The sequence below is a fragment of the Coenobita brevimanus genome, chromosome 24 (genome assembly GCF_032717465.1).
Source record: "Coenobita brevimanus isolate Jiangsu-jjx chromosome 24, ASM3271746v2, whole genome shotgun sequence".
NCBI classification, from domain to species: Eukaryota; Metazoa; Arthropoda; class Malacostraca; order Decapoda; family Coenobitidae; genus Coenobita; species Coenobita brevimanus.
Window position 1 is genome coordinate 33,928,178 of NC_136977.1, and position 72,089 is coordinate 34,000,266.

Here is a 72,089-nt window from a genome sequence, read left to right on the forward strand (position 1 = left end):
ATATATATATATATATACATTTATTTCTTCTGTGAGTGAGAGAGAGGAGAGGGAGGGGAATGGGGGAAGGGGACGGGCGGGAAAGGGAAGAGGAGCGGAAAGGAGGAATGGGTAGAGGAGGAGCGGTGAAAAAGGATAGGTGAGAAAATAGTGGGAAGAGGTTTTGAAGGCCAGGATAGACGTGAGGCATCTAGACTTTGGGATCTTTGAAGGTTTGTTGTGATAAGTAGAGAGAAAGGATGAAAAGGGGGATAGAGGGGAGGAGGGGAGGGGAGGTCAGAGAGAGTCCTATTGCTGATGCCATGCTGAATGGAATGCTAAAACTGAGGAAGAAATGAATGGATAAGTAGATGGACAGATGAAGACAGATAAATGTGTAGGATGGGGCGCAAGGATTTTGCATCTTGTAGAATACAGGTAGATAGATACAGATAAATAGAGACAGCTAAAAAGAGTGATAGTTGCTAGCTAGCTAGATAGATAGGCCAGATTTACGGATACCTTACTGATGAGTCAGTATATATATATATATATATATATATATATATATATATATATATATATATATATATATATATAACGGTAGACAAAGATAAACCGAAAAAAAGATTTGCAGATAGCTGAACTGGCAGTCACAGAAAAGGAGAGGTGGATCGATTAAAATAAGTATTAAAAAGTTATAGACTGATAAATTTATACATAAAAAGGAAGACAGGATAGGCAAATAGTTATATACACAACTCTAATGGTACCTAGACAGGCAGAGAGGCAGACATGGCTATACACTCTATACACTGACACATGGACAAAAAAAAAAAAAACATAGATAGACAAATTTAGTGGCTAACACAGGGGCTAATAGACATACGGATACGTAGAGTTATGCATATAAAGAGATATAAACTGATCGATATACTTATAGTTATTCATCTGGATAGACAGACGTAGGCAGACAAATAGACAGACAGACAGACAGGTAGACAGGTAAGCAGGTAGGTATGTGGGCATGTAGGTAGGTAGGTAGGTAGCTAAGCAGACAGTTATGCTCATCCCCTTAACAGTTTATATATATATATATATATATATATATATATATATATATATATATATATATATATATATATATATATATATACACAGATAAACAGACAGGCAAGCAAATGGATGAACAGACAGATGATTCATAGACAGGTGAGTAGACAGTCCTGCAGATAAAATTACCAAAATGCAGACAGACATAAAGAAAAGACAGCCAAACTGAAATAAACAGAACTTTAACCTAGCGTCTTTCCATCTCTTATACAGTCTGACTCTTTATCCAAACATAAACCTCCGCAGACGGCAGGTAGCCAATTATTTGCATTATTCTGGCCATCTCCAGACGATTATATTCAGTGAAGAAAACATCTGTTATCTGAAAGGCTAAATGAAATAAGTTGGAACCCTGAAAGAGAACAGTATTTCGGCTGGAGAAGACCGTCAGACAGTAAAAAAGAAAAGTCAGTTAAAGTGGGTGTTATCAAAATTATACAGTAGAGTTAGTAGTAAAATTATACGGTATAATAAATTCAGTTCTGATAATAAACACCTTAAAGTATAAAGAATGCATTATGTAATACTGAGTGAATGCGCGCTGCCTCATCCAGCAGTCAAACAGACGCCTCTCGAACTGTCCACCAGCCACCCATATGGGGAGAAAAGGTTAAATCCTGGACCCGAAAAACAAGAAAACCTGTTCGATGAGTGTCGGAAGTATGGGATATATATGTGCAGTATGTGTGTGTGTGTGTGTGTGTGTGTGTGTGTGTGTGTGTGTGTGTGTGTTTGTGTCCCGGGAAGACGAACCTGCTCATCGATAATGCCAGACATTTAAAATCCCCCGTGGTGACTTCCAGTATTGTTGCTTTATTGGCCATTGTCTTCAGGGCTGGGGTGGGCGTGGCTGAGACGACCCTGGCACCCCCTGAATGCTTGGAGATGACTTGGGGTGGCAGGGAGTGAAGGATAACATGGAAGGTCGAGAGATTAGTGGTGTGATACGGGTGATTCAGAATGGGAAGTGAAGTGAGATTGGAGCAGAAATGAAAGATGGTGTAAGGAAAGGGTAGGTGGAAGGAGGTGAAGGAGGTGGAGTGAGGTGAAGGCGGAGGGAGGTGAAAGAACGTGAGGGGGGTGAAGGAGGTGGAAGGAGGTGAAATAGAAGGTTAGGAGCATGAAAGAAGATGTAGACGGTGTAAGAAAGTTAGGGAGGGGGAATGAGGTGAGGATGGTGAAAGGTGAAGGTGGAAGGTGAGGGAGGTGGAAGGAGGTGAGGATGGTGAAAGGTGAAGGTGGAAGGTGAGGGAGGTGGAAGGAGGTGAGGATGGTGAAAGGTGAAGGTGGAAGGTGAGGGAGGTGGAAGGAGGTGAGGATGGTGAAAGGTGAAGGTGGAAGGTGAGGGAGGTGGAAGGAGGTGAGGATGGTGAAAGGTGAAGGTGGAAGGTGAGGGAGGTGGAAGGAGGTGAGGATGGTGAAAGGTGAAGGTGGAAGGTGAGGGAGGTGGAAGGAGGTGAGGATGGTGAAAGGTGAAGGTGGAAGGTGAGGGAGGTGGAAGGAGGTGAGGATGGTGAAAGGTGAAGGTGGAAGGTGAGGGAGGTGGAAGGAGGTGAGGATGGTGAAAGGTGAAGGTGGAAGGTGAGGGAGGTGGAAGGAGGTGAGGAAAGTGGAAGAAAGTAAAGTTGGTGGAAGGGGGTGGGAAAATGTATAAATACGTCATCGTAGTGATGGGAGTATTCACTGATAGAGGCAATGTTACAAATGAAATAATAATAATAATAATAATAATAATAATAATAATAATAATAATAACAATAATAGTGCTACTACTACTACTACTACTACTACTAATAATAATAATAATAATAATAATAATTATAATAATAATAATAATAATAATAATTATTATAATAATACCCCCCTGGGGGTAGGGTTTTTTTTCAAGAATACTCCCCCAGTATCCCTGCTTGTCGTAAAAGGCGACTAAAAGGGTTGGTGGAGGGTTAGTGCCCCTCCCCGGAAAACAACTAACTAAAAAAACAAACAATAAGCCTCGGACAAAGACTGACCAAACGATGACTACCAAGGACCGGACAAAGGACATGGTTATCGGAACATGGAATGTAAGGGGAGCGAATGATGAGGTGAAAGAGAGAGAGACTGTCCAGGTGCTTGAGGGTGCGAAAGTGGATGTATGTGGAATAACTGAAACAAAATGGAGAGGAGAAAGTGTGAGAGAATGGGAGTATGGATGGGGTATATGTGCAGGAGTAGATGAGAATGAGAGGGCAAAGGAAGGAGTATGTATAGTTGTGAGTAAAAGATGGAAGAGGAGCATAAGACAGTATGGATCAGTTGGGTCTAGGATTGTGTGGGTAAAGTTGAAAGTTGGAATACAAATGTGGGCGATTGTGTGTGTGTATGCGCCAACGCAAGATCGTGCTAGAAGAGTGAGAGATGAGTTCTGGACAAATGTAGAAGTGTGCATGGAAAAGTTTGGAAGGAATGAGAGAGTGTTTTTGATCTGTGATATGAATGGTAAAGTTGGGAAAGTGAAGGTGGATGGAATAGTTGGTGAGTGGGGTGTGCCTGCTGAGATAGATGAGAATGGGAGTGCGTTAGTGGACATTTGTGCTGGGAGGGGGTTGGTGATAGCCAATACCCTCTTCAGGCATAAAATGATCCAAAGGTATACATGGCGAGTGATGAGAAGGGTGGGTGGTGAACTGAATGAAAGGAAGGCAATGATTGATTATGTGTGTGTGGATGAAAGGATGTGAAGATGTGTAATGGATGCAAGAGTATATAGAGGATGGGGGAGTGGACTTTCTGACCACTACTTGGTGGTGGCCAGAATTAGATTTCAAGTAAGATGGAGGAATAGAAGAAGGGAAAGACGAGAGGAAGGAGTAGTGGCAAGGAGAGTGGAAAGGTTAGAAGAGGATGAGAAAAGGGCAGAGTATAAGAGAGAAATGGAGGAACGATTGGGCAAATATGAATTGGAGCAGATGGGAGACGTGGAAGGTGTGTGTAGGATATTTACAGAAGAAATATGTGCAGCATGTGATGTGGTGTGTGGAAGGAAGAGAAGACGGAGGGGGGTGCAAGGAACAGCGTGGTGGACTGAAGAGGTGAAACAGGCTGTGGCACAAAAGAAGAAAGCATACAATGAATGGATGAGAAATAGGGGCGTGGAAGAAGTTGAGAGGTGGAAGAGAGAGTTAAGGTGAAAAGATTAGTAAGAGAAAGTAAGAAGAGAGTGGATGAGGAATTTGGAAGGAATTTGAGTGTAAAGTGGAGGGACTGTAAGAAAATGTTCTGGAAAGAGGTGAAAAGAGTAAGACAGGGTGGAAGTGAAGTTAGCAGGGGAGTGAAAAATAAAAATGGTAGATTACTAGTGGAGAAGGGAGAAAAAGTGAGCAGATAAAGAGAACACTTTAAGGAATTATTGAACGTAGAGGATGGAAGTAATGCAAGTATAAGTGGCTGGGGAATGGCTGGGAGAAGGAGGGAAGTGAGGAGACAGGAAGAAATCAGTAGGATAGAAGTTGTGGAAGAAATGAAGAAAGTTAAATCGGGGAAAGCCCCAGGAATTGATGGAGTGTGTGGTGAAATGCTGAAGCATGGGGGAGAGATAGTAGTAGAATGGATGTGGAAGATGTGCAGATTGGCCTGGGAGGAAGTTAGAGTCCCGGAGGATTGGAAGTCAGGTATAATTATTCCCTTGTACAAAGGAAAAGGGGAAAAAGAAGTGTGTGGTAATCATAGGGGCATTTGTCTTCTTAGTATAATAGGAAAAGTGTATGGTAGGATACTTATTGACAGAGTTAGAGAAAGAACAGAGAAATTAGTTGGAGAAGAACAGGGAGGCTTTAGGAAGGGAAGAGGTTGTGTAGATCAGATATTCATTCTTAGATCTTTAGTGGAAAAGTTTCTAGAGAAGGGAAAGAAGTTGTATGCGGCTTTCATGGATTTGGAGAAAGCATATGACAGGGTGGATAGACAAGGATTGTGGAAAGTGTTAAGAATATATGGAGTAGATGGGAAGTTGTTGAATAGTGTGAAGAGTATGTACGATGGTGCGAAGGCTGCAGTGCGTGTAGATGGTGAACTAAGTGAATTTTTCTCTTTGAAAGTTGGGTTGAAACAGGGATGTGTCATGTCTCCATGGTTGTTCAATCTGTACATGGATGGGGTAATAAAAGAGGTACAAGGTAGGGTAGTGGATGTTGGAGTGTCCCTGGTGAGAGAGGATAGTGTTGGAAACTCCCTGTACTGTTGTTTGCAGATGATACTGTGTTGTTGGGTGAAGACGAAGGGGAGCTGCAAGGCTTGGTGGATGAGTTTGGGAGAGTGTGTAAGAAACGGAATCTAAAGGTGAATGTAGGGAAGAGTAAAGTGATGGTGTTTGAGAGAGGTGAAGTCAGTGAATGTAGAACGAGGTTGGATGGTGAGGAATTGGAAAATGTGAGTACGTTTAAGTACTTGGGAAGTGTGATGAGTAAGGATGGAGGTTTGGAGGGTGAAGTGCTTGAAAGGGTACAGCAGCACAGGGCGACTTGGAGGCGATTTGTTTGTGGCCACCCCAAACGGGATTGAGGCATCTGGCAATAGATAGATAGATAGATAGAAGAAGAAGAAGAAGGAGAAGAAGAAGAAGAAGATGATGAAGATTAAGAAGAAGAAGCGGTGCCAAGGCACAGACCCGTCCCCGGCAATCATTTTACTGATGACGTATAAACACAAGAGGATTTCTAGTCAAAAATGTCACATATGAAATTTGGAATAAATCGGGTGAATATTTACGATTTTATGCCCATTTAAAATTTTCGGCCAGACCCACCTAACATTGACCCCCTTACCACTAACTGGAGATGACCCCTCTGATGTAATGAGGAGTAGACTGTAGCACCAGTCGAGCAGGGCAGTACTCCCGAGGTGGATGGAAATCTGATGACAGGGAGTGCCGGAGCTCCCGTTTCATCACCCCTCAGGACTAGTTCCTGACCATCCCCCTTTGCTGAACTTTTTCAGTGTCTCAGTTACAGAGAGAGTAGGCCAGCATGCTCTCCAGTACAAATTTCTCTAACTATCTATACCAAACTACATGCACAGTACACACTACACTTCCTATTCAAAATTCAACAAAATGGCGTCTCATCACCAAGCCTTGGAGTCCCAAGGGGGGGGGACCATAAATGCCCCCACCATCCGCCCCTCTCCCGATGACGACTCGAGGTACCTGGAACCACTGTCTGACTCTCTTCTTCTTCATTTCTGCAACATTCGAGGCCTTTCCTCTAACTTTCACTCTGTTGAGCACCACCTCTCCTCCTCTAAACCTCACCTTCTTTTTCTAACGGAGACTCAGCTGTCTGAGGCAACTGACAGCAGACCTTTTTCTGTATCCTCCTACTTTCTCTATACTCATTTCAAAGCCAAAGGTGGCTGTTGTGTATATATACGCAACGACTTATCTTGCTCTCGTGTTCCTGAACTCGATTCTTCTGAATTCTCTACATTCTGGCTTCGGATTTCCTGTCATTCTCTGACTAAATATATCTGTGCTGTTTACTTATCCCCTAATTCTACTGACTATCAAAAATTCTTCGACTATCTTACTTCTACGATGGAACACATTCTATCCATTTCTCCTTTCTCAGAAATCTCCATTCTAGGAGATTTCAATGTTCACCACCACCTTTGGCTCTCCTCTCCATTCACGGATCCACCTGGTGAACAAGCCTACATCTTTTCTATCCTTAATGACCTAGAGCAGCTTGTACAGCACCCTACCCGTATCCCTGACCACCTTGGAGAGAGCTCCAACATACTTGACCTCTTCCTCACAACTAACCTTCTGCTTACTCTGTTAATCTTTTCTCTCCGTTGGGCTCCTCCGATCACAACCTTATTACCTTAACCTGTCCTATTACTCCGGTACAGCCTGTGGACCCTCCAGGGAAACGTCGTCTGTGGCATTTTGGAGCCGCAGACTGGGAGGCCCTCAGGCAGTACTTCTTTGATTTTCCCTGGAATGATTATTGCTTCCATGGCTGGGAGCCATCTGAGTGTGCCTTGCACATTACGGAGGTTATTCTCTCGGGCATGGAAGCATACATTCCATTCTCATATCTTTTGACTAACGCAAGAAAGCCTTGGTTTAATCATGCTTGTTCTAATGCTGTCCGCAACAAGGAGAGGGCCTACAAAAGGTACCGGAGCCAACCCACCCCTGAATCTCATCATCTTTACGATTCTGCCCGGAATCGTGCTAAGTCTGTTCTTCGCTCTACTAAAAATAATTTCATCCATACTAAATGCTCTCAACTCTCAAACTCCAATTCTTCCCGCTCCTTCTGGCACCTTGCCAAAAATCTTTCTAATAACTTTACCTCATCATCCTTCCCTCCTCTTTTCTACTCTGATGGTTCTGTAGCTATTTCTTCTACTGATAAAGCAGATCTCTTCGCACAGACTTTCTCCTACAATTCCACCTTAGACGATTCCGGTGCTGTTCCTCCATCACTTCCCCCCTCTGACTTCTTCATGACTGACATTAAAATTTCTTCAGTTGATGTATTTTCTGCCATCACTGGCCTCAGTACTAATAAGGCACATGGGCCTGATGGGGTCCCTCCTGTTGTTCTCAAGAACTGTGCTTCTGTGCTTACACCCTGCCTAGGCAAACTCTTTTGCCTTTGTCTGTCAACATGTACCTTTCCTTCTTGCTGGAAGTTTGCTCTCATTCAGCCAGTCCCAAAGAAGGGTGACCACTCCCAACCCTTCATCTATCGTCCAATTGCTTTAACGTCCTGTATTTCAAGTTTTCGAGTCAATTCTCAATAGAAAAATTTTAAGGCATCTTTCCTATCACAACCTTCTTTCCGATCGTCAGTATGGGTTCCGTCAGGGAGCTCCACTGGCGATCTTCTCACCTACCTTTCAGACTCCTGGTCATCCTCCTTTCGGGACTTTGGCGAAAGCTTTGCCATTGCACTTAACATCTCAAAGGCTTTCGATCGAGTCTGGCATAAATCTTTAATTTCCAAACTGCCCTCCTACGGTTTCTATCCTTCTATCTGTGCCTTCATCGCTAGCTTCCTTTCTGGTCGTTCTATAGCCGCTGTTGTAGATGGCCATCGTTCTTCTCCTAGATCTATCAGCAGTGGTGTTCCTCAGAGCTCTGTCCTATCACCAACTCTCTTCCTTTTATTCATCAATGATCTTCTAAGCTGTACATCTAACCCTATCCACTCATACGCTGATGACTCCACCCTTCACCTTTCCATTTGGTTCCCGCAACGCCTATCTCAACAGTTACTTCAACAAACAAGGGATGAGGCTATAGCACACCTAATGTCTGACTTGGCTCGTATCTCTGACTGGGGTAAAAATAATATGGTTGTTTTTAATGCATCTAAGACTCAGTTCTTACACCTATCAACCCGACAAAATCTTCCACAGGTATACCCACTAATGTTTAATGATATTCAGCTTGAGCCTGCATCATCCTTGAACATGCTTGGGGTTTCATTTGCTCGGGACTTATCTTGGAAAGATCATATTACATCTCTTGTAAAATCTGCTTCCAAGAGATTGGGTGTGCTAAGCCGACTCTGCTCTTTCTTTACCCCTGCACAATTGTTGACTCTATACAGGGGTTTTATCCGCCCCTGTGCGGAGTACAACTCTAATGTGTGGGGAGGCTCCCCACATACAGCTCTTCTCAATAGCGTGGAGTCAAAGGCTTTTCGTCTCATTAACTCTCCTCCTCTTACTGACTCCCTTCAACCTGTCTCTTTGCCGCACTGTTGCATCTTTATCTCTTTTCTATCGCTACTTTAATGGTCACTGCTCCTCTGAACTGTCTGCTTGCAGACCTCCACCTCTACAACGGGCGCGTAGCACCCGTCTGGCAGCAAACTCTCATCCCTTTTCTGTCCAACTCTCTAATGCAAGAGTTAACCGTTACTCCCAGTCTTTCATTTATGCAACAGGTCAGCTCTGGAACTGTCTCCCTCTGTCTGTATTTCCTGCTGCCTATGATCTCCAGTCTTTCAAACGCATGGTGTCCAGTCATCTCAAAATGATCGGATCTTGAATTTGGCTCTCTTTTGTATTTTGTTTTTCTCTTGGAGGGAACTGTTACTGCGGGCTCATGGCCTTTGGTTCCTTCTTCCTCGCATTAAAAAAAAAAAAATGTTATAGGATGCAGATTTGAAAGCTGCACATTTAGGTTTTAGTTTCATGTTGATATGACGAATCTGAAAGGAGCTGTGTCGAAAAAACGTTTTTTTTTTTTTTTTTTTTTCACCTTTTTAGGTGTAAAACCTGGATCTTGGCCGAATTTGGCCCAAAATTGAATCAGGTGATCAGAATGTCATAGCCCATCATCCCTGTAAGTTTAGTCAAAATCGCACCTGAAGTTATCGCATAAAGTTGTTAACAGACAGACAGACAAGCAGACAAACAGACAAACAATCAAACAGACAGACAAACCGAGTGAAAGCAATACCCATCCCCGAGCCCCTCCGGGACGGGGACGGGTAATATCCATACTCTTCACTAAATGTTCTTCAGCTCTCAAAGTGATGCCAGCGCCAGGGTCAAAAAGGAACAACTCTATCTGAAAACAGGAAAAACATAAAGTGGTGCCAAGGTACAGCAAACCAGTCCCCGGCAGTCATTCTAGTGCTGACGTATAAACACAACAGGATATATTGTCAAAGATGTCACATATCAAATTTGGAGTAAATCGGGAGAAAATCGACGATTTTATACCCATTAGAAATTTTGGGCCGGATCCACCTGACATTGCCCCCCCCCCCTACTGCGTTCTGATGCGTGACCCCCCCTGCTGTAATGATGCATGTTAAAGGAAGCAGATTTCAGGATGCACCTTTGGGTCTTGGTTTCATGTCGATATGATAAATTTCAAAGGAGCTATGGCGAAAAAAGCATTTTATTTTGCATGTTTTTTTTTTTTTACACTTTTTGGGCCTACAGCCTGACCCTTGGCCCAATTTGACTCAAAATTTAATCAGGTGATCAGAAGGTCACAGCCCATTATCCCAGTAAGTTTAGTAAAATATCTCATCGGTAGTTCTCGCGTAATGTTGTTAACAGACAGGCAAAGAAACAGACAAACCGAGTGAAAACAATACCCGCCCCCTAGCCCCTCCGGGTCGGGGACGGGCAAAAAAGTAGAATCACCAGAACCAAAACAGGACATGAAATGAGCGCGAAAAGCTGTTATAGGCGAATGAATATTTTTTAACTACCTTCTGCCTGTCAAAATTTCCTTGTCCCAAAAAGGCTTCTCATTGGACTTCTCTCCCCCAGATTAGGTCTCCCCCCCAAAAAAAAAAAAAAAAAAAAAAATCGACCGGAAGCAGTTGAGGTCAAATTATTACAGAATTTTTCAAGAATGGAGGGAACATGTAGTCTAGTGTATGGATTTTTCTCCTATATTCAGTTTGTTTTTCTTCCTATGTTCTTGTTAAAAAAAAAAAAAAAAAAAGATAGATTCCTTTATATAATGTCTTTAAACCAAGTGATATAAATTTTGATTTACTTTTTGGTGTCTTTCAAAAAACACCTCTTAAATACCCTTTATAGCAGAAAAAAAAAAAAAAAAAAAAAAAAAAAGGTAAAGATACTTCCCTTGATATCTGCCCTCATCCTCCAAAAATGATGCGTGAGATTAGGGACAAGGAGGGACCACTCTATCTAAAGACGTCATCAAGGAACATTATCAAGAGCAGAGGGGGAAAAATAGGGGAAGAGGGGGGTCATTTAGTAAGATATTAGCTGATCAATCAGTCAATCGGCGCCTGGTGAAGGTTTATATCCAAGGGGTGATTGGGGTTTATTGCTCATGTAATGCCACTCAGGGATGAATGAGGCTGGTCACTCTCAACTTAAATGTCAGGACCAACTGCCTAGCCCCGGGTCTCTACGCTCCTCATGGGGTAACGTAGGATTGGATGATGGATGATGGATTAGCTGATCACGAAAAATTTTAAAGCGGTACCTTCACTGTCAGGATTCAGATCCGGTCTATGATGCGTCATTATCTGTCTATTCCCAGACGCATTAATCCCATAAAGGATGGCCACAAACAAATCACCTCCATGTCGCCCTGTTCCGTGCCATTTCACTATCTTGCTCTGAGCTCACACCCCTCCGCTTTCATATACCTCTCCATTCCATCTCTCCATCTATTCCTTGGCCTCCCCCCCCTCCCTCTTACCTTCTCCACCTCACTCACATACACTCGCCTCGTCAGTCTCTCGCTCTCCATCCTCAACATATGTCGAAACTACCTCATTGTATTTCACCTAATGCTTTCTATCACATCCACACCCACACCACAACGCTTCATCTCTTCCTCATTTGTCAGTCTGTCTCTGCATGTAACTGCACATGCGCCTCTCATAAAACTCAATTCCACTGCTCTCAGTCTTGACTCGTGTCCTTCCAACAAAGTCCAAGCTTCACTTCCATAGCCTACGTTAGAGCTAGTATCACAATACAGTCATCCAGCGACCCTTTTTACTCCGATGCTCACTTCCCTGTTTCCTATCATTGTTTTCAAAGAACCCACAACCTTTCTTCCTTGTTCTACCTTTCAAGCACTTCGCCCCCCAGACTTCCATCCTTACTCATCACACTACCTAAGTACTTAAATGCACTCACATTCTACATTCTCAACATCCAACCTCACTGTACATCCAATGACTTCATTCCTCTCGAAGACCATTCCTCTTCCCTCCATTCATCCTTAAATTCCGTTTCCTACACACTCTTCCAAACTCATTCACCAAGCCTTCCAGTTCCCCTTTGTCTTCACTTAACAATACAGTACCATCCCCAAACAACAGTACAGAGAGTTTCCAAACGCTGCCCTCTCTCATCAGGGCCGCTCCAACATCCACTACTATACCTTGTATCTCTTATGTAACCCCATCCATATACAGCTTGAACATCCATGGAGACATGACACATCTCTCTTGCTATCCATCATTGAAATACAAAAATTAACTCAGTTCACTATCCACACACGCTGCAGCCTTAGCCCCCTCATACATACTCTTCACGGCATTCAACAACTCCTCATTTACCCCATATATTCTTAGTAGTTTCCATCCTAGACAATTTACCTACCAACAAAGCTCCAGGCCCAGATGGAATTCCGCCAATTGTTTTGAAAAAGTGTTCCCCTGAACTTGCCTCTGTCCTAGCTAAATAATTCAGACTATGCATACGTACTTCTTTATTCCCAAATTCATGGAAAGAAGCCAATATCCACCCAGTTCCGAAGAAAGGAAATTCGTCTGACCCCTCCAATTACAGACCAATAGCTGTCACATCTTCTCTTGGTAAGGTATTTGAAACTTTAATTAATAAGCATATTGTTAAACATCTTGAATCCAACAACGTAATTAGTGATAGACAATACGGTTTTCGCCACGAAAGATCCACCATTGACATACTCAATCTCTTAACTCATACCATCCATCAATCAATTGATCTTTTTGGAGAAACTCATGCAGTAGCTCTTGATATCTCTAAAGCTTTCGACAGAGTATGGCACTGTTCCCTGCTGTCCAAACTCCCTTGCTATGGACTAACGTCTTTTGTTCCTTTGATTTCTTCTTATCTTAGTGACAGGAAAATAAGAGTAATAGTAGATTATGTATATTAGAATTTCCACTCAATTAACACCGGCGTGCCGCAGGGATCAGTTCTGGCGCCAACCCTATTTCTGGTTCATACTAATGATCTCTTATCTGTCACTCACAATCCCATTCACTCATATGCAGATGACTCAACACTACATAGTTCATTCACACTCAGACATCCATTTACAAAGTCTAATATCTCTACCTCTCAACTCAGTACAGCCATCTCCATAAATCAAGATCTATCTACAATAAGTGAATGGGGACAAAACAACCTTGTCTCTTTTAATGCTAGTAACACTAAATATATACAGTTTACTAATAGACAGATATTACCAGATTCGTACATTACCTTCAGTGCTACTAATATTCCCATCTCCAAAAATATTGAAATTCTTGGTGTCTCACTTAACAGTGCCCTCAGCTGGACCTCTCATGTCAGATCACTTGCTAAAACCGCCTCAAAGAAACTTGGATTATTGTACAGAGTCCGTAACTTCTTCGCCGATCAGCAGTTAGCTATAATTTATAAGAGTCATGTTCGCTCTCAGCTTGAATACTGCTCACCCTTGTGGAAAGGTTGTGGAGAGGTTGCATTAAGACAACTAGACAAAATTCAGAATAAAGCGGTTAGAATCATTAACAACCCTGCCATTACATATAAACTACCTCCTCTGCAAGTAAGAAGGAATGTTGCCTCCCTTGCATTATTTTACAGATATTTTTTTGGCAAATGCTCATACGAAGTTGCGTCCATGGTGCCACCTCTCCATGCCTTCCCTCGTGCTACACGGGCATCTGGTAGCGCTCATGACTGGAATGTCACTCAACCATATTGCAGAACTTCTGCCTATCAGAATTCTTTCATTCCCCGAACTGCATCTCTCTGGAACTCGCTTCCCCAGAGTTGTTTTCCTCCAAATTTCAACCTACAACTGTTCAAGTCTAACTGTTACAGATATTTTATGAACAGAGGACACCAGTAATCTGGTGTATGGATTTTTTTTTTCCCCATTTGTTTTTCCTTCCTCCGTTGTTATTTAAAAAAAAAAAAAAAATGTTATTTGTTGATCCACCCTGTCATATGCTTTCTCCAAATCCATGAAGGCCGCATACAACTTCTTTCCCATCTCTAAAAACTTTTCCACTAAAGAACCTTGAATGAATATCTGATCTACGCAACCTCTTCCCTCCCTAAAACCTCCCTGTTCTTCTCCAACTAATACCTCTGTTATTTCCCTAACTCTGTCAATAAGCCTCCTTCCATATACTTTTCCTATTACACTAAGAAGACAAATGCCCGTATGAATATCACACACTTCTTCTTCCCTTTTCCTTTGTACAGGGGAATAATTATACCTGAATTTCAATCCCCCATGACTCTGCCTTCCTCCCAGGCCAATCTGCACATCCTCCACATCCATTCTTCTACTATCTCTCCCCCATGCTTCAGCATTTTGCCACACATTCCATCAATTCCTGGGGCTTTCCCCATTTTGACTTTCTTCATTGCTCACACCACTTCCATCCTACTGATTTCCTCCTCTCTTCTCATCTTCCTCTTTCTCCCAGCCATTCCCCTGCCTTTTATACTCGCATTACTTTCATTGTTTATGTTTAACAGTTAATGAAAGTGATCTCCATCTGCTCACTTTTCCCCTTTCGACTAGCAAATTACTTTTTTTTTCTTTCACTCCCCGACTAACTTCCTCACCACCCTGTCTAACAATCCTTACCGCACCTCTTTTAAGAACATTTTCTTACATTCCCTCCACCTTTCACTCAGATTTCTTCCAACTTCCTCATCCACTCTCTTCTTACTCTCTCCTACTAATCTCTTCACTTCTCTCTTCCTTTCTACATATAACTCTCTTCTGTTTCTCAACTTCCTCCACGCCTCTGCTTGCCGTCTACTCACTTGCGCCACAGCTTGTGTCACCACTTTATTCCACCATGCAGTTCCTTGCACCCCCTTTCGTCTTCTCTTCACCCCACACACCACCTCACATGCCGCACAGATTTCTTCTGAGAATATCTTGCACACACCCTCCACGTCCCCCATCTGCTTCAGATCATATTTACCCAATCGCTCCTCTATTTCTCTCTTATATTCTGCCTTTTATTCAACCTCTACCAACCTTTCAACCCTCCTTGTATGAACCACTTTCTCCTGTCCTTCCCTCCTTCTATTCCTCCATTGCATTTGAACCTTGCCTTTCACCACCATTACTTGGTGATCAGAAAGTCCACTCCCATAAACTCTGTACGCTCTTGCAGCCATTACACGTCTTCTCAGGTATACCTATGGATCATTTTGTGCCTGAAGAGGGCATTGGCTATCACCAACCCCTTCTCTGCACAAATGTCCCCTAGAGCACTGCCATTCTTATCCATCTCTGCAGGCACATCCCACTAACCAACCAATCCATCCACCTTCATACTCCCTACTTTTCCATTTATATCTCCAGTCAAAAATACTCTCTCATTCCTCTCAAACTTTTCCATGCACGCTTCCACATTTGCCCAGAACTCTTCTTTCACTCTACTTTCACGATCTTGCGTTGGCGCATACACACAAACAATCGCCCACATTTGTAGTCTTTCTTTCAATCATACCCACACAATCCTTGAGTCAACTGATCCATACTCTCTTATATTCTCCTTCCATCTCTTGCACACAGCAATACATAATCTATTTTTTTTTCCCATCATTCTCATCTACTCCCATACATATACCCCATCTATCCTTCCACTCTCTCACCTCTTCACTTAGTCTCAGTTGTTCCACATAAGTCCACTTTTGCATTCTCAAACACCTGAACAGTCTCTCCCGCTTTCACCGCATCATTCGCACCCCTTACATTCCATGTCGCAATTCGTACCATATCCTTTGTTTGGTCCTTAGTCGTCACATGTTGGTCAGTCCTGGTCCGAGGCTTCCTGTCTGTATCTTTTGTTAGTTGTTTTCCTGGGAGGAGCACTAACCCTCAGCCAAGACACTTGTCACGTACGGAATATTAGAGATATGGATGAACCACCCTATCATAAAGCATGTCAATGGTCCCAGGGTCATCGAACAAAAGTTGAAGTGAAGTGAGTTGAAATGACGAGGTGTGCTTACGATTAGCGGGCCAGCCTTTAGCGCTTGCTTGAAAGCATACACAAATACGCTCGCCCAAATATAGCAGGGGTCCAAAAAGCTTGAGTAAACGCGCCAGTATTTTCGTTTCCGTGGCTCAGGCGGATTTTAGAATACCCTGGTATTGCTGATAACGTATATATTAGCCTTTCAACGTAGGGTATATAAAATTGAAGTTTTGTCTGTGTTTTCCCGTAAGGTTTCCATTATATAGCTTTAATTTAGCTAAATAATTAATCAAACTGCTGTATTAATATTTTAGTATAATATGTAACTTTCATAAGCTAAACGCTACAGAATACTTTTATGCATTTTTTTCACAGGGCATTCTGTTGATCCCAACTTCAACTTTTGTGCTTTCCATTTCCTATCTTAATCATATTTTCTACCGCACTGAAATGGTGGAAAACTGACCTAAGTTGACGACAGCAATGGTGATAGTTGTAGTGTAATGATAGTGATGATGTAAAGATGATGACGGTGATATTGATGGTACTGATGATGACGGTGTTGTTGACAATCATAAGGACGACAATGACGCCGACGCTGATTACGACAACGACGACGATGAAGATGATGGTACAGAGTTTCGTGCCAGGGAACAATAATATTCCCTCTTAATAATCAGGGAAGGAGCATGAACATTCACTCTCCAGCACAGTTACCCATGCAACAATGGAAGCAAGCCACACCAATATGCATAAAAGGCCTTTATCAGTTGGTGAGAGAGAAAAAAAAAAGAGGAAGTGAGACAGGAGGAGGACGACAAGCAGAGAAAAAAAAATAAGCATAAGAACTGTCTGGGCTGGCAAGGAAGAGGGAGCAGATAAAGCAGAGGAACCAGAAGGAGATGGGGGAGGAAAAGCAGAAGAAAAATAAAGGAATAAGAGAGGAGGAAAGAGCACGACAGGGAACATAAATATAAATGGATAATTGATAATAACATAGTGACAAACAAAGACCAAACAAAGCAGATAGAGCATAAGAAGGAAACGATGAACGAGTATAAGAAAAAAATTGCGAGAAAGAGAACATGATAGAAGAAATAATGTGGCTGGTCCATATAAAGTATCATGGGAGAAGGAAGAGGAGGAGGAGGAGGAGGAGGAGGAGGAGGAGGAAGAAGAAGAAGAAGAAGAAGAAGAGGATTAGGAGAGGGAGGGGGAGGAGGAAAATTAATTACAATACTTGGATGTGAAAGGTTAATTCACAGAGTATGCTAAGGATTTTCCATCTCATTCTTGACTTCTCCTGACGATTTTATGCAAGTTAGGAGAGATGCTTCGAGCTCGAGGGAGATAGATTTAACCTTCATTGACCTCCTCACGAATAACTTTTCGAAACTGAAAAAAATCGTCTGGGAGAGCAAGAGCAGTCGTCCTAGCAGTGAATGGATAAACAGGAACCCTGGAAATCTCTCTTGCTGAAAAAATTATTGAAGGCCACATCAAACCTCTTCAGTGTGAAATATTTATTCGAAGCTGAATAAAATCGTCAGTACCACTACCTGTCTGACGCTGAATAAAATCGTCTGAAGGTTGCGAGATGAAAGATGCGTCCTCATGGTGAGAGGATGAAGGCAGAAGAGGAGCAAGAACAGGAGTAGGGACAGTGGGCGGCTGCCAAAACAAATGGTGACACTATCAGTGGTGATTGATCAGGGCAGGGTTTGTATGTGTGTGTGTGTGTGTGTGTGTGTGTGTGTGTGGAGAGAGAGAGAGAGAGAGAGAGAGAGAGAGAGAGAGAGAGAGAGAGAGAGAGAGAGAGAGAAGCCATACACTAAACAGTACACCCAATTAAATGACCTGCCCTTATGCAAGTAGAGTAATACAACAGAAGACTCTCTCTCCCTTACACTCCAAGCCCTCCGACTGTAAGCCATGCAAGAACACACACACACACACACACACACACACACACACACACACACACACACACACACACACACACACACACACACACTCACAGGAGAGAACCACCGATGAGTGAAATGCAGAAAGGAAATTCGTTGAGAAAGTTAGAAAGAAGAACTATCATCGAAGTAATAACTCGATAAGCATTCACAGTGCATTACGACACGCAGGGAATACCTGGGTAGCAGTTTTCTCCATCTCCTGTGCGCTAGTATACTTATAAGGTTACTAGTCTGTCTAGCCACCTCCTCCTGAGCGATTTGATTTGCATAATACTACTAAATATTTTCTTCGTTGACTTTAGGGATTTCGTAGCAGCTGTTCCCCAGCGACTTATTCCGCAATTTGTTTCCTAATATCCTCTTGTGTGGCACGAAAGCAAATTATGTCGATACTAAAGAGTCATCAATAACATACAAGGGAATATGTAGGCTACCTCCCTTTCCTTGGGGGAAGCAGCCTAGGTATATAGATAGATAGATAGTATGCAAAATAACTCGCTAAGGAAGAAATTCAAGTTTCCTTTCATTTCGACAGAGGATTTATTAAAAAAAAAAAAAAGTGAATAAGAGGGCGTCATATACAGGAAAAAAAAAAAAAGTGGTAAGGAAGAGGTGCTACGGAGTCTCATAACCTCTTGATTTTATGACTACTTGATATTCGTGTTTTATCCACGTGATTGTATTCAGATCAGGAAAATACCCTACTAGTGATGGCTTAATGAGGCTATATCTAACCCCTGCAGTTTAAATGGTCTCCCTTAACCCCTTCACCTCGATGGCGTCCTGTTCATTTTAGGAACGGTCTCACAAAAAGGCTTTATTTACCGATTCATTCCGGTAATGAAGCGATTGAGGATACAGCTAACCCCTATTGTCGGAAAAAGTCCCCCTTAAGCTGAATAAAATCACTCAGAGATAGCAAAGAGTATAAAATAAGCCCTCGTGTTGAAGGGTTAGGTTGAATATAATCGTCTGGTTGTTGTTGTTGTTTGCTAAATCCCGGTATGCCTGGCCAAGCAGAACCGTTGACCAAAGGTAAACAGCTACTTCTATGGGGCTATTCTACAGGCACATGCCAGTACATACTCGAACACCGTGTAGGGAATCGGCGCCCCTTTGTGGCAAATAGCGCGTCACCAGGATCGGAGCAGGGTCCTTCCCAAAGTGAGGTGCAGGGAAATATGAGGAGGACGGACGCGACAACTGCTTCTCTTCACCCAGGGTAAACAGCGCCACCACTTGTAGGTTCCTTGTCAGTGCCATAATCGCATGGGAATAGCAATAAGTAAATATATAAATAATGAAAGTAAATAAATGAACAGAACAAAATAAGAAGACGTCCTTTCCCTGAATCAAGTGACTGAATCGCCTGTATTTCCCTGGCTGACGGGAGTCCAAACTGCATGGTGGGCATCCAACAGGTCGGCCACTTATCACTGGGCAACTGGGCAGCTTTTACGGCCCTCTTACCTGATACCGCCTCCAGCTTCGTCTCAAGCGGTTAAAAAAAAAAAAAAAAAAAAAAAATCGAGATGAGCATAGAGTCGTGTTTTCCTTGATATGCGACATTTCTCGTGGCGTCTTCCTTCTTAATGATTTATCTTGTCCTTTAAAACATGTAGGCGTGGGAATTTCTCATGGCATTTCCCTCATCCTTCTCATTATTTATTATTACTTGACTTTTGCTAACCTAAGAGGATAAACCTCAGCTAAGGAGAGATTTTTCGAACTGGAGAAGAAAAAGAAACGCGACATGTGCATAATCGTTCGAGTTCTCGTTGGTACAGGATATTTTCGTGGCATGTCTTCTTAAATATAATTTTTGACGTGTTATATTCTCCCTATTAATATATATATAATTTATCTCTTTTAAATATCTACACGGCTCAATTCGATAATTTTTGTATTTTAACCAAAGACGAGGATAACGTTTCTTTTTTTTTTTTTTTGTTGGACGTTTTTCTTTCCCGTTCTATGTAACATTTTTGCACGTTTCCTTGCCCAGGAAAGTCTAGGTTAGGTTAGGTTTGTTTTCTCATCATCAGGTTAGGTGTGTTTGTTAGTTAGGTTGGTCTATTAGGTGAGGTTAGGTTTGTTTTCTCATCATCAGGTTAGGTGTGTTTGTTAGTTAGGTTGGTCTATTAGGTGAGGTTAGGTTTGTTTTCTCATCATCAGGTTAGGTGTGTTTGTTAGTCAGTCAGGTTAGTCTGTTAGGTGAGGTTAGGTTTGTCTTCTCTGTATCAGGTTAGGTTGGTTTATTAGTCAGTTAGGTCCATCAGTTTGATTAAGATTGGTTAAGTTAGGTTAGAGTAGAGAAAAAAAAAAGAAAATGAAAACAAGGAAGAAAGATCATTCCAGGAAAATCAAGCTTAGCGCACAGGGGAAAAAAAAAAAGTATATATACAAAAGGGAACTATGCAAAAGAGTTATATAAATTATAAAGCTTTCATTAACTTTTCACTACAAGGGTGCTCTCCATCGCTGGTAGCAGAGATTGACAAATAGATAGATAGATAGACAGATGGATAAAAAAGAGTACACAGGGACATTCAAAGATTATTTACATGGGAACTGATCATGTCTAATACTGTCATATCAAACAAGAATATTCTGTTGTGTTCCTCCATTAGCTCTTGCTGATTTTTTTTTTTTTTTTTTTTTTGAGAGAGAGAGAAACTATGTGCGTGCGTGTGTGTGTGTGTGTGTGTGTGTGTGTGTGTGTGTGTGTGTGTGTGTGTGTGTGTGTGTGTGTGTGTGTGTGTGTGTGTGTGTGTGTGTGTGTGTGTGTGTGTGTGTGTGTGTGTATAAAACAAGCTCTCATCAGTAATTCATCTTATCAAGGAGATCTCAAGACACACACACCGCAATTAATTAATGACATTTATCAACATACACACACACACACACACACACACACACACACACACACACACACACACACACACACACTTATATCTACACAGTTTTCAAGATTTCATTACATTCTTATTTTTTTCTCCCAAGAACACATGCGGCTTCTTCTTGATGTCCATTCGTGCAAGCCAATTTGCTTATCTTCGCATCTGGCCACTTTTGTAAATTCATAGGACACAGAGTGAGTGTGCATTTTTATTTATATAGGGAAAAGCTAACAGGAAATCAGGGGTGGTATTTACAATGAATCTTACCCTCTCATGGAACTGACAACTCTACTGTTTTGTTCCAGCCAAATCCACATGATTTTATTCAGCTGTGATAAATGTATAAATTAGAAACTTTTTACATAGCTTAAACTAAAAAAAAAAAAAAAGTATTAAAAAGACTCAGGGAAATTAAAAAAAAAAATGGTTGAATGATGTGATATGTGGTTGAGTATGAGTGGGAAGAGTGGATGGGAAGAGCGGAGGAGTGGAAGGAGACAGCAGGAGGGAAAGGGCTGGAGATGGAGTGAGAGAAAAGGATGGAGGAAGAAAATTGAGGGAAAAGGGTAAGGGAGGATGGAGATGGGTCATTGGAGAGAAAGGGTGGGGGGGGGGGTGTCATGGCCAGGAGCATGGGGAAGATGAAGACTGAAGAGTGATGGAGAAGGAGAGGGAGTGGGGAGAGCGAGAGGTGATGGAGAGGAAGGAAGAGGGATAGGGAAATTGAGAAACAGGGATGTGGTGGCTAGATGAATGAGGGAGATGGAGAAGAATGGAGGAGGAGGGATGGGAGTGGGGAGAAGGAGATGGAGTGGAGAGAAGGAAAGGGAGTGGGGAGGATAGGGAGTGGGGAGAGGGACGGTGATGTGTGTTGGACAAATTGCTGAGGGAGAGGGATGTATTGCCCAGGTAACTAGATATTAATGTATGTGGTTTTGTGAGGGGAGGAGGGGGGCTGAAGGAGTGATTGCGTATGGGATGACGGAGAGGGAGAAGGGGTAGTTACGAAGGTAGTAAAAAAAACAATGCTTAAATTATGAGGGTATAAAGTATTAATGTGGGTAGCGGTATGTGGGAGTTAGAGGAGTCCACGACGAAAATTGTGTGCAGAGGAGGGAGAGGGGAGGCGGAGAGGGAGTCGGTGTGCCAAATGAGAAACTTATAGATAGGGGAGTGAGATGCTGAAATAAGAGGAGGGGGGCGGTTTAATACTTTAAAGGAGAGGTATCCACTTAGTTGTCGGGCAGGTACCCAAGTATCTTATCCTGGCTACAGCGAAACAGCTGAGGGAAATTTTGTCCGTCTGAAAGATTAAAGGTGAGAAGATGGAGGTAGAGACCTAGAGGCGAGGAAAGTGAGAAGTGAAATCATAGGTGCTGGAGAAGCTGGGTTTTTCCTAAGACAGGTATGAGACAGAAGAAAATGTACGCCTGATTTACGTAGTGCCCTTCTGGATGGTGATAAAGTGGCAGGGGATATCGGGTAGTGGGGGGGTTGGGCGGGGGAGGTCTGGGGATGTGGAACAGGTATAGCAGGGTAAGTACCGCGCTAAACTAGGATTATGTTTACTTCCATTGCAGCCACTTCTAATGGAGTAAGAGTTACCGCCTTTATGTGGTGCTTCGAAGAGTTGTATAGATGATGCTCCTACTGAAGGGGATTTGCTGTAAGTATTAAGTTTGTCTCAGTATCTACTAAATTCAGTTCTAAATTTATGTACTGAGTATCAGAGCTGACCCTGTGCATCTAGTTCTAATAACGGACGATTTGTCGACTCTATGTGGGACTGGAATCCTTACATGGATGATGTACTGACTAGAGACATTTGTTGTAAGTATCATATTTATCTGCATTCCTGAACTTATGAATGGAGCATCGCTGCTAACTATAAACGCACCCATTTCTAATGGAGGACAATTCACCGTCATATCTGAGATTCAAATCCTTGTATAGATGATGGACCAACTGAAGGGATTTGCTGTAAGTATGAGGCTTATCTATAGTCTGGAGTTTATGAAACAGTATCGCTTTTAACATTCACTGCATCTAATTCTGATTAGGAAGATGTGCCATACTTATGTGGTACTGGAACCGTTACATGCATGAGGGGCCAGATAAAAGAGATTTGCTGTAAGTTCGAGATTTATCTAAAGTTGTGACTTAAGAATAGAGCATCACTGTTATAGTAACTTTCAATGTATCAACTTGTAATGGAGGACAGATTACCGTCTTATGCGGAGTTCATTACACAGTTTAAGCAGGCAGATGCAGATCAATGTATAATTATGATGTAAGGACAGTGGTATTTGCGGTAAGTATTAAGTTTATCTCCACTTTTGAATTTATGAATGAGGCTCAGTGAATGTGGTTAGACAAATTCTCTCATGAGGGAGAAAAGTTGGGTGGGGAGTAGTATTAGTGCTGGGGGATATGGATGATAATATAAGACAGAGAGCTGAGTGTGTAAGGATGAATGGCACACTCTGACAAAAGAAAAAAATAATAATTAATTTTTAAATAAGAATTATGTCTTTACACACCCATACAAACAAGCAGACATACACACACACAAACAAATCCTACATGATCCTCCCAGAATACTCTCCCTCATCTTGCACCTCTCTCCATTTATTTGTCTATTTAACCACACACACACACACACACACACACACACACACACACACACACACACACCGTTAAATATAATAATATGTAAAACAAATCACTACGGTAATGTGGCAGGGAACCTGCATTTAATACTTCCGTCTTGTCCCCATCCACTCAAACTCTTACACACAGCTGAACGGTCCTTAAGAACTCATACAGACTGGCACTACTTGTCTGTATCCTGAACAGTGTAATCATCCACTCTTTACGAGGAACCACAACCCATGCCCGCCACAACACCGAAACCCGTAGGCGGATCTAAATGCATTCGAATGGTATTGTAAACACACGATGCCTCTGTCAGCGGTCGTGACGGAAGGGAGAAGAGAGTGCCATTGGGTTGCATTCCTGTGCTTACTCGCAAACAAGGACTAAGGTGTCTGTATTAGTAACCATGGCAGACCTACACTGATACTGCGTTAAGGTATATATATATTCGTTGTTAATGATTCCGTTGCAAACTGTTGGAACTGTCAGTAAGTTGGTTTCTTAGCCTGACACTGAACAAGGTGGTGCGGGTGTCAACAGTCATGGAAGCAGGTGAGAACTGGACGAGGTACTTGCATTAGAAAGGTGACCCAAGGCAGGAGTGGATTTATGGACGAGGAAAACTGAGCTCAAGGTTTTGGTAGTTGGATCATGTGGTATTTGTAAAGGAGGAGTGTGTGTTAGCGTACCGATTTTCCGGTCTGACGTTCATATAAGGAATTGGTGGCAGACGTCGTGGAAGGAGGGAACCGGTTATCCTTATACGGTACTGTAAAAGTCAATAATCCTTTCAAACCTCCGAGAACGAGATGCCAGCCATTTCATATTGTTTGAGTAATATTTGATGGTATAGCAATACTTCACTGTTTTTTTTTTTTTCTATAAGAGTTATGCTGTATAAAAGAACTATTGAGAGTAACTCTGTCTTGGATGTCTTTTTGTCTCTTCAAGCTGTATCAGGATACTTCTCTCTCTCTCTCTCTCTCTCTCTCTCTCTCTCTCTCTCTCTCTCACACACACAAACACACGGGATATCAAGTGACTGTGTCGGATGCCACAAATTAGATAATGATCGGGTACGGCAAGATCTGTATAGATCCTGCGGTAAGGAGTGTACAGTTGTGGTCATAAGTTACATTGCCCCTCACGAACTGCGCCAGGATATGGTTTTCTTGGCCTGACACACGAACAGGAAGTCAAGTACGATGGTTACTTGGGTCATATACAGCAAAGCCAAAAAACTCTGCCGCCGCACTGCCTCTGTTTCACGCTTTAGACGTGTCGGTTATTTTCTCACGATCGCATTATATCTGTGACCAGAAAATTATTTATGGTCAGAAAAACATGCCTGGCCTCCCTCAGATAGATAAGTAACTCTAAGAAAAAGATGAGATGCGGAAGAGGTGAAATATTCGGCATGCAGAAGAGATGAAATATTCTGCAAACTCTAAAGTTTTTCATTAATTCCTGACATTCTAGAGATTCCGAGCCAATGAAAGGAGTCTCCAGGCCTTTTAGCAAGATCTCACTTGGTTTGGATACGGTTTCGAGTCTGTGTAAAAGACTATTGAGTACACTTGAATATTCACAAGGTGAGGGCAGAAGGCGTGAGCAGGGGGACAAAGGAAACTGATTTTATGGGTGCTATTGCAAGGTAAGGCATGAACATAGATGAAAATAAACTTGCGAATAGGCACTGAAGCCTTAGCCCAAAGTCGGACAAGTAAAAGAAAAAAAAATGTATCGAATAGGCACGTGGACAAGGGGAACTAATTTTAGGAACACTCCTGCATAACGAATGGGCAGTCAGGGTAATTTAGTGGTGACCCAGAGATGGAGTGCGAGGAGAAGGCAGACTGACATATGGATAGGGAGATAAAATTCGCAAATATTCAAGGCTCCGGTAAACCAGATAAATAAATATGTTAGAGTAGAGAATGATCGTGTTGACTATTAGCGAGGCGATTGATAGGAGTCAGACTAACATAAACCCAACGTAAGGGAAGTTATAAGGACACAGCACTCTTATATCAGCAATGCAATGGCTGGGTCACTATCTCTTTAACCTGGTACACGTTATGACCATTGCAAAACGACTGATAAGATGATGCATATAACAATGAAATGTGTTGAAATAAAGCCGATGAAAAAATAGGTACAGAAAAACAGAGGATTTAATATCAGTAACAAGGAAGCAAGGTAAGAATCTCCCGGATCCCACTAAAAGATGTGGGTTGACTATTACACGTGTAAGACATAGGCAACATAAGGGATATGAAGAGCAGATTAAGGAAGATAGCACTCCGATAAATTCAAGGAAAGGATTAACTATGGGACAAAGAATATTGATATCAGGATCAAGTTATCTAGGTTATTATCTCCCTGACCACGATGAAGAAGTGGGTTGGCTAGTACACGCTTATATCGTTAGAAAAAACGACTGGTTAGAGATAAAGATAGATACTATCCACATATATCAGCGAAGAACGGGGAAAGGGATAAAGAAAACTAGCAGGCTGGTGAATATATCTCGAAAGCTGATTAGGAGTTGGGGAGGTGAGCACACATTTAAGCCACAGAGAAGACAAATGTTAGGCAGCAGGTATTGGGATACTGCGTTAGGGTAAACCTATGAAAAAGTGGGATAAAGATGAAGTAAAATGATGTCAGAGACAAGAATAGTGGGTCATTTATCTTCCGAATGCTGATCAAAGATTGTGCTGGCTGGAACATGCCTAGACCAGTAGAGTACCAACTGATAAAGGAAGCAAACTTAGGATGTGTCGAGATAAGCCAACGAAAGGAAAGAAAGAAGGAAAATTATATCAGGAACAATATAGGTGAGTCAATATAGGAGGTAGATTGGTTGGAACAATGAAGATGGATAGCCAGATAAAGAACATATAAGATGGAATTTTACGGAGAACCGTAAACTCTCAGGAAAAAAAAAAATGTGAAGTCGATATCAGGGGTTAGACTGGTGGCTAAAACTCTATTTAACCCTGATATAAGAGGAGGATTTGGCGATACGCATGTAGACCATTAGCAAAGCGACTGATAAGATGTTGTAGATAAGAGAGATAAGCGAGGATATCATCGTGTCTCTCAGGTATTTATAATAAACATATGGTCAGTGACTAAAGGCAGACACACACATATACTAAAGAGGATGGTGTGTGTGTGTGTGTGTGTGTGTGTGTGTGTGTGTGTGTGTGTGTGTGTGGCCATGCGTGTGACCTCCTTGCTTCGTGTGACTTTATGGCCCGAGGTTGACATCCAGGGCGTGTCCTCTCAGAGAGCGGGATGGTGGGGAGAGGGAGGGGTGTTAGGAAGTGACTGGATGGAAGGGGGGGAAGGGAAGGGTGTTGAGAAGTGACTAAAAGGAAAGGAGAAAGGAAACACGATCATATGGACTCTGGGAGAGGGCTGTGTAGAGGGCGGAAAGGAAGACGAGAAGGGCAGAGGAAGGGAGGGGAGGGGGGTTTAATGTGATAGATGGTGGCAGTGGGAGAGTTGAGGGAAGAGGGTATAAGCACAAAAAAATACCAGGCAGATGTGGGAGCTTCATATGCTCTCAAACTGAGGAGTTGGTAAAGTCGCAAAATATCTACAGACGTCAAGAGGGAGCTCTAGGTAGAATTCTACATCTAAGAAAAGAAAAGAAGAGAGAGAGAGAGAGAGAGAGAGAGAGAGAGAGAGAGAGAGGGACAGAGACAGACAGACAGACAGACAGAAAGAGAGAGAGAGAGAGAGAGAGGGGGGTGGAGAAGGGACGACAGAAAAAGAAAATGCAGCAAAAAAGAAAAAAACGATTGAAAAGTAAGAGAAAAAGAATCGATAGCAAGAAGGAGAGTACAAATCTAAGAGAAAAAAGAGAGAAAAAGGAAAAAATATGACAAAGAAAAAATAATCTTCTCCCGACACACACTCCCAACCAAATATAATGTGAGGCGGGGAAAAGGGAAGGATTGTGGTTGCAACAAAAACGCGACACGCCGACTCAAGTCATGAATAAGATCTTCGCATAACTCATTAGGTTACAGGTGTTGGAATTCAGGGGCGGTCAACATCCAAACCATGTTCCTCTGCCCACAAATTCAGATGTTGTCTGGACTTGGATTATTTATTTATTTATTTATTTTTTTGCTGTCTTTATAGTTCAGTCTCAGGTGTAAAAATAATACATCGTCTTCAGTCAGCCAACGTGCTCTCTCTCTCTCTCTCTCTCTCTCTAACACAAACCAAATCCGAGTCCCTCATCCTTCTCGGTTCAAACCCAACTCATTTACTGAATTCAACTTATGTGTCTGAACCCGTAAGTTCCTCTGACTAAACATGGTCTAGATTCAGTCCATATATATATTTTTTTGGAGTTCCCTCCAAGAGAAAAACAAAATACAAGAGAGAGCCAAATTCAAGATCCATTCATTTCGAGATGCCTGGACATATTCTTTCCGACTTGCACAATCTCTCTCTCTCTCTCTCTCTCTCTCTCTCTCTCTCTCTCTCCAAGGTCCAAACCCAGGCCATGTTCCCTAGGCACCTCGCCCCGTTAACTGAGGTGCGAGAGGACCACTGCGGGCTACTTTTCAGCCTTCTAATGGGCTCATGTTGGGCCATTCTTGTCTAGGGCGCCCCCCATTACTGCCACGTCGCCCCCGCTGCCATAAATTGGGCGATGGGTGTCGCCAGGTACAGGTGCGGGGTAATCAGGGCAGGTGAGACGACGTACTGTGGAGGGCAGGTGAGAAGTAGGAAGGAGAAGTGAAGTAAGAACAGAGTGGCAGAGAAAAGAGAGGTGAAGAGGGAGAAGAGAGGTGGAGAGGAGTAGAAAGATAGGGATGGTAGGTGCGTGGCTGGAGGGAGAGGGTTGTTATTTGCAGGGAGGGAAGGGGTAGTGAGGGAACGAACAAGGAGAGTGAGCGAGGAAGGAAGGAAAGTGATAGAGGAGCAGACGGCTTGGAGAAGAGAGATAGGGGGTTAGGACGAGAAAGGGAGGACAGACACGGTGAGTTTAGGCACAGAGAACAAGAACACGGGAGAGGATAGAGAGGTGACGGAAGAACAGAGGCAGAGGGAGGGAGAGGAGGGGTACGAGGAGAGAAAGAGAGAGTAATATGGGCGAATTTAGGCAGGGAGAATGAAAGTAGGGAAGAGCGGAGAGTAGGGAAAAGGGGGGAGGGGTGAGCAGAGAGATGCAAGGAAGAAGTGGAGGAAGAGGAGGTAGGAAAGGGTTGAATAAAAGTTGGTAGATGGGAATGTCCTGAATAAGACTTGGGGAAACAGGCGAGGTAAGACAGTGTTAAGCCAATTTTCACTTTCTTGGGTTTGAAAATTATACCATGAGTTAAACTGGCGAGAGGGTCTAGTGGAGGGCACGCCGCAGTTGGAGTCCCCAGTCTTGCATGGGTACTATTCCCAGGAGGTGACCGGAGATTTATGGATCACGTAATGTTATCATAGGAAACAGGCTGGTTATCTAAGCTTAACCCCTTGAATTCGATGACGTTATATACTGTATATATTCTTGCTGTCTTCAGAAAAATTGATAGAACATGCTTTTCAGAATAATCAAGGTACCTACAACCCCCACGTGCACCTTCAATAACAGGTTCTTTTAAGCTGATTAAAATCGTCTGGAGATATCAAAGGTAATAATACAGGTATGTGAGGGGGGTTAAATGTACTGGACTACGGCAGTCTAGCCTCAGGCCCCGACACTCTGGAGGGTTAGACCTAATACGGTACTGGCTCTCACCATTTTTCTTGTTGCATGCACTTCGCACTTGGGAGAGAGTTCCAGCATACCTGACCTCTTCTTTACAACTAATCCTTCTGCTTACACTGTTAATCTTTATTCTCCGCTGGGCTCCTTCGATCACAACCTCATTACATTAACCTGTCCTATCGCTCCAGTACGGCCTGTGGACCCTCCAAAGAAACGTCAGTTGTGGCACTTTGGAGCTGCTGATTGGAAGGCCCTCGGGCAGTAATTCTTTGATTTTCCCTAAGATGATTACTGCTTCCATGGCCGGGATCCATCTGAGTGCGCCATGCGCATTACGTAGGTTATTCCCTTGGGCATGGAAGCATACATTCCTTTCTCATATCCTTTGACTAATGCAAAATAAAGTCTTGGTTTAATCACGCTTGTTCTAATGATATCCACAACAAGGAGAAGGCCTATAAAAGGTATTGGAGCCAATCCACCCCTAAATCACATTATTTTTATGTTTCTGCCCGGAATCATGTTGTCTGTTCTTCGCTCTGCTAAAAATAATTTCATCTGTACTAAATGCTCTCAGCTCTCCAACTTGAATTCTTCCCATTCCTTCTGGCACCTTGCCAAAAACCTTTCTAACAACTATACCTCATCATCCATCCCTCCTCTTTTCTACTCTGATGGCTCTGTAGCTATCTCTTATACAGATAAAGCAGATCTCTTTGCTCAGACTTTCTCCTCAAATTCCGCCTTAGACGATTCTGGTGCTGTTCCTCCATCACTTCCTCCCTCTGACTTCCTCATGGTTGACATTAAAATTTCTTTAGCTGATGTATTTTCTGCCATCACTGGCCTCAATACTAACAAGGTATATAGGCATGATGCAGTCCCTCCTGTTGTCCTTAAGAACTGTGCTTCTGTGCTTACACCCTGCCTAGATAAACGCTTTAACCTCCGTCTATCAATTTGTACCTTGCCTTCTTGCCGGAAGTTTGCTCTCATTCAGCCAGTCTCAAAGAAAGGTGACCATTCCCAACCCTCTAACTATCGCCCATTTGCTTTAACATCCCGTGTCTCGTAAGGTTTCCAGTCTATTCTTAACAGAAAAACTTTCAAGCATCTTTCCTATCCCAACCTTCTTTCTGATCGTCAGTATGGGTTCCGCCAGGGACGCTCCACTAGCAATCTTCTCATCTACTGTACCTTTTACACATTTGGTTATCATCCTTTCGGGACTTTGGCGAAAGCTTTGCTATTGCACTTGACATCTCAAAGGCTTCCGACCGAGTCTGGCATAAATCTTTACTTTCCAAACGGCCTTCTTACGGTTTCTATCCTTCTATCTGTGCCTTCATCTGCAGCTTCCTTCCTGGTCGTTCTATACCTGCTGTTGTAGATGGCCATCGTTCTTCTCCTAGCTCTATCAACAGTGGTGTTCCTTAGGGCTCTGTCCTATAACCAACTCTCTTCCTTTTTATTCATCAATGACCTTCTAAGCTGTATATCTAAAGCTATCCACTGATACGCTGATGATTCCACCCATAACCTTTCCATTTGGTTCTCGCAACGTCCATTTCAGCAGTTACATCAACAAACAAGGGATGAGGCTATGGCACACCTGATGTCTGACTTGGTTCGTATCTCTGACTGGGATATAAATAATCTCGTTGTTTTTAATGCATCAAAGTCTCAGTTTTTACACCCCACTAATGTTTAATAATATTCAGCTTAATCTTGCATCATCTTTAAACATACTTGGGGTTTCATTCTGTCGGGACTTATCTTGGAAAGATCATAATGCATCTCTTGTAAAATCTGCTTCCAAGAGATTAGGTGTGCTAAGCCGACTCCGAACTTTCTTTACCCCAGCACAGTTGTTGACTCTATACATGGGTTTTGTTCGCTCCTATGTAGAGTACAACTCTCATGTGTTGGGAAGCTCCCCACATACAGCTCTTCTCAATTGGGTAGAGTCATAGGCTTTTCGTCTCATTAACTCTCCTCCTCTTACTGGCTCCTTTCAACCTCTGTCTCTTTGCCACATTGTTGCATCTTTATCTCTTTTCTTTCGCTACTTCAATGGTCACTGCTTCTCTGAATTGTCTGCTTGCATCCCTCCACCTATACAACGGGTGCGTAGCATCCGTCTAGCAACAAACTCTCATCCCTTTTCTGTCCAACTCTCTAATGCAAGAGTGAACCATTACATCCAGTCCTTCATTTATGCAACAGTTCAGCTGAGGAAATGTCTCCCTCTGTCTGCATTTCCTACTTCCTACGATTTCCAGTCTTTCAGACGCAGTGTGTTCAGGCTCTCGAAATGAACGGATCTTCAATTTGGCTCAGTTTTTTTTTTTTTTTTTTTTTTTTCTCAGAAGGAACGGTTTGCGGGCTCCTGGCCCTTGGTTCCTTCTTCCTTGCAAAAAATTAAAATGCATCTCTCATTGCAACACTTACTATCTACTGTGTAGCGACATTTTCCCAACATTCTGAATAAGGAGTGAATGGAGGAGGTTTGGGTATGAGAGACTGAATGACGATGGATGAGATGAGAAAGGAGAAAGAGTAGGAAGGACAGGATAAGTGAGGAAAGTGTGGATGAGATATAGAGATGAAAAATAATTGAGTGTGGCAGGAAAAGAAGTGTATGGAACAGTGTTTTCAGTTTAGGTTAGGTTGGGTTAGACTGCAAGAGTTAGATGCAAGGATGAAGTAGGATAGGAGAGAGAGAAAGGGTGAGATAGGAAATGCATAATGAACAGTTAAGTGAGATAGGATATACAGTGAACGCAACATTGTTAAGATAGGTAGGTTAGGTTAGGTTAGGTTAGGTAAAGTCAAGTAAGGCTAAGACAGTTAGGTGGAAGAGTTAGATCAAAAGATGAAGTGGGATAGGAGTGAGAAGGGACAGAGATGGATGGAGTGGTAACAGAAAGAAAGGGACAAAAGAGGAAGGCGTAGAAGGGGCAAGAGAGGGAATGGTGGAAATTGTAAAGCGGAGACAGAAGTAGGACAGGTTTGGGCTTGGCACGGAAAAGGTGGTTGTTAAAGGAGGAGGGCAGGATGGGACAAATTAAGACGGAATAGAAAAGGCAAAACAGGGGAATAGTGGGGCGTGGAAGTCAATGATGGAAGTTAGGTGGGGTGGGATTGGGCAGGGAAAAGTGGGTACAAAAACGGAGGGACAGGGTGGAGGAGGAACTTAACGATATCACGTGGGGCGAGATGGAGCGAGATGAGGCTAAGTGAGGCGAAGCAGGGCAACGTGAAGCGAAGTGGAACGGGGTAAGGAGAGGCGAAGCTAGGTGGGGCGAGGGTAAGGCATGTTTGAATCTGAGAGGTACGGCCAGGTGAAGAGGTATGTGGCCACCCCACGTGCCTCGTCCTGCTGTCCATTTAAACGTAATCTGGAATCTTTTGATGCTATATCCCCCCATCCAGGGATTACCGCTGGGGAAAAAAGAAGAGAAGGCGAAGAAGAGTCTAAACCACCTACTAGGTAGCTCACATTCCCTCTTATGACCTACCGCACAGCGTATCGTTGTGCGATTTTAAGGATAGGGCTTTCAACCAATGTCGAGCCATAATGTTGACTTCGAAAGAAGTTGGGGATTATTGATTTATTAGTACATGATAAGTGGACAACCAGACCTTGAAAACGGGCTTCCTATCTTATGTCCAGAGTCGGATGTATAAACAGATAAACCTCTCCCTTCCCTGTTACAGCTCACACCTTTCTCCGTCACGCCCATTCCCACACCATCCTGCCATTCAGTACTCTAAAGGAGTCAGTGAATATTCTTGCCATCTTCAAACTATTTTTCTTATAAAGCTATGGAGAGGCCTTTGTAGCTGAAGGTTTAGATGCAGCTTTTACTGACCTCTTCAGTTCACATGTTCCCTGATACTAATTAAACAGTCTGCAGGTGATAAGAATAAACCAGCATAATACGTAACCGGATTCACTGCGTTAAATAATGAAAAGCCACTTCCTTTTTCTCCTTCAGACCCATCGTCACACCATCATACCACTCAGCATTCTAGAGGACTAAGAGAACATCCTCAAACCTTGTCAACGGGCATTTTAACCTATGTCCAGAGTCGGATATATAAAAAAAATAAAATCTCCACCTTGCTATAGCTCCCACCTTTCCGTGCCACGCCCATCCTCACCACCCTGCCACTCAGCAATCAGGATTAAATGCCTGTCCTTAAAATTGCTTCTCTCGATATGGCCCCAACCACCTCATTGACAGCTGGTTTTTGCATGATGTCTGAAAGTAAGTGACTGGTTGTGGGGATAAAGGTGGAGGTGTATGAGATAGAACGTGGAAAAAAGGTATATTTATGAGGTTCATTAGATGCACATGTTAAGTACCGGTATGTTCTGAAGTTCCGGTGGCTTGATGGTTAATGTGCTGTCCCTCGATGTGCCGGGCCCGTATTCAGTTCTCGAAACCCAGCCCTGGAGGATATCAGATGAGGTGGGTGCTGGTAGTATATTTTATCATGTGGCAGACTATATTTCCACCCTGTCTGTTCTATCGATGACTTAGCACAAACTCAGCCATAACGATACCGACTCTCACATCCATCACTCAGACAAACTTTGTCAACATGGAAAAGAGTCAAAGTCTCATTATCACCTCTCCAATGAGGGAAGGTCGGAGTCCTGCAATGGATCTGTTATGGACTGATACAGATACAAATATAGATGGAGGAATGATTTTGCCGATGTATTTTCATCATTCTCATCATCAGTCATCATCATCAACATCATCATCATCAGTATCAGCATCATCATCATCATCATCATCTCATTGCGACCCATATTTCCTTTCAAAGACTAGAAGATGAATAATCAAAGGCTGGCTTACACATATAAATTCAGTGTAATTATAGGTATACATTTACAAATAATCTCTCTCTCTCTCTCTCTCTCTCTCTCTCTCTCTCTCTCTCTCTCTCACACGCACGCACGCACGCACGCACACACACACACACACACACACACACACACACACACACACACACACACACACACACACACACACACACACACACACACACACACATGAATTAACTGACATAAATGACCCAGTACCTCAAACACTGAAATATAAATAAACAAGAGTGTTCTCCATCCCTCCCTCGCACACACACACACACACACACACACACACACACACACACACACACACACACATTTTCATATGGTACCCCCACACAGCAGTCTCGCTTTACCTCTCCCTATCTCTCTACCCCCATCCCTCTCCCTGCTTCTTCTTCCAGAACCCTCCCTCCCTCTCTCGCCTTCGTTTCCTCTCTCCCTCCCTCTCTCACTCACGAATGATGTTCAGGTAAGTAACTGAACATCACTAATTACACACCTGTTTACCCCGCCACGGCCACCCGTCGAGAGCGGTAAATGTTCAACAAGGAATGAACAGAGACCAAAAGGAGAACAGCCGACATATAAATCCGACATGCAGTCCCGTAATTTAACTCTCGTATATAACGTCTAAATTGGTTTGTTCTGGCAATCCCCGAACGATATTATTTTTCTTTATGGTGACTGAGTTAGGAAGGTGGTCTAATACAAATAATATATATCCGTTAATTCATTCAGTGTAAGGACGTCTTTTCATATGCCCTTCTCTCTCTCTCTCTCTCTCTCTCTCTCTCTCTCTCTCCCCTAACGTCAGACGATCAAATTCGGCTGTGGGGACGCTCTTGTTGTTAAGCGGTAAAATCAGGTTCCGTTTACTCATGCAGTTCAATGGCGTCTTTCATTCATTTTTCTTTTTAGTAAATGCCATAAGATTCCAATTAGCTGAGGAAAATCATCTGCCGGTGAAAGATTTAAATCTACTTTGGTCAGCCACACCCAAAGTAACAGTGATATGTAAAGCTAAATAACTTCTCTGTTCAGGATATAAGAAAATAAACCTTGGTATACACAGACAGGGAGAAATGTTGGCCTAATTTTTCGGCTCTTCTACTTCTCACTTTCCTCTGCTGGTTAATATGTCTGGAGAGACCTGGTTAGTTTCTCTGCGCATAGATGATGCCCACTGATACAATGGGTCAGGAAAGTAAGGGACGGACATGACATAAGTGTAAAGCAGACGCAGAGGAATCGTAAAAGTACTTCTGACCCCGACTGTAATACAATCGATAAAACCTCCTTCAATTACAGAGAAGGAATTCACGGTTCAACATTTCACTTGGCAGTGATTGTTTCGATAACCGGAGCGTGTATAAGGAATAGGCATGATTAATTAACTATTCTCCCGCTGCAACCAGGTCATTCCATATCAAGCAGTTAAACAGAATGGTGTAGATAGTGAGCGGATCCGTTACCTTTGCAACAACTTCGCCATTGCTCCTATGAATGCACTTAGGTCTAGTCTGTGTCCAGAATCGGATGCGTTAAATGATATGACTTCGCGGAAATATATCATAATTTTATTTATTTGGACAAACACCTGACCAACTTACCTGTGCAAAATCCAAATGCAGAATAGTCAGAAAATTTTACTCTTTAAAGCACAGGACATCAATTAGCTATTTTATTTCACCTTCACTGACTGTATACAGGCGAGGGGAAACTTTTTAGTAAGCCCACAACTCAAAAGATGAGAAAAATAATAATTAAATTAAAGAGACGGTTTCAGTACGAATATTATCTTATACCACCATTGGGCTCCCATGGCGGTTCATTCAAGAAAACGAACGCAGTGCTGCAATGTTGCTTCTCTATATCAAATTGATCCAGCATATTGTGGGAGTACTCTGACCCAGCCAACCCCAGGGGAAGTATTCATAAAATTTCTTGTAGTTAAATTGCGTATAGGATCTTTTATGCTTTTATCTCAGTTCAGTAAAGCTCCATAAACAAGGACAACACCCCCCGGGGGTAGGAGGGTTTTCAAGAATACTCCCCCAGTATCCCTGCTTGTCGTATGGGGTGACTAAAAGGATTGGCGGAGGGTTAGTGCCCCTCCCCGGAAAATAGCTAACTAAAAAGACGAAAAAGAACCCTCGGAGAAGAACTGACCAAAAGATGACGACCAAGGACCGGACAAAGGACATGGTACGGATCGCGAAGTGGAATGCAAGGGGTGCGAATGATGAGGTAAGAGAGAGATTGTCCAGGTGCTTGAGGGTGCGAAAGTGGATGTATGTGGAGTAACTGAAACTAAATGGAAAGGAGAGAGTGTGAGAGAATGGGAGTATGGATGGGGTATATTATGTGCAGGAGTAGGTGAGAATAAGAGGGCAAAAGAAGGAGTGTGTATTCTTGTGAGTAAAAGATGGAAGAAGAGCATAAGAGAGTATGGATCAGTTGGCTCAAGGATTGTGTGGGTAAGATTGAAAGTTGGAATACATATGTGGGCGATTGTGTGCGTGTATGCGCCAAAGCGAGATCATGCAAGCAGAGTGAGAGAAGAGTTCTGGACAAATGTGGAAGTGTGCATGAAAAAGTTTTGGAAGGAATAAGAGTGTTTTTGATCTATGATATGAATGGTATAGTAGGGAATGTGAAGGTGGATGGAATAGTTGGTGAGTGGGGTGTGCCTGCTGAGATAGATGAGAATGGCAGTGCAACAGTGGACATTTGTGCCGGGAGGGGGTTGGTGATAGCCAGTACCCGCTTCAGGCACAAAATGATCCACAGATATACATGGCGAGTGATGAGAAAGGTGGGTGGTGAACTGAATGAAAGGAAGGCAATGATTGATTATGTGTGTGTGGCTGAAAGGTCGTGAATATATGTAATGGATGCAAGAGCTTACAGAGGATGGGGGAGTGGACTTTCTGACCACTACTTGGTGGTGGCCAGAATCAAGATCCAAGTAAGATGGAGAAATAGAAGGGAAGGATGGGAGGAAGTAGAAGTTGCAAGGAGAGTAGAAAGGTTACAATAGGATGAGAAAAAGGCAGAATATAAGAGAGAAGTGGAGGAATGATTGGGTAAATATGAATTGGAGCAGATGGGGGGATGGAAGGTGTGTGCAAGATTTTCACAGAAGAAATATGTGTAGCATGTGAGGTGGTGTGTGGGGTGAAGAGAAGACGGAAGGGGGTGCAAGGAACAGCATTATGAAAGACACAAGTGAATTTAAATAGGGGCGTGGAAGAAGTTGAGAGGCAGAAGAGAGAGTTCTATGTAGAAAGGAAGAGAGAGGTGAAAAGATTAGTAAGAGAGAGTATGAAGAGAGTGGATGAGGAATTTGGAAGGAATTTGAGTGTAAAGTGGAGGGACTGTAAGAAAATGTTCTGGAAAGAGGTGAAGAGGGTAGGACAGGGTGGTAGTGAAGTTAGTAGAAGAGTGAAAGATAAAAATGGAAGATTACTAGTGGAAAAGGGAGAAAAAGTGAGCAGATGGGGAGAACACTGGAATTGTTGAACATAGAGAATGGAAGTAATGCGAGTATAAGTGGCTGGGGAATGGCTGGGAGAATGAGAGAGGTGAGAAGACAGGAAGAAATCAGTAGGATAGAAGTTGTGGAAGCAATGAAGAAAGTCAATATGGGGAAAGCCCCAGGAATTGTTGGAGTGTGTGGTGCTGAAGCATGGGAAAGAGATAGTAATAGAATGGATGTGGAAGATGTGCAGATTGGCCTGGGAGGAAGGTAGAGTTCTGAAGGATTGGAAGTCAGGTATAATTATTCCCTTGTACAAAGGAAAAGGGGAAAAAGAAGTGTGTGGTAATCATAGGGGCATCTGTCTTCTTAGTGTAATAGGAAAAGTATATGGTGGGATCCTTATTGACAGAGATAGGGAAATAACAGAGGAATTAGTTGGAGAAGAACAGGGAGGTTTTAGGAAGGGAAGAGGTTGTGTAGATCAGATATTCATTCTTAGATCTTCAGTGGAAAAATTTCTAAAGAAGGGAAAGAAGTTGTATGTGGCCTTCATGGATTTGGAGAAAGCATATGACAGGGTGGATAGACAAGGATTGTGGAAACTAATAAGAATATATGGAGTAGATGGGAAGTTGTTGAATGCTGTGAAGAGTATGTATGATGGTGCTAAGGCTGCAGTGAGTGTGGATGGTGAACTGAGTGAATTTTTCTCTTTGAAGGTTGGGTTGAAACAGGGATGTGTCATGTCTCCATGGCTGTTCGATCTGTACATGGATGGGGTAATAAAAGATACAAGGTCGGGCAGTGGACATTGGAGTGGCCCTAGTGAGAGAGGGTAGTGTTTGGAAACTCCCTGTACTGTTGTTTGCAGATGATACTGTGTTGTTAAATGAAGATGAAGGGGAGCTGCAAGGCTTGCTGGATGAGTTTGGGAGAGTGTTGTAAGAAACGGAATCTAATGGTGAATGTAGGGAAGAGTAAAGTGATGGTTTTTTAGAGAAATGAAGTCAGTGAATGTACAGTGAAGTTGGATGGTGAGGAAATGGAAAATGTGAGTAAGTTTAAGCACTTGGGGAGTATGATGAGTAAGGATGGAAGTTTGAAGAGTGAAGTGCTTGAAAGGGTACAACAAGGAAGAAAGGTTGCTGGCTCCTTGAAAGCAGTGATAAGAAACAGGGAAGTGAGCACTGACGTGAAAAATTACTACATGACAGTACTGTGATACCAACTTTAACGTATGGAAGTGAAGCTTGGACGTTGTTAGAGGGACACAAGTCAAGAGTGAGAGCAGTGGAAATGAGTTATTTAAGAGGAGCCTGTGGAGTCACATGGAGAGACACGCTGACAAATGAGGTTATATATAAAGGAGCGTTGTGCTGTGGATGGTGATGTGATAGGAAGCGTTAGGAGGAACACACTGGGGTGATTTGGCCATATGGAGAGGATGGAGGGTGAGAGACTGACGAGGAGAGTGTATGTGAGTGAGGTGGAGGGGGGGAGAGGGAGGGGGAGGCCGAGGATGAGATGGAGGGATGGACTGGAGGTATATGAGAGAGGAGGGGTGTGAGTTGGGAGCAGGGCAGTGAAATGGCGGGGGACAGGGTGACGTGGAGGCGATTTGTTTGTGGCCACCCCGTACGGGATTAAGGCGTCTGGCAATAGATAGAGATAGATTGAGACCATAACTGACTGAAATGGAGAACTCTTTATCAGAAGAATTGCCTAAGTTCTGCTATGAATATGGGCGGGAGGTGTTCGGGACGGCGGGAGAGGGGGGTAAGGGAAGGCAGGGGAACAAGGAACCCTCAGCAAGGTCTCCGACATTGTGCATGCATCACCAACTAATTCCCCACCAGAAAACGGAGGCAGTGCATTGGAGGGGAGACTACACAATACCGCCCTCCAGCCTCCCTCCTTTCCGCTGACTCAAGCCCAGTCTTCGTAAGTGTACAGTCTCGAAAAGAAGGTAACTATTATTTCTTTGTGGTCTTATATTCTGGAAGGATTCTTATATTCACGAAGAATTCTTAAGTGGTTACGTACATTGTGAAATGAATTAGTAAAGTTATTCTCTGCAGTTTAGTCAGAAACACAAGATAAATAATTCTTCATCAATTTCTGTTTAGTTAGCATTTCGAAACAAAACGAAATACAGCAATTTAAAGTACAGTGTCCTATGTTCTTTTCAGTGAAAGTATATTTATTCTCTCTTGTGCCATCAATTAAAGGAAAGATAAAATGACGCCTGTTAATGGTTGCTCAGAAATGAAAGACATACTGAAATAAATAGGGGAATAACGATCAGTGCCAGTGTCATCGATCGTACTGATAAAGGTATTTTTTTAAAACTGTACACCCAACAAAACAACTTATTATTCATTCCAACAGGGTCGATGTAAACGGCTGTGCCCGATTTTCCGCATCTTTTGGTATGTCTTAAATTCTGAGTAATAATGACGGCTAACGTCTTACCAGTAAGCTATGTATTTTATTCTTGTAATGACACATGATTTTACTCGCCACAAGGAAACAGCCTGACGGGTAAGAGTTACATTGATAAAATCACTGATAAAAACAAATCATCATCATCATCGTTAAATTCCCCCCTCCCCCCAAAAAAAGAATAGTGTTGGGTAAGACGCTTTTCGTCCCGCGCTCTAGAATATAAATCACGGTGAGGATAACGATACTATTGTATTACGGATGGCACACTTCCTCGAGAGTGACCCGGTATTACTACTACTACTACTACTGCTGCTGCTACTACTACACCTAATGGAAATGAGCCTACCTGGTGTGCTACATTACTCATCCCTAACCCCACCTCGGTCTCTTTATCTCGCTCGTTGGGTAAGGATGGCTTCGTAACTTCGGTATGTCTGGTCCAAAATGACTATTACGAACTAGCTCTCTTTCAGCCCCTTCACTACGATGACGTGTTGTAAATAATTTTCTTGCCATCTCCAGGCAAGTTTACTAAGTTTAAGGCAGACTTGTGGAACTCGAGGGGTCAGATATGGCCTTCAGTAAACTCTCTAATAACAGGATTCCTCTGATTATAAGGAGAGAGAGAGAGAGAGAGAGAGAGAGAGAGAGAGAGAGAGAGAGAGAGAGAGAGAGAGAGAGAGAGAGAGAGAGAGAGAGAGAGAGAGAGAGAGAATACAATACCTTCACTAATAAAGACACATATATTAATCATGAACGCCTCAAGACAGGACATCAAAACACAAAGCTAACCCAGCTAGCAGAACATTGAGGAAAACAGGTAGAAGCAAGATGCAGAATCACGGTATATGAGAGAGAGATTCACAAAAATATTTACAGACACAAGTGAATTTAAAGTAACTAATGATACGGTAACAAAAGATATTCTCTCATGTTGTAAATAAATAATAATTCCACCCTTTGTCCTTGGATATAAAGTAAAGTAAAATAACCACATCGCCTCTATAGTCAGAAGTTAACTTTATGTATCCGAGAGCACTTTATTAATTCATGCAGCCAATTTATCATAGCCAGAGAGTAAGGTATAAAAATCACCCACATCAGCCATGCCTAATTACTTCGATCAGAGCAAAACCATTTATGAAAATGCATCTCTTATTAAAAGAGCGAAGTTTACATACAGTTAGGAGAAGGCTCCAACGAATATTTTCTTACAAACTTTTATTAACTTTTACATACTTTACGAGACGCGAAACAATGCCGGCAGCTGACAAACGGTGATATGATCTGTCCTTGAATATGTTTATGCCTGTGCTTTCTAGAAAATTTTCCGGGACCGTGTTCTATTACTTAAAAAAAAAAGGTTTATTAAGGGACATCTTAGTCAACACGAGTTCGCCAGACTTATTAGCTGCATGGCCAGAGGAGTTTTCAGATTTATTGTACATAAATTAACAGAAAAAATGAAAAGTTGAGCATTATTCGCTTTGTAAACATTTTTTTTTAATGAACTATGAGCAAGCCTACAGAAATGAATATCTGAAGAGAACACGGAAAGATTGAAGTAAATTTAAAGATGAGCACTGGAATTAAAAAAGAGAAAGGGGCAAGGATAAAGTTTTTGCAATAATCATTGTATCGGATGGCAACCTACAGGCAGAGAATATGGAGTGAGGAGAAATTGACAGATGTGCTGGGACTGGACGCAACAGTATAAGACCCAATAAGTCACAGAAGAGAAGGATCAGAGAGGTATTCATCCTGAAGTGGCTTAAGTTTTATTCTGCTGCTCCCGCTGATGATGGTGATGATAATGATGATAACTGACTCAATGACCTGCTTATTTTAAGCAAAGTCCGAGTGTACGCAAGTCTAGGGGAAAGGTGAAGAAATTAATATTCAAAATATCAATCCCTTCTAATATTTTAAGCACCGTATAAGACCCTATTTCACCTGGACAAAGCAGGAAATAAAGATCACGTTGTTTTAACCTATCTTTATTATGATTTGTTAGTTATTAAAAGTAGTCATTAAGATGCTCATGTCTCATCTGTAGAATCCATAATTTATTAGCACTACGTATTCAAAGTGTGGTGGTCATAAATTCTTTTGTACTGAATAATAATGTACTTAATTTCAGTGTACTTAATTTCTACTGCTATAACTTAGCATTACATTAGCGTTCTTACCTGCTATGTTAGGAGAATTCTAAGTACCTTGCCGCTGTTACATCCAAGTTTTTAATGAGACGTTGCTCTGACTTTGTGTTCGAACATTTCATAACCTATTTATAACTCTAATGACGACTCTCCACATGCAGCACCTGACAGTTTTTTTTTTTTTTTTTTTTTTTTTTTTAACGGTAATTGGTCCCTGTCAGTTGGATGATCATTAGTTTTTCGTTTTGAATCTTTCTAAATGTAACTTTCCGTTATCGGTTAATATGAAGTTCCCTTTTTTAATGCTGCCCGCTGATTGTAATATATTGAATTTAAAGATGGATATCGTTAATGTGAACAATAAACAGAAATGATATAATCGTACTTTAACTAGCACGTCAATGCCTTTACTGTAAATAATAAACAGAAGAGGTCCCCAAACTGACCCCTGAGGCATCCCACCACCTTTGTGTTCGGACATTTCCTTCTTCCTTGCATTAAAAAAATGAATGACGAATTTAACAGATTGTGCGTTAATTCATTCTTAGATCTTTAGTGGAAAAGTTTCTAGAGAAGGGAAAGAAGTTGTATGCGACTTTCATGGATTTGGAGAAAGGATATGACAGGGTGGATAGACAAGGATTGTGGAAAGTGTTAAGAATATATGGAGTAGATGGGAAGTTGTTGAATGCTGTGAAGAGTATGTACGATGGTGCGAAGGCTGCAGTGCGTGTGGATGGTGAACTAAGTGAATTGTTCTCTTTGAAAGTTGGTTTGAAACAGGGATGTGTCATGTCTCCATGGTTGTTCAATCTGTACATGGATGGGGTAATAAAAGAGGTACAAGGTAGGGCAGTGGATGTTGGAGTGGCCCTGGTGAGAGAGGATAGTGTTTGGAAACTCCCTGTACTGTTGTTTGCAGATGATACTGTGTTGTTGAGTGAAGACGAAGGGGAGCTGCAAGGCTTGGTGGATGAGTTTGAGAAAGTGTGTAAGAAACGGAACCTAAAGGTGAATGTAGGGAAGAGTAAAGTGATGGTCTTTGAGAGAGGTGAAGTTAGTGAATGTACAGCGAGGTTAGATGGTGAGGAATTGGAAAATGTGAGTACGTTTAAGTATTTGGGTAGTGTGATGAGTAAGGATGGAGGTTTGGAGGGTGAAGTGCTTGAAAGGGTACAGCAGGGAAGAAAGGTTGCTGGTTCCTTGAAAGCAGTGATAAGAAACAGGGAAGTGAGCATGGAAGTGAAAAAGTTACTACATGACAGTATTGTGATACCAACTCTAACGTATGGAAGTGAAGCTTGGACATTGTTGGAAGGACACAAGTCAAGAGTGAGGGCAGTGGAAATGAGTTATTTAAGAGGAGCCTGTGGAGTCACGTGGAGAGACAGGCTGACGAATGAGGATATAAAGGAGCGTTGTGGTGTGGATGTGGATGTGATAGGGAGCGTTATGAGGAACACACTGAGGTGGTTTGGCCATGTGGAGAGGATGGAGGGTGAAAGACTGACGAAGAGAGTGTATGTGAGTGAGGTGGAGAGGGGAAGAGGGAGGGGGAGGCCGAGGATGAGATGGAGGGATGGGGTGGAGAGGTATATGAGAGAGGGGGGTGTGAGTTGGGAGCAGGGCAGTGAAATGGCGGGGGACAGGGCGACTTGGAGGCGATTTGTTTGTGGCCACCCCAAACGGGATTGAGGCGTCTGACAATAGATAGATAGATAGTACGTTAATTGGCACTTCAATTACAGTGCCATTACAGTATATTACTTTAACCTTGCTGTAACTTTATCCTGTCTACTGGGCAATACGGTATGAATGATTTTAGTGTAGTCTGCAATTATTTGTACTGCTAAATCACACATCAATAACGTTAACATGAACACTGAACAGATTGATGGTACTGCATCTCATATTACTGTCAGTCATGTAGAGAAGAAAACCGCCCCCAAATTACATGCACTATTTCCCGTCATATAGGGCTAAGTGAAGTATTTAAGTGCATGAGTGTTCCTTGAAATTCAATAAGGTTAGATTTTTGGGCACGCTTTATTCTGGAGAGAGAGAGAGAGGGGGGGGGGAAGAACAGGGAGAATAAAGAGAAAATAAGTCGATTCACAGAGATTAAACTCAGTCCCCACAGTAGTACCGATAAAAAAAAAAAATCTCATGCATCTCTCTCTCTCTCTCTCTCTCTCTCTCTCTCTCTCTCTCTCTCTCTCTCTCTCTCTCTCTCTCTCTCTCTCTCGTAAGGTGGTCTTCACTCACTCTAATCTTTAAAGCAAACGATTTTCATCTCCTCAGTTAAGGAGAAACTTACTTATATCTGCTTAATGGCAAGTTAGACCAATTTACTACTTATAGCTTTGTCGGGGATTAAATGGAGGGAGTAATGGGAAGTTAATAGGATAATCCCAGTGTTGGATTAAGGGTGGCAAAATAGGAGCCTAATAGGAGATACAGGATTAGCAAACAGAACTGATGGAAAGAATCTGAGGGAATCTGAATAGTTTCATAACAGTAATAGGATCTGATGCTTTTTGTAAATGGGAGGAGAGGATTCGATTCTTTAACTAGCTGGAGAGGATCTGGGTAACAGGATTAAATAGGGGATTAATAAGATCTTAATTGGAGAGACACCATTAGCAAACATAGGTAAGGAAGAGAGACTTGCATGGGTGAGAGAGAAATAAGTATTTCTTTTCATAGCTACAAAGAATTGGTCTCTCTCTCTCTCTCTCTCTCTCTCTCTCTCTCTCTCTCTCTCTCTCTCCATCACAAACAGGCAATCAAGGTCCCTAAAGAATTCCCAGAATGTGTGGTGTCGGAGCATGGCGGGTGTAGGAGGCAGGTAAGGAACTCTACGGAAGGGCTGCGGGGCTCTGTTGTAAGCGAAGGGACTCTAAGAGGGATCCATTGTAAGTTGGACTCTAAAGGAGGCTCAGTTAAAAGGTAAATATTAATTGTCTGGTAATATCAATAATAAAATACAGAAGACGCCATGGATTTGAATGCTTGACGAGGACTTCTAAACCTTTAACTTTTTCAGTTCCTTGGCATATTTTGTTTTTGTATATTATTCTTGTTCAGGAGACGTATCGGAGTTAGTGTGTCTGAATCAAGGTGGTTGATCGTGGTACGGAGATTATTATAACAGATGTCCTTGAAGTGAAAGGATTACAGTGACACCAATGACTTAGTGGTAGCAAGAATAAAATACAATCGGTTCTAGTCCAAAGCCAAATAAAATACTTATTGGTCACAGAATTAACCGCAATGTCCTGGGGGTGAAATGGTTAAGTTGCAGCTACGTGGGGGACTGCGGTGGCCACTCTAGCTTTGAGGGTTATTGCTGTGATGCCTGTCAGTCTGAACTTGTCGGGTTGCGTCTGTTTGTCTGCTTACCTACCTACCTACCTACCTACCCACCCCCTCATGTCTATCTGCCTTCCTGCATGACTGTATTCCTTCATTCATTTCTACCTTTCTGTTTTTCTGCCCTCGTGTCTTCCTACATGTCTGAATGCCTGTCTGCCTTCCTGCCTGCTTTCCTTCCTGTGTGCGATCTTTCCTTCCTGTCTGTCTGTCTGTCTGCCTGCCCTCCTCATTATCTTATTTCCTCCCTATCTGCCTGTCTGTCTCTTCTCCTTCGTGCGTCCTTGTGTTCTTGTTTGCCTGCCTGTTTGCCTACCTTCTTATGTTGCTTCCCTCCTGTAACAGTTAATTTATCTACGTCCACATGCCTGTCGGTCTTCCTGCCTGGCTACTTGCTTGTCTGCTTCCCTTAGCACCTTCCTGATCACATCCTACTTTCCTCTCACTCCTGTCTGTTTGCCTACCTGCGTTCCTTCCTATATTACTTGCTGCCTGTCTGCCAGCCTGTCTTTCTGTCTTAATTCTTTCCCACCTCACTTCCTTTCTGCATTCTTCCCTTCATATCTGCCTGCTTGCCTGCCTGCGTACACACGCGGGTTCCTAGATACATGTGTGTGGTGGTGGTATTCTTTATGCACAAACACACTGCCATCTCACACGCCTGCCTGTCCCTGGTGATGTCCCGGCGTGTGGCGTAACAATAGTGCTCATTATAATTATTGCCTTGCTGTCTGAGCCAGGGTCTGTCTGAAGTGATGGGCCTTGATCAGATTACAAGGCAGGGTTCATTTTTTTATCACTGTAGACATGCCAATTTCATTTTTAATTAAATAGAACTTTATATCCAAAAAGTTATATTTTTACCATTTTTATGAGCTTAAGATATTCTCCATTGGCAGCTACATGCAGCAAAAATCAACTGCTTGAATTAAACGAGGGTTCTTCTTGATGTGGGAGACCTCACTCTGTGAAAGTTGTACAGTACTGTGCGATGTTTGGGTTGTCAACTTTTCTATATTATCATTCAATTAACCGTTGTCTCACTTGACTTAAACGGCATTAATCATATCACAGGCAAAGAAATTTATAAGAAATATTGCCTGAACAAAGATTATTTTGAAAATGAAAAAGATAATCAGGTTTCTATCGATATATCTTTTAGAATGTGTGGAGAAATTTTCTTTGGGTATTATGAGGTGCGTTCAGGGAGCGGGAGGGGAATTTGAGGGTATCTCCACGGCAAGCTTTCTGGAAGGAAGAAATTAACACGCTCACCCAAGGAACGTCATTTTAACTTTATTCTTGCTAACTTCAGACTATTATATTCAGCTTAGGAGGGCCTTTTCTAACTAAATGGGTGAGATGTAGCCTTCATAAATACTTCCACTAAGAGGTCCTTCCTAAACTGAATGAAATCGTCTGAGGGTAGAAGGAATAAAATAAAAAGTGCGTCCTCTGGCTGAAGGGGTTATTGCTTTATAATATTTGAATCCTGGACAATAAAGGAGATTGACATACGTTGATCTGAACACACAGAGATAAGGATGGCTAGAATCTGCTGTAGATGAATGTGTTGTGCTTCCTTGACTGACAGATGCAAGAGGAAGAAATGTGGAGGCGTAACTTAAGAGGTCGGCTGGGAAGTGAATGGAATGGTGATGTGATACGTAGGGGGATGACTGAAGTGCTTTGGAAATGTGGAGATAATGCAGGATGAAAATGAGACCCAGAAGTTTGAATATAGAAGGTGGAGAATCAAGAGATAGACTTCAGAAGGCCTGAAATGAGGTCCTACAGAACCCACTAAGAGTTTGGGAAATAGTCGCAGATACTGCTAGGAGGGGGGTGGCAGATTTGCGATTTTTTTTTTTTTTCATAATCTCCGCGTTTCCAATGGTGCTCCATCAAGTCACGAATCTAGTGCTCATCTTATTTTTCGCCTAAAATGTCGTTTGACCCCCTGTACTCGGGGTCTGAACATAGGGCATGCCTGCCCACAGGCCGTTTAGGCAGATTGGGTTGGGCACACGTGTAATAATCCGCCTCTGAAGAGCCGTGAATATCCGTGTGTGCTCTAAAATCGTCAGTTTCTCTATAAATCATCGTAAATTCCGAGACTAGAGAAATTACAAGACCCTGAGAGTTTTTTTTCGGCAGTTGCTCGTAGTTTTAAGGCATTTTGTCATCAAAAACCAGCATTGAATCACATTTTATTTGCAAAAATCTACAGTACATTCATCGCAACAACGAAGAGGTTCTCTCCCATAGGTATCTAGGATAGCTTATTCAGGGCACAGCTGAAACCATTGATGTCCATGTAAACGTGGCAAGTACATTTCCTCAGGTACACTTCGAGGTTACTTGTTTATGTCACGTTGGAGGTGTTTCTGTGGTTCTTCTTGAGATGAAGATATCCTCCTGCTTCAAGTATGTCACGCAACTGTTCCTCGCATGCATGATTTCAAGATACAGTCGATCGTTCTTGTTCTTCTCGCTGATGTTGCTGACCATGTATTGGTCCACCTCTTCTGCATCGGTGAATGGACCACCAAGGTCCTTGAGACGAGCTAAATCAGCATTTCTGTGTCTACGGAGATATTAGCTACTTGTCTCTCGTCCATTCCTTCCTCCCTCAACTTCTGTTATTGCTCATCCCACTCCTTCATGATTTGTGGTAGCTCTCCATCACAGCCTGTCATTTTCTTGAAGCGTTTGACATCCATCTCTTTGTCTTCAATCAGCCCGGATCCCGTTGCATTGACGTGGGCTCAGCTCACTACCTTCAGCTGCTTAGCCCCTCTGAACTCAATCTATAGTTGATGGCACCTACAGATCTTTCAGGGTTCAGATTGTTGATGGGGGCAGAAGCAAGCTCCTCCTGATCCATCTCATTCAGGTGATGGGGAGCTGCAGGATAGGTTTTCGGTCCAAACTGAAACATGCCTCCTCTTTGTTTCGACCACCAGTGGCAAGTTGTGGAAGCAGGATCTCCAGAACCTGGCAGCATTTATCCCTGTACATCTGGAACACAGCCTCAGCTAGTTTCAGTAACTCCTCATGGTAGAAAACGTATCAAAACATTCTTCACTCACGAAGGAGAAGGCAGGCTGAAACAGGTTGAGCAATCTCTCAGCTGAGGTCATGGTTAGATCCAGGTATAGCCCCCATGACCTGGCCATATGTGGTTGGGCTACTGGAGGTGAGGGACACGAAATATTCCACCAGATGAACGCCGATCGCCACTCCCACTGAGGCCAAGATTCGCACATATTCCAGTTTCTCGAAACACCTGACTATTTAAGCAGCTGATTGGTGATTGACTGAAACTTGAGCAAGAAACCATTACATCTTGGACCAAGAAGAGAGCCACCGCACTTCTGTACACAAGAGAGCTGAACCTCTCCTTCTGCAGTCTCTTGGCCACGTTCTTCCGTCCGAAAAATACGTCGAGCATGTTTGCCTTGTTCCATTGCTTGTGGTAGAAGTCGTGGGAGACAAGTCTCAGAAGACATTCGAGCCAGTTCTCAGTGACAGATACCTGAGGGTGGCCTATCGTGATTGGAAATACTGCAAATAGTCCTGGTCCAATAGTTCTGTCGACATCACTCCAGAGCTTTCACAGTTCCCTGTTGAACATCAAATTCGGATGAACTTGCCAGAGCAGGTGGTCAGGGATGTGGTCGACTTCCAGGTTTTTAGCTACCATTCCTTCAACTCCAGTGTTGTAGCTGACACTGTCCATCATGATGAAGTCAATCTTGCACCACAGGCTTTGTGGAGTTACTCCTCCACACACATTCAAGATTGAGAGGACATCCACTTTCAGATCCGCTAGGTTGTCTTTTGTCTCAGAAACAATTCCGAGCGTTGGAAGAGGATAGTACTTCCTCTTGATCATGACTCCTTGGACAGAATATGCTCCAGTCCCTTGTGTTCTGCTGCCATCGTCGTAATAGGTAATCGAGATCTTCTCATCACTGTCCAACACCTACTGCACAATCTGAGAAAGCACGAACACTTCGATGGCTTTGCACATAGTGAATTTGGTTTTCTTGTGAGGAACAGTGTCGAGATCGATGATACGGTCATCTTCGTCACTGTACTTCCAATTGAGGTTGAACATATACCTCCCTACATCCACTACGGCTCCAGAAGCCTGCGCCACTGACATGTGGAAGCTGGACATCAACTTGTTGATGACACGGTAATGTTTCGGCCTAATATTTTGTGGGCTGTGCCTTATGTGACTCCATCAGGAAGGGTCTTCTCGACTAACGAGGATGAGGAATCTGTCACAAACTTCTGCTTCTTGGATGATGTTTCCTCTTCTGCTGCCAGGTATTCCTCATCATGGTAAACTTCTGGACACTCATCTTCGTGGTCATCTGATTTGAGGTTACTCAGACTAATTTTATCCAGTCTTTCCAAATCGATCACTTACCTTCTCATCAGTTCGGCCATCCCTTCTTCACTCTTCTGCCTCCTCAGTGCCATTTTCTTCCACTTCCTGTCCACGAACGTTTCGGAAAACATCTTCCAAGCAGTCCCCTGATCTTGAAGATATGCTTCTTCGTCTTTGGCCATTTTGACACCATACAGCATCTCTTGCTTCTTGATGGACAATTTGTCCTCTGTTGGTACCTCGAAAAGTGCTCTTCACACGGTTGTTGAATGGCTCTACACAATAATTCTGGCACCAGGATTCAGTTCTTCTGTTCTTCCTGGTTTGAAGGAGAGAAGAAAACGCTTCATATAACTTCAGGATCGCCTTTTTTTACGTTGTTCATGGTTTTGGTGTAGATGCTGCACCAAATTTAATGATCTATGACTCCATCTGCAACCAGCACAGCAGCTTGTTCATGACTAAGTTGGACATGACCATCACCACGAGGGAGAACATGAAAGATCATCAGTTCTTTGATGTCTTTCTCAGTGGGCAGCAGGCCTGGAGCGAATTCATGACATTCACGGTAGATTTCGTTATTCAATGTCATCTCTGTTGTAGATCTGATTTCCCTAATTTTGAGAAAAAGCAACATTATTCAATCCAAACCTAAAGAAGCATAAAAAATTAACTTAGACGTGTATAAAAACAATGAAACTTGCTATGGACCACCCATCTGGTATACACCTGCCTGAATGAAGTATAGGCGAATATCTCATACTTCAAGGGATATGTACAGGGGTTCGAAACAATTCATAAGTCGTAATATTTTTCATGACAATGACTGTATTCAGGCAAGGCACATTTTAAGACTTGCAGGTATAACATTCACAAAATTGTTACCCCTCTACGGCAGAGCCAGAGATCATGCACCAGGGAAAGGGCTATCAAGTAAATAAGGTCGAAGGATAAAGTGAGGAGAAAGGGATAAAATTTTCCTTGCTGAGAAGCTGTGACAGGACTGGCACAGGAAAAAACAAGACGTACATATCTGATACAACTTTAAAACAAAACCTTGCCGCTCAGATTTGGGATTACTGTAAATATGCTTACTTGTCAGAAGAAACACTGAGTTATCAAAAAAATAAATAGGCCTATAAAAAGTATTAAAAAAATATGCACAGCCAATAAAATGAAAGTGCTGTATACACTAAATAGCTGAAGAATACCGCTGTAATATTGCACTGAACAATCACAAAGACTTTTAGTGGGAAACGACAATGTATGTCGATAATTAATAAAAAAATTATTCAGATTATTATTCTTTCTTAATCTAAATCGTTTTGTATCGTGTGATTTAACCCGTCGCGTGCCGGCTATTTTTAGCTCTATGGGTCACCCCAGTGCCGGCCATTTTTCGACATTTTTTGGGGTCTAAAATGATAGATTTTGATGTGGAAACAACGAATTTCGCCATAGAAAGGATCACTGAGGCTCAGAAATGAGTTTTATTGAGTCCATACTCATGTACAGGTATAGCCACTCTCTCACACTCACCATGCACGTGAGAGAAAGTTTTCTATGAAAGGTATACTCAGATATTTTTGCTGGGAAGGTATGCCAATGTTCAGTACACTTTTTTGGTTACTTATTACTTCAGCATCTATCACAATTTGCGTGTCTTTCTCACTGTGAATGCATTATCTTACACTTACTTGAAGATAGGTACAACCTGACTTCATTATGTACAGTCCTGGCACTTACAAGAAGGTATTTACAACTCGATTTCACCATATAGTTCATACACTTACAAGAAATTAGTTACAACTTATACTTACATGAAAATATTTACAAAATGCATTCACTATGTACAGCACTGGGTGAGGAAAACAGGCAGAGTGAGGCAGAGCAAGCGTGAGGGGGGGGAGCGAGTGAGTGAATGGCCTTGAAAGCCTGGGGGATGGTAGAGTACAGTTACCTTACATGCCTGCAAATTTTTACTGCGAATCTTGAAAATTTCAGTCGCAGTGAAGTTTTTTTTATTTTAAACCGTTTTAAAATGGCAGTGGCACTGGCCAAGGAATTATGTCAGACCGTTTTAAAATGGCACTGGCATGCGGCAGGTAATCCAGTTCATGACCTACAGAATATCAAGAAAAACTACCGATATGCGTAAAAATAATTCCTCCAATTCATGGTCCGTGTTAGGAAATTCTACTTACTTATGATCCACTCTGGTATTTGAAGGAAAAATATATGTAATCAAAGTTTTAAAATTGTTACAAGAAGATGGGTGCCTAATTTACTTTCAAGTATGGGGATAGGTTAATGACTGCTGCAAGAAGTGAGGGCATCAGGTGTCAGTGCCCCCTTAAAAGTTTTCCATCACAGGAACTGAAAGTTTAGACCCCTCGTCCTCGATTCAGCAGCCAATCCACCAGTCACCCCTCTGTAGTCACCTCAATCCATCATTCAGACAGACTTTCCAACTCAACCCCGGGTACTGCACTGTCAGTATCTCGCACCACACCGCGTGACCTAAGTCAACATCATTCATTGCCCTGCAGACCACCACTGCTAATGCCTCTCTACCGCCTGCCTCTGTGGATGTGAAAGGTTAGAGGATACACAAGTGGTGACCAAGTCACACACTTTCACACTTAATGTACTGATTTGGCAGTGTGGTTGGGTGAGGTAGACCCTGAATAAAGTTATGTATGATGACAGCTTAACTGTCACGTCCCGAGCTATTTCGTACCTCCGACACCCCCGAATCCCGAGGTATTTTTGAAAAAAAAAAAATTTTGGTGAGAAACATCGAAATATCATACAGAAATTGCTCACCTGGGGTTTAAAATACTCGATCCAGGTAGCAGTACCTCCTTACCTGACTGGGTTTTCTGACAGGCTGGCACCAAAGAAAGCTAGTTCTATGGGAGGGTAACTATTTCACACCACTCATAAACGGTATTTATTTATTTACTTGGTACGAAATTATATGTAGTACGAGAGTATATGGGTTTTCAAACAGTAATATAGGCATTATAAGCATTGTTTCACTCACTAACTCATCACCATTCATGACCTTCTTTTGCCACATTACCTGATCATTATTTCTGACTGTTTCTTCCTCTAATGGTATGTAAACTTTGTCCTCCACATTGTCATCGATTGGGGAATCACTCTGGCCCTGAATGTCTTTATTGGCCGGGTCACTAGAAACAGGTGAATTGCTGAGATAATGGCGTGCGGGGGGGGGGAGGTTATGCGGTGTAAGGCATTGTCCCTGCTTGGCATCTTGTAGAGGAATAGAGGAAGGTGTCCTGTGTATAAGTACAAAAAATCATGTCCAAAAATTGAAAACTGTGCAAATTAGGGACCTGGCAATTGCACGACATACCAGCACGTCGTCGGGACTGGCAAATGCAAAATGTTGCAACATACCCATATGTCGACGGGATGTCTCGGGTTAAAATTCTTGTAAGTCCTTCCCTAAAAGAAGTCGCACCCCAAGGAGGAAGTCAAATTACACTGGTACTAGTTAGAACAGTAAAAAAAACGACGTCACCGTATTAAAGGGTTTAACAACTTCTGCCTGAGATGGTGTTAAGATGAAAAATACCGTTTGTTGCTATCTAACCCAATACGTTCTGTAAGTCCACGAGCTATAAGGAATTAATGAAGTTTAGCTCTATCCTGAACCCCTCCCCTCCCTGTGTACAAGCAATCAGCAACAGTGTCCCCCCATCCCAGCCCACCCCATGTAAAAGCATAAGCAGTCACCCCCAGCTCCCGGTCCCCTCCTCCGCGGGAGGTCACCACTCGGCACGAGTCGATTATCAGGCATCTGTGGCAGTCAAGCAGAGGCCCTCACACGTCACTCACTACCACTGCCATCATTGCTCACACACACACACACACACACACACACACACACACACACGAATTTTAAGTGATCAGAGCCTAGAATGAAGTCAGCTGGGTCTAAAAGTATAATTTCATTTGGTGTACCAAAATGCAATAAGTATTTACCACGGTGCATTTGCCACAGGAATTGTGAAAACGGCCGTATATATATATATATATATATATATATATATATATATATATATATATATATATATATACAGAAAGAGAGAGAGAGAGAGAGAGAGAGAGAGAGATGATTATCGCTGAAGCAAGTCAAGCAGCAATACACAGAATATGGTGATTTATTGTTTTGCTTGGAAGGTGGAGGCAAAATTCCAAAGGCTTGGGTGATGCATGAATAACTGTGAGGACCATTTCAGTGCTGGATATTCCTACTATGTTCGTCTTCTTCTTTCTTTGTTTCTGTGTTCTGCCTGACCCCACTGGGATGATGACAGACAGCGAGAGATTCTCTAGGAGTATATGAGAGTGGGATAGTTAGAGAAACCAAAAATGATGTCTCTTGACATGACTTTATTTCTCTAGGTGGATGTGAGAGAAGTAGGTGTATCGTGGGAAGTGGGTCTGTCTGTCACAAACTCGCGCAATTCTATATCTAAACAAACTCATGACATTGAACTTTGGTGGGAAACCACGAATTCTAGTGGAATTCCCAATAAGTATCACTCAGTCAACCGTCATGCATTCACTCGATTGGGACGGTTTTCAGAACATTTTTCACTGTTTCATAAGTGATCGTCCTTGGCACGACATTAGTGCCTTTGCTGAGTGATTTATTGTGAGCGTGTTTCGCTCACATTATTTCCATTGGCCGTTAGTAAGCGCGGCTGGCCCTCGCCTCTCTCTCACAATTTGAAGTCAGTCAGGATTGAAGTACCGTGAGAGAAGGTTCGAGTACAGAAAGTCCTGAAAATCTCCACTCAGCGTGAATCGGTGCAGAGGTTTAGCGGTTGCAGCATCTGTCCTACGTGTCAAAGCCCAGTCATTCTGCTTAGCCCACACTCTGACCAGTATTTCCTTTCCTTTCTCCTAGGCTTGAGAGTTTAGCTTTTGAGTGAACGAGTGAGTGTGTTCTCCTTATTTTGAATTCACTTGAGACTCATGTAGCGTAAAATTTATTTCATTGTAATTAACCCCTTAACCGCGGGCTTGTTTTGCTTTGACTTGCAGCTCCCACGGGCATATTCACGCTCCGACAGACTTTCTAAAAATATTTGCCAAAAATCAGTTATTAGTCCTAGAATATTAAAATCAAGTATGCCTATGGCACATACCTTCAGCTTTCTCCTGGGGTGTTTGTTGAGCCTTCGTCGAGTACCGTAGGACTTGTGGAGACCTCTGAAGTTGGGTAACGAAGTCTCCACTTTACGCTTCCCGACAACCCGTAATATGATTACCACAGCCTGATTTTACCATTAGAAACACTATTCTATGATTCTCAAATAGTTTGGAATCCATACTCCAAAAAAAAAAAAAAAAACTGTGAAAGCAATGAGAATTACGAGCGCGTATATGACCTTCCCACTTGCGATCGTTCACTGCTGCTGTTCTGTCATTTATTATTCATAAAACCCATCACACTTTATATTTTTATTACTATATAACACTTATATATATCTACAGTCTTTATCCATAAGTTTCCTTCAGTAATAGTAGTTTATTGTCACTGTAGGCATTCAATTTCTCTTTCAGTAAAATACGTAGCATTCACTTTCTCGTCCTGTATACTAGAGTTGAGAGTGAATGTCACTTTCACCTTCACTTTCATAACTCATAGTATTCATACATGCTAGAGTGAAACTTTCACTTTCATTACTCCTAGTATATATACTCGTATTCTTATAATACTACTCATTTACATTTCTATTTCGTTCTCTATTTTATTTACATTATTTACATTTCTATTTTACTTACACTGTGTTTGGCACTGTCACTTCCAGTAACTTATAAAACTATTTTCCTCTGTTCACTTATATTTATATTCATTGCTTTCACTTGCTGTTTACACATTATTTACACATTATTTACATTTCCACTTGCACTGTTTTACTCACCAGAAAGATCGTAGTCACCTTCTATCATTTGTCAGCCCTTTATCTCTTTCCACACGAGGTTTAGTAGGGGGTAGAGGTCACAGGGCCCTTTGCATGGGGCTAAAAAGTGGCTGAATATAGCAGACGCGAATCCGACGTACTTTCACCTTGAATGACGACAGTAAACTGATACTGGTGGCCTCCCTAGGGAGAGTGCAATACTGCCAACCTCAGCCTTGTGAGAGCTGCTAATATATAACTATGAAATGATTGCCAGGAAATCTAGACAATACATAATAAATTAGGTAGTTCCAGGTGAATGTAAATATCACTTAGGCTTCTCCATTCCCTTTTTATATATATTTTTATTACGAGAATAGATTATACAGCATATTTCAAGGGGAAATAAACAGTGAAAATTAGCGAACGAGTGCATGTGAGGTGTTGTCAGGTGAAAATTAGCAAATTCCAGGTGTATGGCACTGTCACTTACCTTAATTCTTTTTTGTATACATTATTTGGTATAAGAATAGGGCATAGGGCTTATTTCAATGGATGAAATCAGTGGAAAATTCCAGGGAAGATTTACTTAGCATAGAATATTGTGGTGGCCTGCAATAATTAGGTAGTTCCAGGTTAATGTAAATATCACTTAGGCTTCTCCCTTTCTTTCTTATATATATTTTTATGACAAAAATAGATTATACTGCATATTTCAGGGGGAAATAAACAGCAAAAATTAGCGAACGAGTGCATGTGAGGTGTTGTCAGGTGATAATTAGCCAATTCCAGGTGTATGGCACTCTCACTTACCTTATTTCTTTTTTGTATATATTATTTGGTATAAGAATAGGACATAGGGCTTATTTCAATGGATGAAATCAGTGGAAAATTCCAGGGAAGATTTACTTATCATAGCATGGCCGGGCAGGCGAGAGGAGAGGGTAATGGAGGGGAGGTAGGGAGGGGAGTCAAGAACGGGGAGAAATGGCTAAATTGTCAACAATAGATGGGAGTACAGATGAGATTAGGAGTGCTGACTAGTGTTGGACATTTGCAGTACTGATAGATGATACAAGCCACCACTTGAAAGCCCGGGCAAATTGAAAATAACACAGAATAAAAAAAGTGATGCCTCGAGGTATGGTCCCTTGCTCCCAAGTGTCACGAAAGTGACGCCCTGCGGTTAAGGGGTTAATAAATTTACAGTTCTTTTTCTCGAGCCTAATGTAATGTAGACTCATGTTTTATTTCTCCACATTAAGCTTATTTTGTTTGCCACTTCTAGTTGGCACTAACGCTTTGTATTATTCATAATTGGTACTTAGGCCAGTCCTTTTGTACTAAGCTTCAATCCATTGTGCCAGCCTGGAGTTAATGCACTGGCAAGAACCTGTTTATCATTAATAGCATTAGTTATTGATTGTCAGGGGTGGAGTCACTTTCTCCAGAGGCTAACAGTACTAATAAACAGCATTTGTGAGTAATTAGTTCCTGCTGTGTACTGCTGAGAAAGATAATAAAGTCTCGTCCTTAGAGAACCGGCGAAGTAAGCCGGCATAAAGTAAACATTGCTTGATTTTCACAAGTCAATTTCTTGTCTCCATTGACAAGTTAACATTTAAAGTATTCTTTAATATTGAAAATTATCAAAAACCCCGTAACATCTGGCTACCTCATTCCAGGATATTAACTCCTAGCTCTAAAGTTATTCACGAGATAATACTCACTCCCTCATTCTTAGGTATTTATCATTAAAGTCTACTGGCACTATTTTACTGGTGATTATTGATTCAGTTCTATTAATTTTACATAATAGTTGATTGTTTAATTTTCTTTCTTTACCAGTTTAACTACATAAAACTGGTCACCACTAACCTGTGCCTATATTCTTTATTCTTGATTATTGCCATTTCTCTGCAAAATAGCAGTCAGTACTTAGTCTCTAGTTCACTTAGATTGACTTAGCATCATGTCTACCAATGTCTATGTACAGGAAGCTAGAGATATGAGGCTTAGAGACCCTCCAAAAATCAAGGATTACGTCCTCTCTCGGTTTAGTTATGAGCAGCAACGTGAGAATGATGCTTGTGAAGAGTGTCGAATTCAGTGTGAGAAACGCGAAAGAGAACGCGAACATGAGTGAGAACAGCGTGAGGAACGCAAGAGAGAACATCAACACGAACAAGAACAACGTGAGAGAGAAAGTCAACATGAGCAAAAACAACGCGAACTCGAGTTAGAACAACGCAAAAGAGAACTCGAACATGAGCGAGAACAATGCGAGGAACGTGAGAGAACATCAACATGAACTAGAGCAACGTGAGAGAGAATGAGAACATGAACGAGCCGAGCGTGAGACATGAGAAAAACATGAACTTGAGATGTCGAGACTCAAGCGAGACTCCTTGGCTTCAGACACATCTGGTGCAGCTGACCAAAGCTCCACGAGTGCTCTCTCTGCACATGTTCTGGTGACCCCACACATCAAGCTTCCTCCATACAAGGAAGGCGAGCGAATTGAGCCATTCATAGCCCGTTTCGAAGATATGGCTCAGCTTTACCAGCTGGATGAGGCAGCTAAACGGCTTCAGTTTCTTAGCCTGTTTGAGAGCCCTGCCCTTGATATTCTTCACAGAATTCGTGGAGACAATCTCACGTATGAGATGATGAAGGCTGCACTCGTCAAAGCGTACGGTCTTACAGTTGACGACGCCAAGAGTCAGTTTATGAGGTCGTGTTTACAAGAAAAAGACTGCCATTCAGTTTCTTGACCAGTTTACTGCTTACTTAGATGTGTGGATGGAGAAAGATGAAACTCCTTTCACGCGTGAGGGGATAATTGACCTTATGCTGCGCATGCATGCTAGAAAAATCGTGGCCTGCCGAACTAATGGCTCAGCTTAAGATCTGCCAGGTAAGGGATGCCAGCCAAATGGTGGGGAAGGCGATACATTCTTCACTGCATATGGGTATCAAACTCGTAAGCAGCATACCTGGAACAGGAAAGCTGATAAATCTGGGAAACCATCTCAGACTGAACCCCAGCAACAAGGCCATTCTCAGAATAATGGCCAAAGTCCAAGCAAATCGCAGAGGAATGACCAGGGGCAAAATACCTGAGTGGAAGCGGTACAACAAGCAGAACCCTAACCAGCAGCAGTACCGGTATTTCAAGCAGCAACAAGGCAATGACAAACCACTTAACCCTCAGTCAGGACAATCGACTTTAGTGTATCGGACGCAGGATGCAAATGCGGCCTTCATTCCCCAACAAGCGCACAGTGGTGCCAACCCCACCAATACAGGTACTTCCCCACAGTTCACTAGCTCCTCAGCGACAATGAACTCTCCATCTCAGGTGGTCAATGCTCCAGCTCCTCAGATGGTGAGCACGACCCCTCAGGCATTAAGTTCTCAGGGCGCCACATATGCTGCATCGTTTGTTCTGCAGTCTCACGAATGACTGGCTGCTACCTCCTCAGACCCTTCCACCAGTAACACTGCCTTTCTCATTCAGCCAGGGTTTGTGAGAGACATTCCTGTAAATGTCCTGAGAGATAATGGATCCTCAGGTTACTCTGTCAAGCAAAGTTTAGTTCAGCCCAACGAGTACATGGGTAGGCAGATCCAAGTTAGACTTATTGATGGATCAGTGAGATTGTTCCCTGAGGCACGTATCCAGGTGGCATCTCTTTTCTACACTGGCTTCGCAGCTGCTGTTGTCATGCCAGGGCCCTTGTTTGACCTCATTTTTGGCAACATACCCAGGGTCAAAAACAGTTGCGCCATAGATGTTGCTACTCAGACTTCGGCTGTTGCAGTAACACGAGCCATGGTCAAGGCTCCGAATCGTGTCACCCCGTTGACCGTCGCAACACTGCAAGATTTGATTCATAGTCAAGATGTTGTCAAAGAACAACAGTCTGACCCGACACTTGCCTCAGTGTGTAAGAAGCTGGAGGGTAAAGTGATTAAGTATTCACGGGGAGGTCAAGCCAGGTTCCTTTGCAAGCGAGGACGGATATACCATGAGTCACAAACACCCCAGGGCAAGGTTCGACTGCAGTTCGTCGTTACCGCGAAGAATCGCTGGGCAGTGTTTGAATTAGGTCATTGTTCAGTCATGGGAGGTCACATGGGCCAAAAGATAACCTCTGACCGCATCCATGCTGACTTTTTCTGGCCAGGAATGGGACAGGAAATAAAAAGGCTTGTACATTCCTGTGATGTGTGTCAGCGTACCACTGACCGGGGACGTGTCCGTCCTGTGCCATTGAAACCAATGCTTATAATCTCTGAACCATTCGAGAGAGTAGCAGTTGACATTGTTGGGCCAATCTCTCCTAGGGCAAGTGATGGATCAAGGTATATCCTCTCCATTGTTGATTTCAACACACGGTGGCCTGAAGCCGTGGCCCTTAAGAATATAGAGGCCGTCACTGTTGCTGAGGCATTGATTGAAGTGTTCTGTCGCGTACGTATCCCCAAAGAGGTCTTAAGCAACCAGGGTTCGCAGTTCACCTCCGCAATGATGAACGAAGCATTCAGGTTGTTGTCCACCCGAGGCTTGTGAACTACGCCTTATCATCACATGTGTAACAGGTTGTGTGAGAGGTTCAATGCGACTCTTAAGAAGATGTTAAAGCGCATGGCCACTGAACAGCCAAAGGAATGGCCACGGTTCATCGCTCCTCTTCTATTTGCTTATCAAGAAGCCCCACAGCATTCCTTGAAGTTCTCACCCTTTGAACTGGTGTATGGAAGGTTGGTCCGTGGACCACTTCAAGTCCTTTGCGAGTTATGGGATGATGAAGAACCCGACCCTGAAGTCAAGACCACCTACACCTACGTCCTTGATCTAGCTGACCACCTCCAGTCGACGTGTGAGTTAGCTAAGGAAGAATTGATCAAGGTGCGCGAAGTTCAGAAAGCCTATTATGATAAGAAGGCAAAACTTAGGAATTTTAGTCCAGGCGAAAAATGCTTGGTGTTACTCCTCACTGCCCAGAACAAGTTTTTGGCACAGTGGAGGGGTCCATTTGATGTAGTAGAGCGCATTTCAGACCTCAACTACATAATTGAAAAGATTAGGAGAAATACACCGAGGTGGTTTGGACATGTGGAGAGGATGGAGAATGAAAGACTGACTAAGAGGGTGTATGTAGGTGAGGTGGAGGGAGGGAGAGGGAGGGGTAGACCGAGGATGAGGTGGAGGGATGGAGTTGAGAGGTATATGAGGGAGGGGGGGTGAGTTGGGGGGAGGGGAGTCAAATGGTGGGTGACAGAGTGACTTGGAGGCGTTTTGTCTGCGGCCACCCTTTGCGGGATTAGGGCGTCGGGCTATAGATAGATAGATAGATAGAACTACATAATTCAGATGGGGAATCTTCGCAAAAGGTTCCACGTTAACATGTTGAAGGCTTATCATGAGTCAAACCCCGAGGAGACCGGCCTACGAGTAGCTGATGATAGTGACTAGCCACTGGAAGAAACCAGGGCAGCCGCGGTGATCCCAGCTGATGACCATGATGACGAGCCCTTAACCCGCCCCGTCCCGACCGCTTTTTCACCACTGGTACCCCCCAATCCCGACCATTTTTAGACCCAAATTTGTTTTGCTAAAACTTTCGCTTTTGGTCAGAAACAATGGTCAATCACCAAGGAAGTGTTCATCGGGGTCCATAAGTGGCCTAAACAGGTATACCTTCGTTACACCTGGTACCGTGTTCTGTGGAGGTGGTCTGAGGCTCTCACGTTTTCTATGGTATTAAAAGTCTGGGAAACCAATGAAAGTAAGTAGATATGTATTTATTACAAACATAAAAACATGTGATACAAGAGTAAATTGGATTTTATACAAAAAATAGAGGTGAAATAAGCATTGTACCATCGGGCGAACCTAGCGAAATCGGCCAAACTGTTCACTGATGAATCGCAAACGTTGCTGAATCATGATACATATCATTTTTTCTACTTACATAATACATCTCCAATGACATTATACCATTTTACATTTTACTGAACTGTTTTTACGTATTCACAGGCCTTTCGATAACATTTAGCGTAATGTTAGCGCTTATTTACGTAGTGAGTGAACTCGTTGTAACTGTTGTTTCAACTCGCATTGTGTTTTTTCAACTTACATAATACTTTCCTAATAACATTATACACTTTTCCACTTTAGAGAACTGTTTTGAGGTAGTTTCAGGCCTTACGACAATATTTAGCATAATAATAGCGCATAATAACACAGAGGGTGAAGTCGCTATGACTATTATTTCAACTTACAACCTATTTTTGTACTTATATAATACTTCTCCACTAACATTACACATGTTTCCACTTTATATCATTGCTATCACATAATTGGAGACCTTACTATTCTACTGAGCATCATATTATCACATATTTACACAGTGAGTGTTATCGCGATATCATTTGTTTCAGCTTACACTAGTATTCAACTTATAAATTACTCTCCTACTAACATATTTTCGCAGATTTACACAGTGGGTGTACTCGTAACATCAATTGTTACAACTTACACTATTTTTCAACTTATACATTACTTTCCTGCTAACATTACACCCGTTTCCACTTTATATTCTTGCTATCACATATTTACTGACCAGACTGTTATACTGAGCGTCGTATTTTCGCAGATTTACACAGTGGGTGTAGTTTTGATATCACTTCTTTCAACTTACACTATTTCTCAACTTGTACATTACTTTCCTGCTAACATTACACCCGTTTCAACTTTATATAAGACTTATCACATACTGACTGGCCTTACCATTATACTGAGTGTCATATCGCCATCCCACACAGTTTCAGTAGTGTAGGAAGTTATGGTACTCTTTGAAACAGGGCTGAAGGCACAACGCAACATTGCACTCTGCACACTCGTACCTTGTGTCTTTTCTCTGAGTGGCTGGTCTGACTGTCGAGTGCTTGGATACATGGCAGCGGCACTGGGGTTTAAGAAGGTTTGGTTGGGAAGGGATTGTGCTAGGGTAGTGGCGTCCTGCGAGGCATAGGGGAGTCTGGGCAGCCATGGGGGTGCGTGTACAGTGTGTGGGCCTGTCCTGGGCGTACCTGGCGATTATTTCACGTGACAGCTCCCTCACAAACCCCTCAAAGGTCTCTGATATTCCCGTTGTCATGGAGTGGAGGTAGTGTGCGTTGAGGACCGTGATGTCGAGCAAGTGGAAAAAGAGCTTTTTGTAACACTTCATCGTGGTCCTGGCACAGTCCACACTGGAAATCATCGAGTCTGACTGATCCACTTGCCTCATGTTCAGATTATAGTCAAGTACAGACTCAGGTTTCCAGACGTTGCGCCTCCTCTCGCTACGGTGATCAGCGGAGTCTGTGCGGTGCATCAGGGGGCTGTGTACAGTCGACAGGAGGCAAACTTCCCTGTTGTGGTTCCACAGGGTGGCAAGGATGTTATTTGCCTGGAAGAAAACCACCTCGTTCTTGTCAAGTTTCCTCCCTATCTTGACCATATGGCGACGGTTTCTCTTTACTGTACCACAGACTCCGGTGTCGTGTTGGTGGAGGAACCGAGCGAGAAGAGGGCTAGTGTACCAGTTGTCCAGGTACAACACATGACCACGATGAAGGTACTCCTCTATCATTGTCTTCACAACGGCCCCTGAGAGTCCAATACTACAATCTTCTGTTATGTCTGTCTGTGTGCCTGTGTACAAGACTATGTCTTGCACATAACCAGTCTTACAGTCACACATAACAAAGATCTTGAACCCAAAACGGTGTCTCTTGCTGGGTATGTACTGGCAAAAGGAAATATTGCCTCCCCACAACACAAGACTCTCGTCTATGATGAGGTCTCTGTAAGGATAAAATGAGGAGCGGAACATTTCCCGTAAATGATCAAATACAAGCCTAATTCTCCTCATTTTATCAGTGTTATTAGCATTAGCTGGATCTTCAGCATCAAAAAAGTGGAGGCGGCCGAGAATCTGCTGAAATCTATTACGACTTATCACCTTTCCGAAGAAAGGTGTGATGGTCATTGGGTCAGTGGTCAAGTATGCCGGTATTTGATTTTTCCTGACAACACCCATCAAGAGAACCAGGGCAAAAAATAAGAACATCTCAGAAATTGTCATAGGATAGTCATATTGCTGGGAGGGCCTGCTAGTTGTACCCAGACGTTCAGTTTCATGGCACTGTGTTCGTGAAAAGAGGTTTGTCTGCTCCACTATGCACCTCACAAACGCCTCCCCAGAGAACAGGTAGAAGAAATCCACCCTAGTGGAACCTGCATGCACACCTGGAGCCATGCAACCAGACCGCCACTCCTCAGTGAAAGGGTGAATGATGGGAATAAAATTACTCCCATCTTCCCAGTTCCATGAGACACTACCATCTCCAGCCTCGTCCCCATCGTCGCCTTCGTCAGGGTCGGGAGGTGAGGGTGGTGGGGGAGGTTGGGGAGGTGGAGAGCGGCGCCCTTCATCACTCGCACTTCTCTTCCCTCTCCCTTTTTCTTTACCCTTTCCCTTCCCTTTCCTTCCTTTCCCCACATCCTGGGGCTGTGGGGAGGAAGTTTGGGAATATTGTGGGGCAAAAGACGTGCTGGGGAGCGGCTCCACCTCCTCTCCCCTATGCCTACGTACACCACATGCTCGTGCTGCCTCCCTCACACCACTTTCCCTTTCACCCCGCACTCCCGCCACACCACTTTCCCTTTTACCCCGCACTCCCGCCACACCACTTTCCCATTCACCCCGCACTCCCACCACACCACTTTCCCTTTCACCCCGCACTCCCGCCACACCACTTACCCTTTCACCCCGCACTCCCGCCACACCACTTTCCCTTTCACCCTGCACTCCCACCACACCACTTTCGCCTTCCCCAGACAAAACTCTAGGACCATACCTTATTTGCCTACTCGCCCCACCTTCTGATCCTCGGGGTAAGATTTTTTCCTTCCCCAACTACGAGGCAACATCACGTCCTAAGCTGCCGTCCTCGTTCTCGTCCTCATCAGAATCTCTCTCTAGGGGATGGAGAGAGGTCCGTGCAGGTGTTTTGGGTGCAGGCTGGCCTTCCCTTGCCTTACGATATGTAACATACCGCTTTTTCCAGGGCGAAGGGACCTCCTCATCACTGCTTGTTATTTCCTTCTCAGGCTGCACATAATCTCGATCCACCACATCGTCATCAAGTGGAGAATCACTATCTCCAGTGAAAGCATCCAGGGCGGATTGTATCTCGTCGTCTGAGAAACCTTTACGTGCCATGTTTGACCTGGGTCACTGCTAACAGGTGAGTGACCGAGACAAGGGTGCACCCGGGTCACGCGGGGTCTGGGACGCTGCCCGCCTGGTGGCAGGTAGGGGAGGCTTGGGTAGGAGGGCGAATCGAAAATCTCGCGCAAATTTTGAAAATTGTGGAAATTATGGACCTTGCATTGCAGTGCGTTAAAGTATGTCGACGGAATTGGCAGTGACAAAACGTGAGGACGTTGAAGAACATCGACGGGATGCCGCGGGTTAACCGTTCAGTCCCGTCAGTAGGAGACTGTGGGAGATGTTTTACTTAACACTGACTTAGCATTAGGTGACCAGAATGCCATAAGGTCACTGCTCCGTCATTATGCTGATGTCTTCTCTAACCAACCTAGACCTGCAAAGGTTGATTGTCACAAAATTGAGTTGACCAGCAATACTCGCATAAAGGTTAAGCCATATCCGATTCCCATGTGACTACTGGACGCAGTAGACAATGAAATTGCTGACATGGAGACTGCAGGTATTATTGAAAAGTCCTCCTCTCCTTACTGTAGTCCAATGGTAGTAGTCCGGAAGAAGGATGGTGGAGTCAGGATTTGTGGCGACTATAGGAGGCTAAATGCAATCACCAAAGTGGATGCTGAGCCAATGGGTGACCACATTGCCATCTTCTCCAAGCTGGCAAGGTCACGATATTTCACAAAGCTCGATTTGGTGAAGGGATTCTTTCAGATTCCCCTTCACCCCGAGAGCTGTCAGTTCACTGCCTTTGCTACTCCTAGGGGGTTGTATCAGTATAAAGTCCTCCCATTTGGACTTACCAATTCCCCACCAGTATTCAATCATGCCATGAGACAAGCGCTCCATGGTACTGTGAGAGTAGAGATGTTTGTTGACGATGTCCTCGTTCATTCTGCCACATTGGAGGAGCACCTCAGACTCTTGGAAATTGTCTCCAGTAGACTCCAGAGTTTCAACATGACTGTGAAGCCTAGCAAGTGTAAAATTGCTCACAGTGAGGTGGAGTTCCTCGGACATATTATTGGCAACAGTCGCCGCAGGTGTCAGGGTGACAAGGTCAGGAAGGTTAGAGAAGCCCCAAGACCCATGACCAAGAAACAGGTTAGGGCATTTCTTGGCCTAGTGGGGTATTATAGGAGTTTTATCCCCAACTTTGCTCTTATTGCCCAACTGTTGTACGAGGTGCTTCGAAAACACGCTCCAAGCACCACTGAATGGGGAGAAGCACAAGAGAGATCTTTTGCCACCCTTAAGAATATGCTGTGTAAGGAGCCTATCTTGCAGTTGCCTGATTCCAACAAACCTTTCATACTGTGCACTGATGCTTCATAAGATGGAGTAGGTGCCGTATTAATGCAGGAAACAGAAGGTGGAATCTTCCCAGTGGGATACCACAGCCGAAAGCTAAAACCCGCTGAGAGGAACTACAGTACTGTTGGGAAGGAACTCTTGACCGTGGTTGATGGTGTTAAGAAATATTACTATTATTATTATGGAGCACCATTCACTCTGGAAACTGATCATATGCCACTTACTAGTCTCAGCACGACTAAGACGGCTAATGCAAGATTGACACGCTGGACATTGTATTTGCAGCAGTTTAACTTTGTTGTGAGATACATCAAGGGAAGTGACAATGTAGGCGCAGACCTGATGTCACGCATGCCAACTGATAACTAGTACGGGCAGCTGTTGTATGCTGGGTTCCGCAAGGTCGAGGACCTGTACATACATGTATATCGTATGTTTAGGATTTAACCAGTAAACTGGGTCCCATTAGCGAATTGCAGCATTTGATGTCCTGCACAGACGCCCAGTCTTTTCGCTCTTGACCATGTTCCCTGGTTAATTTAGCGAATTGCAGCATTTGATGTCCTGCACAGACGCCCAGTCTTTTCGCTAATTAGGATTAGGGTTTAATCAGTAAACTGGGTCCCATTGGCGAATTGCAGCGTTTGATGTCCTGCACAGACTCCCAGTCTTTTTGCACTGACTACATTTCCTGGTTAATAATGTAAATAGTGTACTTTTTGTAACATAAGTACTGATTGCTAGGCAGAGAGAGAGAAATGACACTTTTGATGCTACATCTTGATTGTTTTCGCAGGTGCAGCTGGCGGGTGCAGCATTGTCGTGCAGAACAGCTGATCGTCCCTGACGCATGCTGCCGCCTCTTCTCTTCTGCCTTGTCGTCATTATTTACTATTGATTTGTATTATGTAATTTTACACGTAGGTACAGTTACACCACAACTGTCACACCTACACTGTGTATTACACACATCACTCTGGATAACAATTTGTTGTTAATGTAAATGTAGCGAACTTTTCGCTCAGTTTGACATAATGTACAGGATTTCTCACCATCGTTACGGAGTTTTTTCCTCAAGCTTGCTTCTATTAACGTAAATACGAGGTTTTTACGCTCATGGGTGACTGTGATTTTCTCCTGTAGCAGGGTAGTACACACACCACAGTGTGAATCTGGTGTGACTGAGTTAGGATTTATATGTATGTATATATCGTAAAATTTTTCGTAAGAAAATATTTCATTTTGATAGGGCGTAATGTCACGAATTCGCGTGATTCTGTATCTAAACAAACTCGTGACATTGAACTTTGGTGGGAAACCACGAATTCTAGTGGAATTCCCAATAAGTATCACTCAGTCAACCACCACACATTCACTCGATTGGGACGGTTTTCAGTGATCGTCCTTGCGCGTGACATTGGTGCCTTCGCTGAGTGATTTATTGTGGGCGTGTTTGTCTAACATTATTTCCATTGGCCGTTAGCAAGTGCGGCCGGCCCTCGCCTCTCTCTTACAATATGAAGTCAGTCAGGATTGAAGCGCCGTGAGAGAAGGTTCGTGTACAGCGAGTCCTGGGAATCTCCACTCAGGGTGAATCAGTGCAGAGGTTTAGCGGTTGCAGTGTCCGTCCTAAGTGTCAATGCCCAGTCATTCTGCTTAGCCCACACTCTGACCAATATTTCCTTTCATTTTTCCTAGGCTTATGAGTTTAGCTTTTGAGTGAGCGAGTGAGTGTGTTCTTATTTTTAATTCATTTGAGACTCATGTAATGTAAAATTTGATTCATTGTAATTAGTAAATTTACAGTTCTTTTTCTCGAGCTTAATGTAATGTAAACTCATGTTTTATTTTTCCACATTAAGCTTATTTTAGTTGCCGCTTCTAGTTGGCACTAACGCTTTGTATTATTCATAACTGGTACTTAGGCCAGTCCTTTTGTATTAAGCTTAAATCTGTTGTGCCAGCCTGGAGTTAATGCACTGGCAAGAACCTGTTTATCATTAATAGCATTAGTTATTGATTGTCAGGGGTGGAGTCACTTTCTTCAGAGGCTAACAGTACTAATAAACAGCATTTGTGAGTAATTAGTCCCTGCTGTGTACTGCTGAGAAAGATAATAAATTCTCATCCTTAGAGAATCGGCGAAGTAAGCCGGCATAAAGTAAACATTGCTTGATTTTCACAAGTCAATTCCTTGTCTCCATTGACAAGTTAACATTAAAAGTATTCTTTAATATTGAAAATTCTCAAAAATCCCGTGACACTGTCACAGAATATAATGGGGACAGTAAAGGTTGGAAATTCTCCTGTCGAGGTCACCCTTGACAGTATGCAACCTCGACGGACAACAGACAGAGAGACAGAATACAGATTGATACAGATACAGACAGAGACAGGTAGGTAAGTAAGTAACCATGTAGACAGACAGATGGGTAAGTTGATCAGTACATAGATAGAATAAAATATAGATGAAATAAAAACAACGATGGTGTGATAGAGTAACGCAATATGTCCTTACAAATGTTCTCCCACACTAGTTTACATCCCAGATTCACTCCATCTCGTATCCAAACAGTCTCTCTCACTCACAAACACTGCCACTCCAGCATATCACGTTTACACATAAATTTCTCAATATACACACCTCACTAAGCAAAATATAAATGGGATTCGGCATTATACAACAGAACATGACAGATATCCCGCATGACAGAACCCATGACAATACTGGAAACGAAATTGAATAAAGTAATATAAATCCGCCAAGCCAATTTATGGAACAGGGATAATTTAGAGGTTTAAAAGTAAATGAGGCGAGCAAGCTAAGGCCATCATACCCAAGCGGATAAAAGAAGCGAGCAAGCTAAGGCCATCACACCCAAGTGGATAAAATTTGCCTTAACTCAATTATCGACCTTGAGATAGTTCCGACCGTGAGAATAGTTCCCTCTGTGAGATTAGTTCCAAACGTGTGACTGATTCCGGCTGTGGGATAGTTCGGATATTAAAATAAAAGTTCCGACCCTGAGATTAGTTCCTGTGATAAATTCAGTTCCGACCGTGAGATCAGTTCCAGCCAAGGTCAAAAGGGCATCCACACAAATAACGACCCACGCCCTCCTCTCTCTCTCTCTCTCTCTCATGACACAGGCAACTGCCGTATAAATGACAGGACTTGCGCATAACGACTCACCGTCTGCACACCCTTACTGTGCGTTCCTCGGTAACAACCAGTTGAGAGAGAGAGAGAGAGAGAGAGAGAGAGAGAGGTTACACTGATGTATAGAAAACACCGACCTGACCGCGAAGTAATTTATCCTCACCAAGCTGCCATATCCTTACCTTGTCTCTTACACGGAAATTAAGGTTAGGTGCTGCTGTTGCTGATGATGATGTCAGAACTGGATGGATGAAATACGTATGACTATGCACATAAGAAGGGTTTTACTTTCCCCTCCCAATTATACTTTTTACTCTGGTTGTCAGTGGAATGGCTCTATCCTACATGCGTTACGAGAGAGTTAATACGGTGAAACACAAATGCAGATGGTTTCTCCTGTGCGGCTGGGCCGAGAATTATGATTGCTTAAATGACGAGTGTATGGAAGCGTGGCCTAATATCGATAAGCATTCTTACGACAATGTTTTTCATTTTGCGCCATACATGTTGTCTCCTGCTTCTGGCTCCTACCCACCTCTTATCCAAGAAAAACTATACAGATATCTTATATAAGTGGTGTTGCATGTTTATTTGTACCTCTCCTATCTATCTGTGTACATCATCATCATTATAAAGAACAGATGCCAAGAAAACCAATAATTTGAAGAAATTTCCTAAGTTTTATACATATATATATATATATATATATATATATATATATATATATATATATATATATATATATATATATATATATATATATGTATATATATATATTGGTAGGTGGGGGCGCTCATCATCCACTCACTCGATGTAATGCTGCTCTCGGGTGTCTGCCCTTTCCTCTCCATGCTTCTTTCCTTCCATTCTCTTCTGTCTTTCTTTCCTTCATTCTTTCCTTGTCCTTCTGCCTACGGGTGACTTTACACTCCCTCTTCTGTCTTTCTTTCCTTCATTCTTTCCACTTCCTTCAGCCTGTGGGTGACTCTACATGAATGACAAGCCCAAATGATTTCCTGTGCACCAGGAAACCATTTACTACGCTAGGTGGTAACCATATAACCAAATTTTGGCGCCTGGTGGTTTAGTGGGTAATTATTGCTCTCCAATCGGATTGAGCTGGTGAAGGTTTATATCCAAGGGATGGTTGGGGTTGAGTACTCATGTAATGCCACTCAGGGATGAGTGAGGCTGGTCACTCCTCATGGGGCAATGTAGGATTGGATGATGGTTGGATATATATATATATATATATATATATATATATATATATATATATATATATATATATATATATATATATATATATATTCATCAACCCTCGGAGTCTCCAGGGGGGGGGACCATAAATGCCCCCACCGTCCGCCCCTCTCCCGGTGACGAATCGAGGTGCCTGGAACCACTGTCTGACTCTCTTCTTCTTCATTTCTGTAACATTCGCGGCCTTTCCTCTAACTTTCCCTCTGTTGAGCACCACCTCTCCTCCTCTAAACCTCACCTTCTTTTTCTAACGGAGACTCAGCTGTCTGAGGCAACTGACAGCAACCCCTTTTCTGTATGCTCCTACTTTCTCTATACTCATTTCAAAGCCAAAGGTGGCTGTTGTGTATATATACGCAACGACTTATCTTGCTCTCGTGTTCCTGAACTCGATTTTTCTGAATTCTCTACATTCTGGCTTCGGCTTTCCTGTCATTCTCTGACTAAATATATCTGTGCTGTTTACTTATCCCTTAATTCTACTGACTATCAAAAATTCTTCGACTATCTTACTTCTACGATGGAACACATTCTATCCATTTCTCCTTTCTCTGAAATCTCCATTCTAGGAGATTTCAATGTTCACCACCACCTTTGGCTCTCCTCTCCTTTCACGGATCCACCTGGTGAACAAGCCTACATCTTTTCCATCCTTAATGACATAGAGCAGCTTGTACAGCATCCTACCCGTATCCCTGACCGCCTTGGAGAGAGCTCCAACATACTTGACCTCTTCCTCACAACTAATCTTTCTACTTACTCTGTTAATCTTTTCTCTCCGTTGGGCTCCTCCGATCACAACCTTATTACCTTAACCTGTCCTATCACTCCGGTACGGCCTGTGGACCCTTCAGGGAAACGTTGTCTGTAGCATTTTGGAGCCGCGGACTGGGAGGCCCTCAGGCAGTACTACTTTGATTTTCCCTGGAATGATTATTGCTTCCATGGCCGTGAGCCATCTGAGTGTGTGTTGCGCATTACGGAGGTTATTCTCTCGGGCATGGAAGCATACATTCCTTTCTCATACCCTTTGACTAACGCAAGAAAGCCTTGGTTTAATCATGCTTGTTCTAATGCTGTCCGCAACAAGGAGAGGGCCTACAAAAGGTACCGGAACCAACCCACCCCTGAATCACATCATCTTTACGATTCTGCCCGGAATCGTGCTAAGTCTGTTCTTCGCTCTACTAAAAATAATTTCATCCATACTAAATGCTCTCAACTCTCCAACTCGAATTCTTCCCGCTCCTTCTGGCACCTTGCCAAAAATCTTTCTAACAACTTTACCTCATCATCCTTCCCTCCTCTTTTCTACTC